This window comes from Arvicola amphibius, chromosome 2, assembly GCF_903992535.2.
Source record: "Arvicola amphibius chromosome 2, mArvAmp1.2, whole genome shotgun sequence".
NCBI lineage: Eukaryota > Metazoa > Chordata > Mammalia > Rodentia > Cricetidae > Arvicola > Arvicola amphibius.
Window position 1 is genome coordinate 118536802 of NC_052048.2, and position 71174 is coordinate 118607975.

At 46.5% G+C, this 71174-nt stretch overlaps 2 protein-coding genes and 1 long non-coding RNA gene across 5 annotated transcripts in view; 1 reads left to right on the forward strand and 2 right to left on the reverse strand.

The window, feature by feature from the left end:
- Window positions 1-17428: 17428 nt before the first annotated feature.
- On the reverse strand, window positions 17429-25879 carry LOC119806223. The gene is made up of 3 exons (XR_005284182.1): window positions 25776-25879; window positions 24919-24957; window positions 17429-17769 (listed from the first exon to the last, which is right to left on the reverse strand). It is a non-coding gene; the product is annotated as an uncharacterized LOC119806223 (long non-coding RNA).
- A 569-nt stretch (window positions 25880-26448) lies between these two features.
- Window positions 26449-37590, forward strand: LOC119808129 (cytochrome c oxidase subunit 7A-related protein, mitochondrial). The gene is made up of 3 exons (XM_038320477.1): window positions 26449-26605; window positions 35173-35304; window positions 36585-37590. Exons 1-3 carry the CDS (start codon window positions 26534-26536, stop codon window positions 36723-36725), a joined length of 345 nt encoding a protein of 114 aa, XP_038176405.1. The 5' UTR covers window positions 26449-26533; the 3' UTR covers window positions 36726-37590.
- Window positions 37591-54170: 16580 nt separating this feature from the next.
- Window positions 54171-71174, reverse strand: part of Eml4 (EMAP like 4) — a 125002-nt gene continuing 107998 nt past the window's right edge. For all 3 annotated transcript variants that reach the window (XM_038320361.1, XM_038320360.1, XM_038320359.1), the window contains 6 exons: window positions 70994-71082; window positions 68824-68921; window positions 60732-60819; window positions 60119-60217; window positions 57163-57293; window positions 54171-56744 (listed from right to left, as the gene is read on the reverse strand). In XM_038320361.1, the coding sequence (XP_038176289.1) occupies window positions 56286-56744; window positions 57163-57293; window positions 60119-60217; window positions 60732-60819; window positions 68824-68921; window positions 70994-71082 (964 nt within the window). In that variant the 3' untranslated portion in view covers window positions 54171-56285. The remainder of the gene's footprint in view (window positions 56745-57162; window positions 57294-60118; window positions 60218-60731; window positions 60820-68823; window positions 68922-70993; window positions 71083-71174) is intronic.

Genomic DNA, 71174 nt, shown 5'->3' on the forward strand with positions numbered 1-71174 from the left:
TCTGAGATCGACTTGACTCCTGGACACAGAAAAGTCACATAGCACAGCCAGCTGGACAGCTAAGTGCTGTGATCCAGTCTACCAAATTCTCCAGCCCTAACTCTTCCCTGGGGCCATCTCCAGGGAGACTATGAGGAGGGCAGTGGACCCTAGGATGACCTGTGCTTGAACTACTGTGGGCCTACCTAGATGTCAGGCTTGCAAGCCTCTAGGATAGCTTTCCTGTTGGCATGGAAGCACTGATTCATTACAGGTTGTCTAATTAGGGTTTAGGGTTTTATGGCTGCGAAAAGACACCATGAGGACAGCAACTCTTACGAAGGAAGATTTCTAACTGGGGCTGGCTCACAGTTTCAGAGGTTTAGTCCATTGCCATCATGGTGCGACACGGTGGCATGCAGGCAGACATGGTGCTGGAGAAGGAGCTGAGAGTTCTACATCTTGGTCCGCAGGCAGCAGAAGGAGACTGTGAGCCACACTAGGCATTGCTTGAACATGTAAGACCTCAAAACCCAAATCCCCACAGTTACACACTTCCTCAAACGAGGCCATACCTACTCCCAGCAAAGCCACTCCTCCTAATAATGCTATATGGACGCATGGGGCCATTTTATTCAACCACCACACAGGTCTTTATTGATTTCTTCATGTCAGTCAGGATTCTAGGATAATAAAACCAAAGCTAAGTGTAATTTAAAAAAAAAAGCAGCATGCCATGAGACTGAGCTCAGGTGGAGGGTTTTTTTTTTTATTGGAGAAAAGTGAATAGGAAAGGGGGGAGAGGGGAGGGGAGACCAGCCTTTAGGGACAGGCAAGGTAGAAGAGAAGAGAGAGAGAGAGAGAGAGAGAGAGAGAGAGAGAGAGAGAGAGAGAGAGAGAGAGAGAGAGAGAAGGGAGCAGGGCCCTTTTAAAAGGGAACATAGTGACTGCACAAGAGGGGCTCTTAGTGGCAGCAGCTGAGGATGTATCCCATCAGGACCCCAAGGGCAGGCCAGTAAGGATGCCTGAACACTAACTCTAAGCACCCACTCACCTGCCCTCGGAGAAGGATGACGGATAGTGACTCCTAATGTCCTCTCCCCAGCCTCAAGCCTCCTCCCAGTCTCCAGTCAACTCTCGGTGATGGAAGCCATTTCTAATGACCTAAGACTTCTATTCCACCAGGCACAATGCAGTGACAGGCACAGCGAACTGGCTTTTAAATGTCCCCTCCTGGCAACCTGACCTCTCCCAGCAAACATCACACAAAGTATAGTATAGCTGTGTATGGCAAGGCTGTTGGGAAAAGAGATTTACTCCATTTTTTAAGTTTTTTTTTTTTAAACACGGCAGTGTGTCCCAGCACCCAGGATGTGTCATGGAAGAAACTCGGAGTCTGACATCTTTGGGGGTTCTGTTTCAGGCCATTAACTTAATGGCTCTAATTCTTGGAAGCTCCGCTAAGGAGGAGGCTTGCCCTGTTACATAAACATATTCATCAGTCTGAAGGAAGAAGAAGTGCATACTCTTTTCTGAGCAGTGGTCGTTTGAAGTGATTCTGTGTGTTTCTGTCTGGCGACTGAAGGCTGTGGAATATTCTTTATGAACTCTGGAGGGGAGGAAGGTAGCAGTTCCAAGCAGCTCTGAGCTACAGAATTACTTTCCTCCAGTCAGACTGGATCTCGGGCTGTATACACTGCTTGCAAAAATAGTGTCAGCGGCAGAGAAAGTTGCCAGAGCAGAGTGGTCCCCCACGACCCTGAAGGTGACCAGGGGAGTTAAGTTCTGAGTGGAAAGGGACGGAAGAGCTCGCTAATCCTTTGTCTCGAAGGAGAATATACGTAGCCCGACAGCCTGGTTTACCAAGTGCCTGCCTCCTCCTCCCTGCCGATCCTTACCTGGATATCAGGCAAGGGTGGGGCACTACCAGCCTTGCCAAGCATGGCGAAGACGAGGAGACAGCTAATTGAATTTAATTCACCGGGGTAGCAACCAATTTTATGCTAGAGCTGGTAAATATTTTGTGCTTGGTGCTCATCTGAAAATGCAATGTCAATTATTCTTGCAAGACCGATTGTGCATTTGAAGGGCAGAATGGTGGGGAGTCGGGGTAGCTGGCAAGGACCCCCAGGCCCGAGCTCTGGCCCTCCTTAGTGGGTCGGTGTGTGTTCCCCTACGCCAGGGCCTACTGTGTGACAGGGCCCAGTGTCTGCAAGGCAGGCTTTTTCGATGAGACTGTGGACCCACATTTAGACCTGCTCAAGTAAACAAAAATACAGCCTTTCTTCCTCACAGTGGGACAGTCTAGCGGAGCCTTCTGGGTTAAGTGTGTGATGCTCATTTATGGAAACACACTCTTCCTTCAGGTTCTAGATAGAACACAATCCTGGCAGTCACAGTGATCTGCCAGCCAGCAGTGGGCTGCGGTCCCTAGGCTTCTCATGGATGGAGATCACTCATTCCCCGTTTTTTTTCCATCTGTTTGCTCCCACCCCTCCCTTACTTGTTCCATGCCAGAGCTGACCCGATAGCACCCCAGGCGCCGTGCATTTTATTCTTCTGAGGAAAATAATTCATGCTTGTTCTTTCCTGAGGGCACTTAGCACAGAACTTGGCCCTTAATAACCACCAACAAGATGAATGAATGGGTGAATTTTTTCCTCCTCACTCCTTCAAGTCTCCGGTTACATGGAGCCTCTGGGCTGTAGACTTTCTTGTGTTCTGCATCCATCCAAGCTTGTTTGGTACTAGTCATACTGGAAGCTGGCACTAACGGGTCATCCTGTCTTCTTGGATTCATCCCTAATGGGTAGCGTTCTATCACCATGGAACCCAGTAGGTCACTTAATTCCTTCATGCTTAAAAGATTCTTATCACTCATAATGGCTAGTTTGATGGGCTTTTCTTCAGGCTGCAACTCAAGAACAAAGGAATGAATGCAAATACTGTCTGGAAACAGATAAAACCAAATTAATTATAGTGAGAAATAAAGCCTAAAAAAGAGTTTGCCCTCAGACAGAGAACCCCGTGAATTTATAATGTCTCAGATTTGTTTTCTGCTGAGGAGAGACCGTTAATTACCAGAGGCTGACTCTGGCGGACTGTGACTGAAAGCGGACTATGTGAAGTCTGTGATGAGTGGTTGGGGTGGGGGTTTAGCTAAATAAGTCAGAATTGCTGGTGAAGGGATATATATGTGTGTGTGTCCCCTATACATACATATATATGCATTGGTGGGGGTATGTTTCACTTGTTTCGTGTGTGTGTGTGTGTGTGTGTGTGTGTGTGTGTGTAAGTCTGACATCAACCTCAGGAGCTGTGCACCATGTTTTTTTGAGGCAGAGTCTCTCACGGGGACCTGATTAGATAGCCACCAAGCTAGTGAGCCCCAGGACACTTGCCCCTGCATCTGTAGACCCTAAATTACATAGGTGTGCATTACCACACCTGGCTTTTTGTCTAGAGAGCCAAAGGGAAGCCCCTAGATGTGTGAGATGGCTGTCTGCTTCTTAACGACTTCTGGTCTCGGTAGGGGTCACATGAGACTCACTGCTTAACCAAGCACAGCATATGTAGATGTGATGTGGCTGTGTAGAAGACAAGCTTGCCCAGAGAGTGAACAGAGGGTGAGCTGAGCCTGAAGAGAGCAGAAATGAATGGTGACATTGAAGAGGGGGTCAACAACACATCTGTGTTGAAGATAGCTTGATTAAAAAGTGCCTGAGGTACACATCTGTAATTCCAGCACTCAGAGGCAGAAGCAGGAGGATCTTTGAGTTCGAGGCCAGCCTGGTCTACAGAGCAAGTTCCAGGACAGCAAAGATTCAGAGAAATCCTATCTCAAAAACAAGGGATTTTGAGAAAGGGGGGGCTGTGGCAAAACAAATTGTGACTGGGCACTGTAAAAACTGGCCCCGCCTAGAGGGCGAGCCTGTAGAAATCTAGAGAACCTCCAATCATTGTCCAACAGGAACTGTGGTGACAATGGATTTTAGTCCTGGCTGCTAAAGTAATACATATTCATTGGTTGAAAAGTGCAATCGAGATACAAAGCCACCATCTCAAGACTGTCCTTGCTACAGTGTGGGAAAGCATTCTACTGGGTGTGCCTCCCTGCTGTCCGATGTGGGAAAGGCCGCTGGGTAAGCCATGGACCCTTTCTCAGAGTTGTTTGGTGACCTCGCCAGGCAGAGGTCCCAGCTTCTCGCCTCCCTTTCGTGAAACACACCTGTGTGGTTATTCTCTAGCTACTTGATGTGAGCAGAAGGGATGTGAGTATGTGTGGCTCACACAGCTGCAGGATGGGCTGTGCTCTCCATGTCTCCTTCCCCCAGCACCGCAGATGAAGACAGGAAGTGGAGGAGACACTGTAGACCACATGTGGTGGATGAAGATGGAGTGACCAGAAAGATGGCAGCTGGGTCCTTTGTCCTATAGATTCTTCATTACCCTCTACAACCTATTAATTTCTACTTTTATAACTCACTAGTAATTTTTTGAAAAAACCACCAGGCAGTGGTAGCACAGGCCTTTAATCCCAGCACTTGCAAGGCAGAGGCAGGCAGATCTCTGTGAGTTCAAGGTCAGCCTGGTCTACAGAGTGAGTTCCAGGACAGACTCAGAAGCTATACAGAGGAACCCTGTCTCGAAAAACCAGAAAAAAAAAGTTTAAGCAATGTTAATAACATTTTCCAACAACCAGAATTCGACAGCCTAGCTATAGAATGGACTCAAAGTATTTCATTCTACATATGTATCATAATTAATTTATCCTGTTGTTTATTTTTTATTTTAGTGTGCATGTGTACATGTGCATACATGTGTGTGGCGTGTTATGTAGTGTATGGTCACATGTGTGTGGTATATGCTCACATGTGTGTTTGAAGTGTTTATGTGTGATGTATGCTCACGTGTGTGTGTATGAGAGTTTGTGCTTGTATATGTGCACAGGCCAGAGAACAACATTGGATCTCCTGTGCTGTCATTCTCTGCTTATGCTTCTGAGACAGGGTCTCTTATTGAACCCAGAGATAAACTGACAGGCAGCAGGCCCCAGAGGTTCTCCTGTCTGCCCCCTATAGTACTTGAGTTACAGGCTCACGGGTCTTCATGCTTGCAAAATGGGAACCCTTATCCACTGAATCACGTCCCCAGGCCCAGATGCTGCTGCCTTTTGCTTTGTTTTTAGCTTTTTTGTTTCTACTTTTCCACTAAAATATGCGTATTTAAAGCTTCGTCTTTGGACAGAATTGTAATTATTTCTTAGCACAAATTCATAGAAATTCAATTTCTGGATCATAAGTTTTCACGTTTTTTTAGGACTTTAATTTCCAGAGAGGTTAAAGTACCAGGACCATGTGCCTGAGACTGGATTGCTCTGGTTCCTGAACATGAGAAGTCAAAGTCATGGGGACCACCATGGTCTGAATGAGAGTGGCCCCTATAGGCTTGTAGATTTGCATTCTTAGTCACAGGGAGTGGCACTATTTGATTAAGTATTAGGATTATTAGGTAATCTTTTTTTTGAGGTTGAATATTTATTCAGGGGAGTTATGAAGGGGGAAGGGGGGAAGAGAGAGAGACAGAGAGACAGAGAGAGAGACAGAGAGAGAGACAGAGAGAGAGAGAGAGAAGGGGAAGCAGAGAAGTGGGGAGAGAGGCAGAAGCGAAGCTGCCTCTCCGAGAGGAAGATAGAAAAGCTATTAGGTAATCTTGATGGATTAATGTCACTGGCGGTTTTCAAAAGCACAATCCAAGCCTCATGGCTCTCTCTTCCTTCTGTCTGCTGATATGGATATAGAACTCTCAACTCCTTCTCCAGCACCATGTCTGCCTGCATGCCACCATGCTTCCCACCTAATGTACTAACCTTCTGAAACTGTGAGCAAGCCCCAATTAAATCTTTTCTTTTAAAAGAGTTGCCATGGTCATGAGGTCTCTTCTATTGCAATAGAACACTGACTAAGACAGTTCCTTGGATTTTTGAGAACTTAGGCAACTGGGTAGGAAATCTTAACTTTGATTGACATTGGAACCAAATTCTTGCTTTGTAGATGTGTCTTGCAGTGTCACCTATACTGACCTCAAACTCTGGATCATCCTGCTTCAGCCCCCAAAGTGCTTATCCGGGCATGGGCCACCATACCTGGCTCGAAAGATTCAATAAAACAGGACTTCAAAGGAATGTTCTGGGCTGAACCCGAGAGAAAAAGTTTAAAGTCAGAGGTACAAACTGTAATGGATTAGTTAAAAATGTTGCAGCAGGATCCCTGGTGGCTGCAGCAGCAGAAACACTGCAGGTCCCCAGCAGTGGCAGCAGGCCATGTGGAAGCAGGCAGTGGGTCCTGAGAGCAGCCAGTCCTAGGCAGGGCCTGGCACAGTTTCCCTAGTGGCTGCAGCAGGCCACAAGAAAAGACAGACAGATGGGCATGCCACAAAACCATGCCACAGTTCTCCAAAAGCGGCTGGTCCCAGGCAGGGAGACATGCAGTGGCGGGCAAGAGACAGAGACACGAATAGGCACGCCATGCACAGTGAGGTTGGATATTTATTTAGTTGGTTATGGAGGGGGAAGGGAGAAGGGGAGAAGAGGAGAGAGGCAGAGAGAAAAGGAGAGAAGAGAAAGGAGAGAGAGAAGGGAGAGACAGAAGCTACCTCTTTGGAGAGGGAGATGGAAAAGGAGAGACTCAGGCTACAAGCAGGAAGGAAGATCTGCCTGCCTCAGCTGATGGGGGAGGAAGTGGGCATGGCTTGTCTCTTAAAGAGACAGGACAAACCATTACACATACAGTACCTTGTGGTACCCTGTGGAATAGCTGGGACCTAGGCAGTCCAGATGTGAGGGAGAAAGGCTATCAGAATGGATACTTCCATAAAAACTGAGTGAGGGGCTGGAAAACTGGTCCAGTGGTTAAGAGCACAAAGGCTTTTGCAGAGGACCTGATTTCAGTTCCCAGCACTCACATCAGGCAGATCACAGACAGCTGGTTCCTAGGGTGGTGTGTGCCTTTGACTCAGAGGGTACCTGTATTCATGTACTCACTCCTCACCCACTCCCAAGACACACAAACATACACATAATCAAAAAATAATAATTTGTTTTAATCTAGGGGGGAATAAAAGAGAGATTTGATGGCATGGCTTGTGGGGAAAGGCGCTTGTCACCAGGCCTTCAGGACCCACACTGTGGAGGGAGAAAAGTGACTCCTACAAGTCGTCCTCTGCCCTCTATGTGCGCATACCACTCCCTCCCGCCCCCCCAAAAAGAGATCAATCCAAGTTGAAACACCCTGAGTGAGACCCAGACTGTGGCTAGAGCCCAAGAAAAGGTGGCATCTAGCCCTGTGGCTGAGAAGGCATGTGGAGAGGGGAGGCGGCCTCCAGGTAAGCAATCATTGAGGCAGTCCATCTGTGTGTTCAGTGAGTATTTACCGAGAGGCTATCCTGCGCCCAGAAGATAGACAGAGCCCTCCTTTTCCCAAGCTCACAGTCTGGAGAGAGAGAGAGAGAGAGAGAGAGAGAGAGAGAGAGAGAGAGAGAGAGAGAGAGAGAGAGAGAGAGAGAGAGAGAGAGAGAGAGAGCGCGAGAGAGGACAGCTGGAAAGCAAACAAATGAATAAATGAGTTTATCTAGGTGGAACAATGGAAGCAATAAGGACATAGCATGCTCAAGTTCAGCAGGAGGAGTCAGGAGTTACTTGGTGGCCTACTTTGGTGGCCATTACCTGCCCTGGTTTGATTCTCTGAACCTGGGGCCTCTGGGTGGGTGGGAGGGGCAGGATGAGGAGCGCCACTGCTCCACAGAGGTTGGTGAGGAACCCAGGGGAGCGCCTGCTCCAGCTGCTTGGGCTCGTTCCAGAGGTGCGGGTCGGGGGCATACCTCATTTTCGCCGCACTGTGAGCCTGAAGGTCTCTAGACTGTGCCGTGGTTTGTGAACACTTAACAGCTTACTCAAGGCAGCTCCGTCCTGCCAGCCATGTGCTCTTTCTCAGACTCCCCCCAGGTCTGGATAAGCATCACCTTTGAGAATGCCCAAGTGTGCCTGCTGCCGTCTCTCAGTAAGGAGCTTGCTTTCCTGTTCTCAGTAGAGCCTGAATGGGACCCGGGAAATGACTGCTGTCAACAGCTTTGGGGAGCATGACGGATCCTCAGCGTCGCTGTCATTGTGGAAACATGAGCCAGAACCACAATGAGATGCCACTTCATAGCCATCAGGACGGTTATTACAGAGCAAACGGAGACTGACAAGTGCTGGCGAGGAGCCTGCCAGTGGGAATATGAAGCGGTTCAGTGGCTCCGGAGAATGAAGCTGTGATTCCTCAAAAAAGGAAACACAGAACTAATTAGGATCCAGTAGTCCCACTTCTGAGTATATTCCCAAAAGAAGCAAAAAGCGGGAACAGAAAGAGGTTTCCTGCACTCACACGTTCACTGCAGTGCGCTCGCAATGGCTGTACGGCAGAAGCCCACGTGGGTTACTCTTCCTATTGTTGTGGTAAAATGCCCAACAGAAACAACTTACAGAGGGAGGGTTTGTGTTGGCTTATGGTTTTCAGGGACTACAGTCCATCATGGCAGGACGGCACAGCCGGTGGTAGTAGAAACAGACCTTTTCACACGGTGGTCTACCAGAGTAAAAGGGAAGTCGTGCGGGCTCTATCCCATAAGGACCATCCCCAGAGGCCTACATCTGGCAGGTAGGCCCCACCTCCCAAAGCTTCTATACCCTGGCTAAATAGTACCATGGGTTGAGCACCTGAGCCTATGGGTGACATTTCATATGCAAACTGTCTCACAACCCAATGATGGACAGACCAGTGGGAAAATAAAATGTGGCTGGACATAAAGTAGAACATTTGACACGTTCTAACACAGACGAGCCTGGAAGACATTATGTGAAGTGGAGCAAGCCAATCAAAAGACAAATATTGTACTATTCCTTACCTATGAAGCTCCATGGGTAGAAAAAAGTATATATACACAGAAAGTAGGGCCATGGTGGCCATGGTGTCTAGAGTCTGGAAGAGAGGCAGACGGGGAGCCAGTGTGTAACGAGTACAGAATTTCAGTTAGGGAGGTTAGAAACGAATTCTGGAGAAACAGACAAAAGACAAATTGCAGTCAAAGCCATTGGCCAAACAGAATTGAAGGCACACAACCTTGAAGAATTATTTCAGCTGACAGCGCAGAGCAGAAGGAAGTTTTTACGAGCAATGGCAAAACTTCACTTTTAAGCAGTTAGGTTTTTTTAAACTTTTATTTTTTTTAACAATGGACTAAAAGTAAACAGTATTAAAAGATTAAGTTTATATTAAAAAAGAATTCTGGGGTCAATGGGGGTAGTGGCTGTATAGCAGTGTAATTGTACTTAATGAAACGGAACCATACACCTAAAAATGACTACATAGCATCATGTGTGTGTGTGTGTGTGTGTGTGTGTGTGTGTGGTATGTGTACATGTTTGTGTGTGTGTGTGTGTGTGTGTGTGTGTGTGTGTGTGTGTGTGTGTGTGTGTGCCCATGTGGGTGTACATACGTGAGTGTCTTCCCTCATTCACTTTGACCTTATTTTTTGAGGCAGGGTCTCTCACTGAGCCTGGTGCTCACTGATTGGGTAGATTGATTGTCAGAATGCTCCAGGGGTCTGCCCACCTCTGCCTCCTTCCAGAGCTGGAGTCAGAGGTGCACACGGCTCCCTCCACCCAGCTCTTGTCAGGTCTTCCCTGGTGTTTCTGCAGCAAGCACTTTATCACATGCATGCATACATACCCAACGAAGAGTCAAGGGCAGTGTTGTGTCCTGTTCGGAAGTACAGGTCCTCCAGCCATGAAAACCTAAACTTCCTGAGCCTTCAACACACGGTGGGCACTTGGGTAGGAAATGTGTGTGTGCTCATCGTTTTACACTCTCAAGACACCCGGAATAGGTACTGCTTTTATTTTCATTGTTAAAATCAGGAAACAGAAGTCTAGTGGTGGTGGCGCATGTCTTTGATCTCAGCAGAGTCAGGCAGTCTCTGAGTTCGAGGCCATCCTGGTCCACAGAGCAAGTTCCAGGACAGTCAGGGATACACAGAGAAACCCTGTCTCGAAAACAAACAAACAAAAAAGCAGGAGACAGATGCCTCAAAGAGGTGAGGTGACATCTCCAGTTAGTGGCGTGCCAGCAGGACTGATCTAGGCGGTGACATCAGCGGAAGCTCTCTAGCCCTCATGTTGGGTCCTCCCTGGAAAATGACAAATTCATTGACTTGACTAACAGGTAATGACTCTCACTGAGAGGCTGCTACGGTTTGAGTCTGAGAAGACCCCAAAAGTCCTGGTAAAGGCTTGGACACAGCCTATGGTGATGTGGGGACAGGTAGGAGCTGGAGAGGGGTCTTAGGTCATAGGGGATCTGCCCTTGGAGGGGTTATGGAGATGATAGAAGCTGCTCTGTAGCTCAGGCTGGCCCGGTAGTAAGAGATAACCTCACATTTCTCATACTCTTCAAGGGGTAGGATGACAGGCCTGTGTCACCGCTTCTAACTTTATATGGTTACTGGGGAATCGAGCAGATGGCCCCGGGCATGCTAGGCAGACACTCTACCCTCCTTTTCCTATTAAATTCTGGCTGTCATAAAGGCAACAGCCTTCTCTGCCACAATCTCTGGCCAAAGTAACAAGTAACAAAGTAACAAAGCCCAGTAACCGTTGACTTGAGTCTTCAGAGGCTGATTCAAAACCAGCCTTTGCCCCTAGGGGCTATATTCCAGGCGTTTGTGGAAGGAAAGTTGATTGGTGCAAGATTAAAGGCAGGTTCTGATGAGCAAAGCCCCCCAGGCTTGCCCCCTGGACCTGCAAGTCGTCCTGTTCTGCCCTGCTCTGAAGTCCCGCCCCCTCTACAGGGTCCCAGCACTTGTCGCCAAGTGTTCTAACATTGTCACCGTTCCCCTGTGATCCTGCTCTTTTCTCTTAGAACCCACTGCCTTTTGACATGAAAAATGAACTATAACGAGTCTACTGGCTAATTAATTAAAATGGAAAGAAAAATCCCAATCTCCAAATCTGAAGTGATTAATTACATAAGCACTAACGCCTCTGCACACCCAAGACTGCACATCTTCAATTTCAGCTATTCTAGCAAGTTATTTGCTGGTGTGTTTGTGTGTGTGTGTGTGTGTGTGTGTGTGTGTGTGTGTGTGTGTGTGTGTTCTGCCCATTTGAGGCCTATTTCTCATACACCTCAGTCCATTTCACAGCAAATGGCTCAAATGGTGTTTACCCTGCTCATTAGGAGCCTGTATCAATTAAGCAGGCCTGGCTGAACAACCCATCCGGCTCTTGCAGCCTTGATGGGGATCATTTTAAAATCCTCAGCTGCCTGGTACCCCCTCCCCAGCCCTCCCTACTCTTTAAGGTCTAATGCTGGGTAAATCCTTGGTGGGTTTGGATTGTTTGTTTTGGCTCTTTACAAGGTCAAGGCAGAGTTCTGATCTCAGAGACATGCTCTCCCAGACTTGCCTTCTTCATGGTTTGGTAAAAGCATCTCACTGGGCTAAGACACATGGCTCCTACCTGCCAGCATATTGCACCTTCCAGGTCTGGGGGGCGGGGGGGCGCTACGTGTTTTGCATATATACTCATGCAAGGTGTCACTCCTCGGTACTTTCTGTCTTCATATTTTCAATATTGGCCTGGAGCTTACCAGTGAGTCAGAGCGGCTGGTCAGCAAGCCGGAGGGATCCCACCAACCTCTGGGGTTAGGTGTGTGCCACCACACTTGCCTTTTATTCCGGGGTTCTGAGGATGAATCTCAAGTTCTCGTGCTTGTAAAGCAAACACTTCACTGACTGAACTCTCTCCCCAGGCCATGATTTTACTATTAGCTCTAGCTTGCCTGGAACTTGTTATATAGACCAGGCTGACCCTGAACTCTCAGAGACCCTCCAGCCCCTACCTCCTAAGTGCTGGAATTAAACATGTGAGTTACTGCCCTAGGTCCTACTTGTTTTAATCTCAAAGTATAGGCCTCCCTCTTGCTCACTTGCTTCTCAACAGCAAGCCAGGTTGGCCTGCTCCCGCCAACCCAAGCTATTTGTGCTGATTGTTTGCTAAACTAACCTGAGCTCTTTGCTTGGATCTTTGCTTCTTGCAAAGGACAGGACTAGAGCTTCAGAGCAGGGGATGCTGGGGGCTAGGGCCCGGGGCGGGCAGCAAGAGATGACAATAGTTCCCTTTCCCTGGGTGCCCATTCTCTGTGGGCAGAAAGTACTTGTCCTCAGAGGAGCCCTGCAGCCCAGGGCTGATGTTCAGGTCTGTCATGGGACTGGTTGCCCAATAACTATCTTTAGTGCCTGCGGAGGAGGAAGTGGCCCTTTCCCTTGAAACCCAGTGAACTTCCAGATGGAGCGGCTGTCAAGAGCAGGGTGGGACACCTGGCCCCCGTGAGCAATGGAAGAATGTGTTTATGCCTCTGGCTGTAAAAATCATAAAGCGATGGTAGAAGCCTTCAGAGGCAAAGCCCCCAGTGAGAAGATGCAGATATTAATGGTGGGCACATGCTGAGAAAGACACTTTCATCTTCCAGAAGCAGAAAATGACATTTTCTCACTGAAATTGTGAAAAAGAAAACTTCTTTTTTTTCCCCCAAGACAGGGTTTCTCTGTAGCTTTGGAGCCTGTCCTGGAGCTAGCTCTTGTAGACCAAGCTTGGCCTTGACCTCACAGAGATCCTCCTGCCTCTGCCTCCCAAGTGCTGGGATTAAAGGTGTGAGGCACCACCACCACCACCCCCCCCCCCCCCGGCAAAAGAGAAGTTCTTCTGACATTTAGACAGGAATTAAAGCGTGTTCAATACAAACTGAAATTATTTTTACTTCCATGGCCCGAATTCCTTAACAAATGAGTTGGATTTTCTTCCATGAGGGCTTGGACAAGCAGGGGAAGTCTGTGTTTTCCTTCCCATCCTACTTTGTATAGACCTGTGCAGCTGACACCAAAGCTACCAAACTACATGTGAATATCTGATGACATGGACAATCACGTTCCTTACCACACTACCTGCTCTACAAGGATTGGATAGCCACATGCAGACAGTGTCTGCCATCCTGACCAATACATATGCAGATGTTGTTAGGGTAAGAAATTGCTCTTGCCTGAACTGCTTGATGCTATGCTGTATGAACTGGACATGCAGGACTCACAGAGAAATGCCTGCTGAATTTGCCTAAAGGTGAGCTCCTTCAGGGTTCCTGCTTCATGAAGGAGTCTGCCAGACATTCTGTAGGACACAGAAGAAAGTGACTGACAAACTGCCAATATGGGCAGAACTGCCTTTAAAAAGTCTGTTAGAGATTATGGGCCTGTAGGCTGAAGATGGGTGCCCGCAATGTTTCCGAACAACTTTGGGTGACTGTCCATGTAGTGAGATGTCTCTATTAATTCTAGAGTTTTGGAAATTGCTTACAATGCACTTCCTGTTTACTTAGGTAATATTATATCCATTTGGAGTCTTTGATGGAGTTGAAGAATAGATAGTTATAGTTTTCCTTAGTTATGATAAAAAGATAAAGTAGATATAAATATTGTAACTGTAATTCTTACTTGATACCTGTTTTGTTATATGTAATTTTTCTGTGTTAAAGTTAAAACCTTCCTTTTTTATTTAAACAGAAAAGGGGAGGTGATATGGGATTCCCCTCTGTATGCTGTGAATACTATTGGTTAATAAAGAAGCTGTTTTGGGCCTGTGATAGGGTAGAACAGAGCTAGGCGGGGAAAACTAAACTGAGTGCTGGGAGAAAGAAGGTAGAGTCAGGGAGACGTCATGTAGCTGCCAGAGGAGAAAGATGCAAGCTGCCGGCTGGAACCTTGCAGGTAAGCCATGAGCCGTGTGGTAAAATATAAAATAATAGAAATGGCTTAACCAAAGATAAAAGAGCTATCCAGCAATATGTTTAAGTGGTTAAATAATATAGTTTCTGTGTGATTATTTTGGAAGTCTGGGTGGTCGGGGAAACAAGAAGCTTCCTACAACACGCAGATTATTATCATTGTCTGATCCAAAGGAAATTGCATTTGCCCAAATTCTGATGGTTAGACAAAAGCCAGAATTCTTCAGGAACTTGTAAAGCCATTCCTCTACACCAAAGGAGCCATTCCCCTTTTCACTGGCAGAGGGACAGATGACTACTTGTGCCTCTCGGCACATGCTGGCCTCCAGACTCCAGACTCCCCACTCAGTATCACAAGCACCTGTTACACATTTCAGAGTTCACGCTGGCATCCTGGCTTTTCTCACACCCCCAACCCTAAACTTCCTCTAGCTCAGGAGATGGCCTCCCCCCAGCTTCTCATTCTCCTTATAACCTTGCTATTTTGGCTATGCTCTCTTGGTCTTCTCTTTTGTCCAAGTCGCTTTGCCTCCCTCCCCTCTCCTCCTCTGCTCCTGCTTCTCTCCTGGCCAAGCTCAGACCATGTTCAACTCCCCTACTCTCTCTCCGCTGTGGACTCTTCTAGATGCCTCTGGCTGTTCTCTTCCTCATATCTATAATAAAAACCTCCCCCGTAGCCATACCATGGAGTGGTCATGTCATCAGTCCATACAGCCACCACTGCCAAACATTCCATTGGATGACCTGCCAACGTACCTTAATTATAGGGGCAAATCGCATTTTAGGGTTGCATTTATTGAACCAGCAATGCTTCGACTATATGTTTTCATGAATTTGTTTCTTTTTTTGTGTCTCAGAAATGACAAAGTCCCTGTAATTTTCTAAACCAGAGGTCTGTAAATCTAAGACAGGATAGCAGCAAATGCCCTGCCCAACCTCTGTGAATTCCCACTCTGTTCCAAGGCCCCTGCAGCTGTTCCCCAAACTCTAACCATATCCTTCTCAGTTTGACTCCACCCCTTTTCCCTAAAGAGCATTTCCTTATTGTCAGGACCATATTCAAATGGCTAAAATGGCCTGGGAGAAGGGCTAGGGAGAGGGCTCGCTGTGCAAGGCACTTACTACCCAAGAGTGAGGACCGAGTTTGCAGCCCCAGAACGCACATACAGCTGGAGACTCATGCTAAATACAAGCCAGAACATCAAAGAGACCTTGTCTAAAACAAGGTGGAAGACAAAAACCAGCACCTGAGGTTGCCCTCTGACAACAACAACAACACACACCACACAAACACACACAACGTGTAATTGGGATTAAAAAGCAACTTTGGCCCAGAGAAGGCTGCAGAGGCCCAGCCGCCTACAGGCATGGCAGTGAAACTATACTCGTGCCCCAGGGGTGTTGCTGGAAGAGCCACAAGCCTCCAGAGTTTGTCAACTCAGATTACATGTGGTTTTATGAAGGAAATTTAATGAAAAGAGACTCCTTTGCTATCGTATTTGCAATCAATATAAAAATAGGTTTGCTCTCTCTGCTTTGTTTTTAATTCTGAGGCACAAAATCCTCACCAAGAGTTGTTCTTCTCACATCATTTAACTTCGAATCCTACCGAGTTGCTCACCCCGCAGCTTGCAGAATAAATGGTACTTTTACAGCCCACCGGAAATTAATGCTACTTGACTGACAGCCTCCCTGCTCTCTGAGAAAAGTGTGACCACAGCTCCGAGCCTTCCTAATTTGACCATAGATGCCGGGAGTGCCTGCAGCTGGGGACAATGTGGGGTAGTCCCAATTCTGAAGAAAGGTGTGTGGGTCTTGTCTACATTTCTAAGGCTCCAACAGGGAGTGTTGGCTGGACAGGCTTTCAGATGACAAAGCAAATTAATTCCATGAAGCCTCCTAGGGAAGGCAGGATGCCCAACGCCTTCCTAGGTCTTCTCCCATCCCAGTCCCAATCTTGCTTAGGAGATTTCCCTGGTACCTATGTATGTCAGAGGGGGCAAGGTAGTGCCACCTGTGGGTAAAGCCTTATGTAAATGCAGCCTCTGCAGTCAACAGAAAAACACTAACGCTGCACTCCATTGTTTGGAAAGAAGCCCTGGCAATTAGAGCAGGCAGGCAGAAGAGAAACTGTTACGGAACTGAGTTATTAGGTCTGCACCATGGAACATTTTAAAAAAACAAAAACTAAGCTCATTTTTTCTGAGAGAAAATTTTAATATTCTCTCCCCACTCCGTCGTTCCTCCCTCCCTTCTTCCCTCCTTCCCTTCCCCCCCCCCCTGTCTTTCTCTCGCACCTGATACCACTCTGCGCCAGCTGTAAGAAATGCCAAAAACAGGGACATTGCTGGGATGTGTCGCGGAGTAAACGGCTGGGGCCCAAACTAGACAGGACAGTGCTGAGAAGCCAACCACAAACAAACAGACAGAACCAGTGGAGAGAACACAATGAAGTGAGACCTGCCGAGACAGTAAGTGGCAGCTTCACACACCACAGGCCTTCTGGAGTGGAGGGAGGAAGGAGCAGCTGTGCTTGTCAAGAGATGGGGAGCTGCTGGACCACCAGCTGCTGTCAGTTCACCACCATGAAGCTAAGAGCCACCATTTGTGGGTGCCTCAGAATGGCAAAGTTGAGGTAGATCAGAGAAGAGAAGTAACAGGATTTGGGGGGGGAGGAGCCTCCTGCAGCCATCTGGCCACTCATTGCAACTGTTAACGTGATTCCAACAGCTCCAGCTTACTGAGTGCTTACTATGGCCAGGGTCCATACACAGGCACACATGACTCGCATAAGGGGCTTCCGTTCTATGTTATAAAGGGCCCAAGGCTCAAACGACGTGAAGAGTCCTATGGCAGGGACACCAAGCACCAGCTCAACCCTGCCGATAGTTAGCGTCACAAGGGTTAACGAGGTCTCTGCGCACAATGATGAAAGAGTAAAGCTAGTTTATGACTTGGCATCAGTTGTTACAGCTCTCCACATGATACACGATGTTCACATTCAATTGTTAACCTGTATTCTTCATATTACTGAATCATTTATTTTGACTGAATAGATGGAATTGGTTTAGAGAGACAATGTAACCCATTCTTTAAGTACGGGGAGATTTCTGTGATACAACTTTTTTTAAAAGTGGTTATGGAAGAACTGGGGGGAAGGAAGGTGGGGTGTTACCGAGAAAACATAGAAAGGATTTTTCAATAAAAAGGAAGAAAAAGAGAAAGAAGACATATCTAGAAATGATTGCTCCATAAACAAAACATGAGAACACACAGCGATTTCATGTACTTGTTCCACCCACTCGGTTGTTCTTTTTTTTTTTTTTTTTTTTTTTTTTTTTTTTTTTTTTTGGTTTTTTTTTTTCGAGACAGGGTTTCCCTGTAGTTCCTAGAGCCTGTCCTGGAACTAGCTCTTGTAGACCAGGCTGGCCTCGAACTCAGAGATCCGCCTGCCTCTGCCTCCCGAGTGCTGGGATTAAAGGCGTGCGCCACCACCGCCCGGCTCACTCGGTTGTTCTTAATGATTCAAGAACAGAACTGCCTGGGCAGATTTACAGGCTCCCGTTCCTGACATCTGTGCTGAAACAACGCTGTGCGTGTTCACAGAACGCCGGATCGTTCGCTTCTGCTGGGGGGGAGAGGGGACCGCAAACACCTTGGGTTGATTTTTACCTTTCCTGAGACTCAACTGAAAACAGACGCAGTTCTCCTGCGTCTGCCTGGGAACTCATAGGATAGAGATGTAATGGGCAAGAAAACAGGGCGGGGCTGACGTTCGGGGCGGAAAGATGATCACACAGTGCAGTGACTAGAATCACGCCTTTGTTCAACTCCCCGGTAATTAGAAAGCCAAGATCTGGCCCCGGTCTTTGGCTGGATGGCATGGGCTTGTTTGGAATCAATTCAGCAGACTGTTCTCCTGCGGAAAAAGTATTGATAAGGAGTCAGGGTCTGGGTGTGACTGGGGGGCGGGAGTGGGATGGGGGAGCGTGTCACTCCAGTTCAAGGGCCAGCATCCCTTATCTGAGCCTTCCAAGTTTCTCAGCGGTGCTTTTGGGACTGTCCTGTGTCTCTCCATTGCCTAAAGGGAAGACTTGCTTCCCAGTTGTCACTTCCTGCAGATCTGTAACTTCCTCCCAGGCTGTTCTCCGTAGACTTTCTTTACCAGACTCGGGGCTCATTCATTTCACTGAAGTTCCACCTCGCTCCCTCCTATGTCCGCCATTTTGAAAGCACTTAGTATACTGAGCCAGAATGCACTGAAAGGACTGAGGTGTTCTATACCTACGAATACTCAGCTAATCCTGTGATTCACCTGAGGAAGAGCTGGGAAGTGAGCTGCTCAAGGTACCACTGAGCTGCCACTCAAATCCAAGTGGACAGACACAGCCTATGGCCTGGCCACCTTCTTTAAGTGATTATGTTAGGACTGTCACTTTGGGTTTCTATGTAGTAGAAAATCAAAAGGAAGTTACTATGGCTGGAGAGCCAGCTCACTGGAGAACACAGGTTCAATCTCTAATACCCCAAAGCCCACACAATAACAACACATGCCAACTTTCCTCTCTGAGCTTGAAGGGAGGCAAGCAAAAGGGTGTGTTTGGCATCTGAGATGACCAGGTGAGATGGTTCAGTGGGTAAAGGCTCTGGCCACCAAACCTGACGACCCGAATTGGAACCCTGGGACCAACACAGGAGAAGGAGAGAGCTGACTCCCACACTTTGCCCTCTGACACATGCCCTTTGGTACCTCCTCAAACAAATACATGTTAAAACACTTTTAAAAGTAAAAAGTCTCACCTAGGCATGGTGGTACATACCTTTAACCCCAGCATTTGGGAGGCAGAGGCAGGAGGATCTGTAGATGGAGTGGCGGGGTTGCATCCCGCCACCCAGCTAGCTTTACACCCGAAATAATTACACGGAAACTGTATTCTTTTAAACACTGCTTGGCCCATTGGTTTCAGCCTCTTATTGGCTAACTCTCACATCTCGACTAACCCATATTTAGTAACCTGTGTAGCACCACGAGGTGGTCTCTTACCAGGAGAGATCTTAACCTGCATCCGACTCAGAGAGGAAAAGCATGGCGACTGCCTGAGACGTCTGCCTGACTCTGCTTTCTCCCACAATTCTGTTCTGTCTACTCCACCTACCTATGTTCTGACCTATCAGGCCAAGCAGTTTTCTTTATTAATTAACCAATGAAACAACAGATATACAGATGACCCTCCTCCATCAAGGATCTTTGAGTTCAAGGCCAGCCAGGTATATAGAGGGAGTTCCAGGACAGCCAGGAAATAAATAAGATAAAAATTATCTGAGTTAGGCTTGGTAGCCTAAGCACTGAGGCTGGAGTAGGAAGATTTCCAGTTTAAGGTGGCGACACATTTTAAATTGATGCTAATGGCAGAAGCTGGCTGTTTTTTCATGAGACGCCAGACTCTTGTACTCCAAGCAGCCCAGACTGTTCATCTGTGGTGGCTCCTTTCATCCGGAATCCACTTGGCAGCTCTGCGTTGGCTAGCTCACGGCCTTAACTTCCCCTTCCTCGGGAAGGATGAGAAGTGGGGAGAAAGAGCAAAAGAGGCAGCGGAAACAGATTTTCAGGTTAGAATTTTTCATCATAACCTCTTCCTCTCACATACTTTTGAGCAGTCTGTGTATCTAAAGCTGGCCTTAGGCTTGCTATACAGCAAGGTCGTACTTGATAGAACCTTGAACTTCTTTCTGCTCCCGCTCCCCTCCTGAGTTCTGTGAGGGCAGTTATGTGTCATCCTGCCCCCAGAACTTCATGCATGCTAGGTGTGTGAACTTGAACTTTACCAACAGAGCCGCCTTCCAAGTCCTATGGCTCCACTAACTTTATACCAACACCAGTTCCAGCGCCAGCAAGATGGCTCAGTGGCTAAAGGAACTGATGCCAAGCCTGGCAGCCCGAGGGCAATCCCCAGAACCTACACGGTAGAAGACAAAACTGACTCCTGCAAGTGCCCACCAACAACATATAAATTCATAAATATGTAAATAAAAAACCAACCCAGAACCTCACAATAGATGCAAAATTCTAATGGTTTAAGAATGATTCATTTGTTTTTGTTTATAGAAGAGACTACAGATAAAATTTTCTTGGATTTTTGGTAACATTACTTCCCATATAGGCTTAGGCCTGACCCCTGCTCTGTTGTGTGTGTGTGTGTGTGATGTAGTGTGTGTGAATTTGAACTTGCTCATCTGTACATGCACATAAGTGTACCCAGAGGATAACACTAGGATGTCATTCCTTAAGCATCAGGCACTTTATCTTTTGAGACACGGTCTCTCAGTGAACCTCCCACTCAGCACGTCGGCTGTGGGCACACTCATGGAAGTAACCGCTCAGGGTGTTCATTAACTATGATGTGTGGAGGTAGTGTTGGTTCATTTCTTCATTCTTATTATTGGTTCATTTCTTCATTCTTGTTCGTTAGTGCACTCACTCACTCACACATTAACTCATTCACTCACTCATTCACTCACTCACTCACTCACTCATTCACTCATTCACTCACTCACTCATTCACTCACTCACTCACTCACTCACGCAGGCACGCAGGCACGCACGCAGGCACGCACGCACGCACGCACGCACGCACGCAGGCACGCACGCACGCACGCACGCACGCAGGCACGCACGCACGCACGCACGCACGCAGGGCAGCAGGCACGCACGCAGGCACGCACGCACGCACGCACGCAGGCACGCACGCACGCACGCACGCAGGCACGCACGCACGCACGCACGCAGGCACGCAGGCACGCACGCAGGCACGCACGCACGCAGGCACGCACGCACGCACGCACGCAGGCATCGCAGGCACGCAGGCACGCGCGCACGCACGCACGCACGCAGGCACGCAGGCACGCACGCAGGCACGCACGCACGCACGCAGGCACGCACGCACGCACGCAGGCACGCACGCACGCAGGCACGCACGCACGCACGCACGCAGGCACGCAGGCACGCACTGCACGCACGCAGGCACGCACGCACGCACGCACGCATGGCACGCAGGCACGCACGCACGCACGCACGCAGGTCACGCACGCACGCACGCAGGCACGCACGCACGCAGGCACGCACGCACGCACGCAGGCACGCACTGCACGCACTGCACGGCACGCAGGCACGCACGCACGCACGTCACGCACGCACGCAGGCCTAAGCACGCACGCACGCAGGCACGCAGGCACGCAGCACGCACGCACGCACGCAGGCACGCACGCACGCACGCACGCAGGCACGCAGGCACGCACGCACGCACGCACGCAGGCACGCACGCACGCACGCACGCAGGCACGCACGCACGCACGCACGCAGGCACGCACGCACGCACTCATGGCACGCACGCATGCACGCACGCACGCACGCACGCAGGCACTCAGGCACGCACGCACGCAGGCACGCACGCACGCACGTCACGCAGGCACGCACTCACGCAGGCACGCACGCACGCACGCAGGCACGCACTCACTCACTCACTCACTCACTCACTCACTCATTCACTCACTCACTCACTCATTCACTCACTCACTCACTCATTCACTCACTCATTCACTCACTCACTCACTCATTCACTCACTCACTCACTCACTCATTCACTCACTCACTCACTCATTCACTCACTCACTCATTCACTCACTCACTCATTAATTCCAACAGTCTATAAAAGCATTATATTGTGTTAGCTCTGCAGGGCAGAATGACCCCTGAGCCACTTTCCGTGTGGCTTGAACACTTGGAAACTCTCACTCAACAGTTCCTCACATCCATTCAGGGTGATCAAAGAATATCTTAAATAAACTATTAGTTTGGGGTATAAATCCAACAGAAACATCTTCTAAATTCTGATTTATATGCCTTTTTGGAACTTTTTTGTTCTTTTTCTTTCTGTTTTGTTTTTTTGAATCTCACTGTGTAGCTCTGGCTGACCTGGAGTTCATCTGTAGATCGGGCTAGCCTGAAAGTCACAGTGACGCAACTGCCTTTATTTCTGGATGCTGCCACTGAAAGTGTATGTCACCACAGTAGGACACTTCCTAGGGGTTCTGCTATTGTATGTGATATGTGGATTTATGAAGGTAATATATGCACATTGTGAAATGTTCAGTCCTGAAGACATGTGTGATACAGAGAGCAAGGATGCCCAGGGATTCGGAGCACCCGTCTGTCACTTCCACACTAGGTCTGGCCACTATTTCCCTTCCTTTTTATGGACAGAACATTATACATGCTGTATTTTTACAGATGATTTAATGTAAAGTAGCATGAATCTCGTTCAAGAACTCAACTTTTTCTTCTGTGCATAATTAAGTGTGTTTAAAATGATTTAAAATAAATTATGAGTCATACCTCAGCCTTTCTTTACCAGTGAAATGAAATGTGATGTGTCAAACTTGAGTTAAATCCATAATCTCCCTGAATGTGCTTTTGACTTGCTTGTAAGGAAGGCAGGCAGGCAGGCAAACTGGAGGCATCTTCGTGCGCCATACTGACATTCAACAATGAGAAGGTCAGAGTAAGGAGTTGTTGCCAATATGTTCATCCCAAACTGCAATAAAGCTGTGCTAGCAACTGCAGTCCCAGCTGCCGTTTCCCTGCCCTCTGGGCTAGAAATGTGCCATTCAGGCCCGCTACTCCCTGCTACAAATATGCCAGGCTTCCACAAAGGGCTGTTTTTAAATATCTGTATAATCCTAGATTTTAGGTTTTGAAGACAAACATCCCCATAAGTTAAGGGGTTTATTTGACAAAAAAAAAATGGAATAAGAGATGACATATGAGCTTTCTTTCCACATGAAAATTACCAAATAACTTCACAGTATGTCCCCCTGAGTATCATAAGGTGAGTTTAGCTCTCAGTTTGGTTTTCCAATGCTTTGCCAGAGATGGTTTTCTTGAGGATGATCAACAGCCATTTTAAATATCAGATGTTGGAAAACTATCGATTCCCCTTCCCATTCCTGCTTGCTTCCTTACTGCCATGGACAGTAGACATGAGTCACACTTAGAAAAGTGTCGTCACTATGACACCACATCTGGCCTACCCCCATTTTCCCATCGGGGGACAAACTCAGAGTGGCTACCACACACCTGCACACGTGTCCTTTCCCAGGACAGGAAGGGCCATTCAGTCCACATGTTTGGCAGCAAAATAAACAATAAAGCAAGGAAAGGTAGGGCTTTGGGATTCTACCCTGAACATCACTTCTTTATGGTAAATATCCCTCAGACAAATGCTTATCAAAAAAAAAAGGAAGAAAAAGAATCAACCTTGTATTTCTACTTCTCACAGGTGACACCAAAGCAGGTAATATAAGAATCCTTTGGAAACAAATGTGGAAGGAATCCAAAAGAGGGGTCACAATCACCTCACCTGTTATGAGACTCACGTGTTTCAGCTCTGCCTTACCAAGTGTCAATCAAAACAACTACAACAAAAAAATCTAATTCTAGGAAAGTTAGAGAATTAAAAATTAAGAATTATTCCACAAGGCTGTTCCTATCTCTGTTGAGCATAACTCAGTTTGAAATGTATATGGGCTACCTATGCACGGTCTAAATGCTTTCGCAGAGCAGCCTGCCAGAGGCCATTAGCATGCAGCCCGCACAAATGGAGAAGCAGCGCCCTTTCTCATTCTCCAGCCTTCCTTCCAACCGGTGTGTGCACCTCACTCCAGTCACTCAACAGTCGGCGAGCGTCTTCACCTCTGACTCCTGGGCACTGCCCCTCAGAATAAGGTCTGGGGACAACCTGAAGGCATATTCTGAGAAATAAAGATGTCCACTTTGGGTGTGCACTCACAAATGAGGACAGTGCTTTAGTGCTGTCGGGGCGTGCTGCATTTTCTTTGGGAAATGAGGGGAAAGAATCTTTCCATGATCAGCCACTCCATGTGACATCCCAGCCCACACTCTGCTACTGACATTTTATCTCCCACTGAACAGCCTGGCTGTTGTAACATTTTCAGGATTCTTAAATTATGTCTTGCAAGATCTAAAATCAGAAGGCAGGGACTTCAAGAAAATAACCAGTGTTGACAGGCACCTTTATATTTCAAGAAGCTGCTACACCTTAATGCTGCTAGAAGTTGGGGAACATTCTCTCCCACTTCTTCCAAAATACATCCAGAAGATAGGAGGGGGGGTAAGGAACTGTCCTGAACCATTCAGTTTTCTTTTTCTAGATTTATAGAAATCTAGGGAAGAAACCTTTTCTTCTACCCAATATTGCTAACGAGCTTATTATTTTTCCTTAGGATAAAGAATTCCAGCATATGTTTAATATAAAAGAAGTTAGAGCAGTGGTTCTCAACCTGTGGGTCGCGACCCCCCCCCCCGGTCCCATATGAGAAATCTTGTATATTCTTATATATTGAATACTCAGTATTTACATTATGATTCATAACAGTAGCAAAATTATAGTTATGAAGTAGAAACAAAATGATTTTATGTTTGAAGGTCACCACACCATGAGGAACTGTGTTAAAGGATCACAGCATTAGAAAGGCTAAGAACCACTGCATTAGACTAATCAAGATGTGACCATGTTAATTAAGTAACCGTGGTAATTGAACTTCTTATCTAGAGGCTAGTACTGTGGAAAAGTGAAAGGAACAACAGGCTAGGTCACAAACAGCATAAGCTTTATAATTTCCTGAATGGTTGAGTATCAGACCATGAACGAGGAGACAGAGTAATGATGGCTACTCCTTCACTAAGGAGACAAATGAGGCTCCAAAAAGGGTCCTGATGAGGCTCAAATCATGCAGCCGTGGAGACACTGGAACTCAAACTGAAAGTGCAATTTGTTTTTCTTTCAAGACAGGGTTTCCCTGTAGTTTCTAGAGCCTGTCCTGGAACTAGCTCTTGTAGACCAGGCTGGGCTCGAACTCAGAGATTCGCCTGTCTCTGCCTCCCGAGTGCTGGGATTAAAGGCGTGCGCCACCACCGCCCGGCTCTGAAAGTGCAATTTTTCGTTTAACATTATACCATGGCTTTGAAAAGGCAGCAACTTGATTGGCTTACCATTAGAAGCTGCAGTCTTTGCTGTCCACGGTATTGGAGCTGGCAAATACAAAAACAGCATTATATCCAGTGTATACCTTGTTAGTATATATCCTGGCTCTGGAGTGCTCAGCCTCCATCCTTGTCTTTGTGGAATGGATTTATATCTATTTATCTGTAATACAGTGCTTTAAAGTACAGAATCTTGAGCCCGATGACTAACTCTGCACTAATTGCTGACCTCAGCAAGTTGTTCCTTTTACCGGGCCTTATTTTCCTGTGCTGTAAAAATAGAGTTGGCCACAATAGCTACTTCGTAGGGTTGTTGTGGAGATTCAACACATTTGTGGAAAATTCTGTGTCGAGCTTAGCCCAATCTATCCATTAGGCAACTTACATTTAAAATGTAGTATGCATAAGCTTATAATGAGTGTGCCAGAACTTTTGCTTAGATGATAAAACTAAAAGCTTGCTCCATCTCCGGAAAGTAAGAAATCAGCACACTCCTTTTATAAAGTTTTTGACACAAAGTAGAAGCTAAAACCACTCCACATTGCACTGAGTACTACGGTAACCGTTAAGCTGGAACTGCACATCTTTCCAGCAGACGGTACAGATTTCACAAGTGTTTCCAGACCACTGCAGTTGTTCATCCCAAAGAACAGAGAGGCAGGAAAGAGATGAGCATCCAGTCCCCATAAACGCAGATGACAGTAAATTCTCACTCAGAAGGCTCAAAATGTACACATAGGTGCCTTAAATTTAGGTTAAGTGTATGCCCTCTGCACAAATCCAGTAAATTCCTCCTCTTCCCCCCACCCCTTTCCTCTCCCCCTTTTCCTGTCACTTTCTTGGCATTCAGACAAGATTTCGCTTACAGGCGTTGTTGCACTCGCGGCCGGCTCCAAGAGGTAGTTCTTATATTAACTGAGGTAAAATTGCTAACAACCCTCAACAGATACTAAATGACTCTCAACTGGAGCTGGACCTGCACCCAGGATCCAGACCCCGCCCCAGCGACAGACCCCGCCCCAGTGTCAGGCTCCTCCCCAGTGCAGACCCCGCCCCAGAGACAGACCCCGCCCCAGTGTCAGGCTCCTCCCCAGTGCAGACCCCCGCCCCAGTGTCAGGCCCCTCCCCAGTGCAGATCCCGCCCCAGTGCCAGGCCCCGCCCCTGTGTCAGGCCCCTCCCCAGTGCAGGCCCCGCCCCAGTGCCAGGCCCCGCCCCAGTGCCAGGCCCCGCCCCAGTGCCAGGTCCCGCCTAGAACCCACCCTGCGTTACTGTGGTGCGCTCGGCTGCCGACTTGGTCCACAGGACGCTTGCGCATTTATCAAGGCGTTTTGGAACTGCCATTCTTTAAATTATCAACAAAGAGACGCCTGAGTTTTTGGAAAGCCTCAAAATGGTCTCTTTCCGTGTTCTTTAAGAGATCATTTTTGTTTCACTGTCTTGAGAACGTAGTTTGTTTCCTTGACATGGTTTAAGAGAACATGTTTTCAGTCAGGCGCTCTCTGGACAGTCCGCATCCTGGCTCAGGGTCCCTGCGCTGAGCTTTGGGCGGGCCAAAAGGAAAGCGGGGTCCTTCTCTAGAGCGGTCGCACAGGCAGCGGCTCTGTGAAACCGGGCTCAGGCAACATGTACTACAAGTTTAGCGGTTTCACGCAGAAGTTGGCTGGAACGTGGGCTTCGGAAGCCTATAATCCGCAGGTACGAGTTGTGCCGCGCCGCCTCTGGCGGGAGAACGGCGGCCCGAGGCAGGCAGTCGCGGAGTCCGAGCCGGAAGAGGCTTCTGCCGGCTGATCGGTTCGGTCTGCTGGTGTCTCCTGGTACTTTGCCACACTGCCTTGTCTCTAACGCATCTCTGTGTTGTAGTCCACCCTAGTCAAGGTTTGCATGGCACAGAAGTTCGGTCTGATACCCTGAGGGAGTCAAGGTGACCCCTGGGGTGGCTGCCTGTTTAAGGTGGATTTTCCGTGGAAGTCTGTGGTGCACAGAATGTGACTTGAATTCGTGTTTCAGCTCTCCCTTGTTGAGGTGGCCTTTGTGGCTCCCCCTTATTACCAAATGGAAGGGCGGGATTGGGACTCTCGCTTATAAGGCGGATTTCTTCAGTACAAGGGAAAGCGTGGGAAGTGACACGCAAGGAGGCTTACACTTTCACTAATTACAAAGTAACAGACTTTGACCATTGGGCTAACTGACATTCAGGTACTGCTTAGAGCCTACCAATGGTGTTTCCGTTTCCAGCCTCGGTGTTGTGAAAATGTGGTATTTTGGAGCTCCATTCACATTGGGTTAGTACTGAATTTAGCAGCCTTAGTTTTGTGACTTGACTGGTAACTTTTTTTGGTGAGCCCTTTTTGATTCCGGGCAGCATTGATTTGAGTTAAATGCGGGATGTGTCAAGAGAGCAGCTTTTTTGGCAGATGGTGCTGGATACATGCTATATATTCTCCAGAAGCTGACGCTGAATCATTGCTCAGAGTAGCGCGAGAAAGCTTGGTGGAACACGAAGCTGGAAAACCTTGATTAGAATAGTAAGTGACCCGTCTAGGCTGTAAAAAAAAAATACTCGGTTATTATTGCCCTGTGGAGCACTGCATTGGTTAGGGGGAGAGAGTTAAAGCAAGGCTTCAATACAAGATTAGATGAACTTTCAGGATAAAGGAGGCCAAGAAGGGCAGAATTTGCTTTTAAGGGAGGGCGAGGACGAAGAGTCTTCAGCTTCTGATGCTATGTCTTGTCTGGTGCTGAGTTTATGAATGTGGCTGTTTCAACCCTTGGTTGGTGGGTAGTAGGCTCTTTGCTGAAGGAGAGATCATTCAGGAAGCACATAAGGAAGAAAGAGACTGTCTTTCCGTTATGAGAACTGACAGGAAATGAGGAACAGTCCAGGGTCAGAAGGGGAGCTAGTGTGGTGTCACTGAAACCCAGTGTAATGAGTTGTAAGGGAAGAGTTGCCAGTATGTTGATCGATTTCTTGTACAAAAGATGTAGCGAAGTGCTATTTTCATTGTATCTTCTATAGTGTGTTTTAGAGCACAGATCATGGGTTATGGTTAGGGAGGCTTTGGCATGTATATGTCATGTAACCTACTCCTTTATTAGTGTGCAGATCATTAATCATATCGCCCTTAGGAAGGTTTCACATATTCTCTCCCTATTAAAAATCCCTGTCTGCCTTCCCATTTTGGCGTTTATCGCTATAAATAGTTTTGAACCCTTTGTAAACCCCACAACATGTACCCTCCTGTGTAAGGCTGATTTTAAATGTACTTTTGAGGTTCCTTCTGTTAGCATTCAGGCATTTATACTGGTCTGCTCTCAGGTCTTAGCAGGGCATGTCAGCAGCAGCAGCACTGTGGCTGATGGAGCCACTAGTGGAGAGCTCTCGCTGTGCACACATCCCCTACAAAAGGCGAGCCCTTCCCGTCCCACTCTCTTTCCTACTGCCCCTCCCCCCAGTAAACCTCCCACAGGAGCTCTGTGACCTTGTGGTGCCCTTTGACTCCAACCTGCCAAAGTTGCCTTCCCACTGATGCTAAACTGTTAAACCTCACGCTACATATATGAGTGTTTCATCTTATAGATATGTCACTCTCTTGTAGTGGTTGTAGATATGCTTGTTAAAGTATTTTAATTTTTATATGTAAGGGTGTTTTTGTCTATATGTAAGTCTGTATTCCTTGTGATTGCCTGGGGCCTGCAGAAACCAAATCCCCTGGAACCAGACTTAGAGACAATTGTGAACCACTGTGTGGGTGCCAGGAATTGAACCTGGGTCCGCTCCAAGAGCAGCAGTGCTCTTAACTGCTGCGCTATCTCTCGCCCTGTAGATATACCCTATTGCTTCAAAGGAAAGAGTAAAAGTTCTCTAAGTGGCATTGAAATAAATTGACATCCAGAGCAGGGATTACCTAAAGGTGTTCTTGATATAGACAGGACTTTCAGAGTTTTTGGTATCCCTTGAATTAGAGTTCACTCTAGTATTAGAATTTCTAAGTTACTTAGAACTTTTATTTTTATAGTTCTGGGTATTGAACCCAAGGCCAGACAAGTGCTTTGCCACTGAGCTACATCTCCAGCTTATTTAAAGTTTTCTTAGGCCATGTTGAAAAGGCCAGTTTGGGGTAAGCAGTATATGAATTGTAAATTCGGAGTGACTGTGGGGCACACGACCACAGATAGCACTAGGGAAACCAGGAGTGTAAAACTGGCAGGCGTTTCTCTTCAGTAAAAGGGTTTATACCCATTTCTGCCCAGAAAGCTGGGAGTGGATGTAGTTAATAACCTGGCAATCTTCACCTGAATCCCCCAGACTATTAGGCTTATCCCAGACTTCTGGGCATTATTTCTCAGTCAGTGGAACCCATTCTTAAGGAAGAGGTCGTAGGTACTTTGTAAAAGACATGCAGTCATGACTTAAGCTTTGTTGTGATAATTGTCACGTGGAAACTGTTTTCCAAAGTTGTTCTGTGCTTAAATATGTCAAAAATAAACTGCTTGGGTCAGACTCAACACCACCTAAGTCGTGTTGAACTGGCTTTCCTTCTTGCCTCACCCGGATAGTTCCTCTGCTTGCTGTAGCATTTGCAGGAACCCCCAACAAGCTCCCGCCCCTAACATGGCGCTCTGATTCTGATAATTAGTAGCATTTTATCTTCCTTTTGTGTACACAGTGCACTGTAAGATGAAAATGTTTGTACCATTCAGTGTTACATAAAGTGAATAAGTAGCAAGCATTTAAATGACCAAATATGGAAATGCTGCTTGTGTAACAATAGCACAGAGATTTGTAAGTCAACTTGATGGCAACTAATTGTTGGGAGTGTATTTTATAGTGGCTGATAAAAAAGCATTCGTCTTTCATTTTTGTGATGTGTGCCACAAATAAGTTGAGGCACGTGAAAAGGTACTTGACATTACTAGTCACTAAGGAAAAGCAAATCAAGACTGTAGCGAGGTATTACTTCATGTCTGCTGGAATGCCTGTAGTCGAAGACAGACAACAGCCAACACAGGGAAACCAGAAGCCTACTGCATTGCTGGAGAGAATTTAAAATGGCGCGGCCACTTTGGAATGCAGTTTGGTAGTGTCTTAGTTAGGGTGTTGGTTGCTGTGAAAAGGCCATGGCCAACAGCAGCCTGGGGAGGAAAGGTTTGCTTTTGTCCTCAAACTCTCCAGTCACACTCTGCCACTGAAGTCAGAGCAGGACTGAAGCAGAGCCTAGAACCGTGGTGCTCAGCCTTCCTAACACTGCCACCCTTTAATACGGTTCCTCATGCTGTGGTGGCCCCAACCGTAAAATTATTGCATTTCTACTTTAGCTGTAATTTTGCTACTGTTAGGAATCATAATGTAAATATTTGTGTTTTCAGATGGCCTTTGGCGACCCCTATGAAAGGGACGTTTGCCCTCCAAAGAGGTTGTGACCTGCAGGTTGAGAACCGCTGCCACAGAGGAACACTGCTTTCTAGCTTATTCCTACTCATGGTTTGTTCAGTCTGCTTTTTTAAAGCACCAAGGACTACCACCACAGGGGTGGCACCACCACAGGCCAATGTTGGGGGCATTTTCTCGAGAGTCCCACTTCCCTGATGACTCCAGCTTGTGTGCGGTTGACGTAAGATTAGCTAGCATAGGTAGTTTTCTCAAGGGGCAAAATAGGATTTTACTGTGTGACCCAGCAATGGTAGTTAAGAGGCTAGAATGATAGTCCAGGTGTAGGGAAAGGAGCAGGGGGGGGGTAGCGGGAGGAAGAGGGGCAGATGGGGACTATTGAGTAAGTTTGGCTGTGGAGGTGAATCATGAAAGACCTATGATAAAATAACTACATTTTATAAGAAACTAAAAAGAGATGGGACGCAGAAAGTTGGGGTAGAATATGTCCTCTTATTGATGAGTGGCATCCTGGGGGTGAGGAAGGCGTATTCGAGGCGACATGCGAATGGGCGTGCTTTCCCTGGAGACCAGGAGCTCCTGAGTGGGTTGATAGTGATTTTGAGGCATTCCAAGTGAGGTGGCAAAGGGACATGGTGAGTATGTCCAGCTTTAGTTAGAATTTGAGCCACTGAAGATTTCATAAATCAGAGGTGAACAGATTGATAGGTTTCTAACATTTAAAACTGGGTTTTTAAAATTTATTTTATGTGTATTATGAGTGTTTTGCCTGTGTGGATGTATGTATATCACATACATGTCTAGTGCCCACAGAAGTCAGAAGGCAACCCTGGATCCCAAGTGTAGTGATGGAGCTGCGGGCAGGCCTGCTTTTCATCCCGCCCGGATCTCGGCCACCTGGCTCCCGGCCACCGGCTAGCTTATGCCCCGAAATAATTACACGGAAACTGTATTCTTTTAAACACTGCCTGGCCCATAAGTTTCAGCCTCTTACTCACATCTTGACTAACCCATATCGAATAATCTGTATAACACCATGAGTGGTGTCTTACCGGGAAAGATTCAGCATGTTTGACCTGGTGGCTGGCTTCATTGCATCTCTCTCCCTGAGGAGAGGCACCGCAGTCTGCCCCAGAGAGGAGGGGCGAGGCAATTGCCTGAAGCATCTACCTCACTTCCTTCTTTCTGTTCTGTCTACTCCACCCACCTAAGGGCTGGCCAGTGCAGTTTCTTTATTAAAACAGAAGACCCTCCCACATCAGTGAGCCGCCGTACTGGTCCTCAGCCAGAACAAGTTCCCTTAACAACTGAGCCTTCTCTTGAGCTCCCCAATAAAAACATTTTTTTTTTTAAAAAATGGAGATAATTTTCTGTCTCCACCTGCCTCAGTCCTAAAAAGAAAAAGAAAATGCTGAACCTGTCAGCTTCAGAAGGAAAATCAGGTTTACTTTGTCTTTAAACCTTTCAACTGGGGCTGGAGAGGTGACTAATCCATTAGGTAGCACACCACTCTTTCAGGGGACCTAAGTGTGGCTGTCAGCACCCAAGTCCATTGGCTTACTACCTGAGACGCCAGCTTCAAGGGATGTGATGCTGTCAGCACCCAAGTCCATTGGCTTACTACCTGAGACGCCAGCTTCAAGGGATGTGATGCTGTCTTCTGGTCCTCTCACACCTGCATTCACACCTACACAGATGTGCCACCTCTGCCTCCATTCACACATACAATATGCGTAATTTAAAAATAAATATTTTTTTTTAATGCCAAACCTGCTACAGCTCACACTATACTTAAGAAACCTGTTTCCTTTCTTGAACAATTGAACCCCGTGACCTGGCACAGTGGAGTAATCCCAGCATGGGAGGTAGAAGCAGAGGGGCAGGAGTTCAAGCCCATCCTTAGCTACAGAGAAGGTTCTAGGCCAGCTTGAGCTTCACAAGACCCTATGTTAAACAAAACACAATTTGGAGCAGTTAGAGGCTGGAGGAGGCAAGATGAAGCCCTTGTTTAGCGTTCTGTGGCCCTGTCTTCAGTCTCCAGGACACCTTCCTTCCTTGGATTTTAGCAATTAAAACAGGAAGAAATTAAGTGTGTAAACTGTTTAGAGGTAGGGTTATGTACAGTCAGTATTAAACAGTAAAGCCTGGTTTTGCTTAGGTTAGAGAATCTTCCAGGTGTTTCCCTCTTGCTGCAAGAGTGGAGGCTCTGCCATCGATTGCCACTTCGTAGGCTTCAGTTAGGAGTCTACTTTTTGTTGAAACTAGCCCTCGTTAGTGCAGTTATGTGTTCAGCAAATGTGTATGGAAGATGCTGTCTGTTAGTCTTGGGAATATGATCAGTGACCGAAACAGAGTCTTGTGGGACTCTGTTGCACAAGGGGGAAGTCAGCAAATAAAGAGGGATGTAGCATGTTGTGGAGTTAAGTGTGTTCAGTGCTGTGGAGGATGAGGCATGAATGAGGCTTGTGGGCTAGCTTGTTTGCAGGGTTGGGAGGGGTACCCGTTAGAGCCGGGTGCGGTGCTATAATCCTATCACTTGGGAGGCAGAGGTGGTAGAATCAAGAGTTAAGGCGAGCCTGGGCTACAGGTGAGTTAAGGACCAGCTCATGATACATAAACCTGACTTAAACAGCCAAAAAAGTGTTTTGGAAAAGTTTCCCAGGGGTGATGAAAGTACAAGCCAAGCCATGTAGAAATTGGAAAACCATTCCAGGCAAAGAAATGCTTAGAGTCCGAGAGGCTTATAGGGCATGGGGATTGGGTGGGCTTAGGGAGCAGGAAGGGACTGAAATAGGGGACTGAAGAGAAGTGTGCACCGTGCAGAACCCTAAAGCTTTTAGAACTTGGGGTTTGGTTCTGGGGGAGCTTGAGTCTCCGGAGTGACTAAGAGACAATAATTCCAAGATCTGGAGCAGCTGAGAGCACTGGCTGTCCTTCAGGGCATTCCTTGCCCCCTTCTGGTGGCAAGTCATGTGGTGCACAGGCATACGCGCACGCACGTAAGCCACTTCCTGGTCTAGCTGGCTTTCCGGAAGCCCAGTGCCGCTTAACTGTCTGCCTGGAAACACTGGGGCTGTTGGTTGCTTTAACACTGCTTGGTGATTTATCGCGATGACAGCCAGATGAGGCACCATCATATCCATTCTTTTACCCAAGGGCCAGCAAACTGCATCAGCAATGGACAGTGTAGTAAAAACAGCTGAGCTCCATTGGGGAGAATGCACAGCTTGTAAGAATTGTTAGTGACCTTAACAGCCTGTGCTCTGAATTTTTACAGAGAATATATGAAAGCGTGGTGACTTATCATGCGTGTCTGGTGTAGAACGGGTGAGGGTCATGCCTGTTGAACCATGAATGTGCTGCCCTAGTCAGGCCGTTCCCGCAGCAGAGCATCTGCACTTCAGTGCCTTTGTTTGGTAGGTTTTGGTTTAGAATTAATGCCTGGTTGGTGGGGGCAACATTAATGTTTCATTAAATATATTTTCATAATTCATTCTTCCCTCCTCCCTACGTATTGACTTTAGATATCTGATCTTTAGATCTTGTCAGTTACAGATAAATTTCTCTGAGAAGTAAGAACTCCAATGACTGAAGGTCAGACTTGAGACTTCTCCCAAACATAGAATTCTATTTTTCCTAGATAGAATTTAAGGGGATGATTTTACTGGCTTGTAATTCTTAATCTTAAACCTTAGTATCCATATTGTTTGGAGAACCATCTGTGTGTGCTGCTTTGCAGCATTCATTGTGCCTTCAGATAAACATTACAGCGTTCTCTGGGTTTGGGGATTGTTTGTTTGGGGTGCTGGGGCTGCACGTGTTAAGCAGGCGCTTTGATATAAGCTACATCCTCAGCCTTCTCTTAGAGGTGCTGGCACACGCCTTTAATCCCAGGGAGGCAGGGGCCAGGCTGGTCTTCTATGGAGAGTTTCAGGACAGCCAAGGCTACAAAGAGAAAACCCTGTGAAAAACCAAACAAAACCAAACCAGCAAGGCAGCCTTTTATCCTAGCACTCAGGAATGATGGTGCGGGTGCCTTCGTCCACCCCTTGGTGAAGAGGCAGGTGAATCTCTGTAAATTTGAGGTCAGCTTGGATTATACAGCAGATTCCAGGCCACCCTGTCTAGAAAAAGAAAAAGAGATTTTGTTTTTGGTATTGATTTTAGCTGTGCATGTCTCTGTGTGGGTATATGCGCCTGTGTTTGGGTGCCTGTAGAATCGAGAGAAGTCGGGTCCCCTCGTGGTTGTGAGCCACTCTGCATTGGGTGCTAGGAACTGAACTCGTGTCCTCTGCAAGAGCAACACATGCTTTTAATGGCTGAGCCTTCTTTCCAGCCCCTGTAGTTAATTTTAGAGGAATTGTATAACTTTAAAAAGAGCTGTCCTCTTCAGCTAGCACTCTCTCACACGCTGCTGTAAGCAGCCAGGCACTATTGCTAGAGTTCTATTCTGCACTGCTGTTAATGAAATCATATAAGGTGTAGCCTTTTGTACCAGAATTGTGTGTGAAGCCAAGGTCAGCCTAGTTCTCAGGAGCACACCCTACCTTATACATAGCACTGGGGCCTGAGCTCAGCCCTTCATACAAGAACAAGCGCGTTATGTATGGACACAGTGCTTCTTGACGCTCACCTTGGGCCTTGCTTGTCCTTCCTGGTAGAGTTCTTGATAGTTTGCTGTGGGAAAGCAGATAAGGGTGTTTTGTCAGAGGTTTGAGAACTGCCCAAAGGCCTCATAATGCAAGTGATAGAGACCCTCTTCCTTCCCTTATATAGTTAGTGCTGTGTCTGCTATCCAGACAGCCTGCCTTCGGAAATAGCTCAGCTGCCCAGACATACTCAAGGCTTGCTGTTGTCCTTTGCTTTTCTGCAGGGGTTAAGGCCAGTGGTTTCCACAGAAGCACCGCCTCTCATATTCGCCACACCGACTAAGCTGTCCTCCACTGTGACGGCGTACGACTATGCAGGGAAGAACAAAGTTCCCGAGCTGCAGAAGTTCTTCCAGGTGAGCAAACTGAAGGGCATAGCTGTGTGCATGGGGGGCTTCTGAAACCCGAGTTCATGTTAGTGTTGTCTGTCTACCAGCCTCCTTTTTCCTTAAATAGAACTCTTGCTTTTAGTTTGATCCATTAACTCATAGAACCTGTTTACAGGTAGATGCCAATAATGGAGGGAGGATGGTTAATGACCTCATCGCCGTGTAGCATGCACAAATTTTCAGATCACTCATGTAGAATGGCTCCTCATAATCACTGTGAGAGAACACAGGAGTGCTTGTAATGACACTGAGTCAGCCAGTGCCTACTTATGTGTCAGACACAAGTGTGTGTGTGTGTCTGCGTCTCACATGTGTGCAGAGGACAGAAGAGACTGTTGAATCCCAAGACCTGGAGTTACAGCTGGTGTGGGAACTGACCTGAGAGCAGCAAGGCTCCTGACTGCTGAGCCAACTTGCCAGCTCCACGCAGCGACTTTTGGTAGCCAGTTTTCTTCTCTGTTTGGCTTGTTTGGTACTACAGCTCACTGTGTTGTTGGTAGAAGTTGGGAGCCCTCTTAGGTAGATCATCAACAGAGAGGAGCCAGAATTGACACGTCAGTATGATTAATCTACTTAGAGATAACCAAGCACTTAGTGACCTGAGTGTGGAGGTGCAGAGCCCTCTACAGCTGTCACCGCAGGGTTGCCACCCCTCAAAAGTATGTTCAGGTTCAGTCCACCCTGGCCATCGAGCATTTTCATGTTGCTCAGTGTAAGTCTTCAATCTGATGAGTAACATCTGAGAGGCTCTTGGAGTCTGTACAAAACGTGGATTAAATATCCTACAGGATTGGATTATAAGCGAGTTTTAGCCAACTGATGGAAGGAAGGCCTGCAGGTTAGAGATGGACTGGAGCGTCACTAACTGACCGTGTTCTGACTGTGTGCCCCATGATCAGAAGCCAAACTAAACGCAGACATTCTCAGAACATTCCTTGTACCTGTGCTGGTTCAGCTGCTGCTTGTCTTGCTTTTTAAAAGCTGCCGAGGGCTCTTCTCTTGGTAGAGTAATATAAAGGCCGTAGAAGCATGGACTTTTCTGTATAGTGTTGCCTCAGACTCCGCTGTAGAGAATGGCTTCATACTAAAATCTTGAGCCCCATTTTAAAGGAAGGCAGTGACGGTATCTCACCACACTCTGATGCATCACAGTGTCCCACTGTGTTGCCTTTAGGGAGTAGTTTCTGTTCAGTCTGTTGTAAAATCTTGTCTGTTCGGCCATCTCATTGTTAATCCTTGCTCTCCAGAAGGCTGACGGTGTACCCATCCACCTGAAACGAGGACTTCCTGACCAAATGCTTTACCGAACCACCATGGCGCTGACTATCGGAGGGACCATCTACTGCCTGATCGCCCTCTACATGGCTTCACAGCCCAAAAACAAATGAATTAGCCTGCCGGGACTGGTTTACTTTGTGGCATAAACCCTTTGAATTTTCAGTTTTCTGATTTCTTTTTTCCTACTTGGATGGTCTACTAACATTTTTGCAAACAAAGGAAAAGATAAGAGCACAAGTGTTTATCAGTTGTTTATGAAATGCAGGTGGCCTCTCAGATGTCAGACTCATTGGACAGTTAAAACTGTTGTTTGAGCCGGGTGGTGGTGGCGCACGCCTTTAATCCCAGCACTCGGGAGGCAGAGGCAGGCGGATCTCTGTGAGTTCGAGACCAGCCTGGTCTACAAGAGCTAGTTCCAGGATAGGCTTCAAAGCTACAGAGAAACCCTGTCTCGAAAAACCAAAAAAAAAAAAAAAAAAACAAAAAAAAACTGTTGTTTGAGGGAGTGACACTGAGCCGTATTTGTGCTCCTGATTTCCCTGGAGGTTCTGGATGGAAGTTGCTCACTGCCTCATTAATGGCAGAGAGCCTGTGCTCAGGGCGTCTGGGACCCGAGGCTGTGTCTAAGCAGGAACTCCAGAAGCCTTTCTGGGTTTAGGTGTGACTGAGGGAGGAAGACAGCAGCTGGAGAGGTCCAACATGTGAAATGAGGGCTTCGAGTTAGCCTTCTGGGGCTTTTTCCACCTTGCTGCGAAATGTTAGTAGAAATTATTTACAATCTGCCTGTTTGTTGGGCAGTTTGTTTCAAAGGGTTATTGCTGCACCCAGCTCCTTAGTGAAATTTTGTATCTCTATCATGGAAAAGAGAACACTTGTCAGTGTTGCGCTTTAGATGGCTGGACCAGAAATTCTTCAATAATGCTATGGCTATAAGTCATGATTTATTTGACTGTGGAATAAATACATGAATAATAATTTGTGTCTCACTCTGTTTTATTGGCTGACCTGGAACGCACTGTGTAGACCAGGCTGGCCTCAGATTCATTCTACCTCCAGAGTGCTGGGATTAAAGGGTGCGCCAGCTTGAGTTAAGATCCTGTTTAAGAAAGAGAAATGAAATAAAAACTAAACACCTCTCCCTTAACAACCTTAAGTGCTTATAAATCCTTGAGGGGATGGGCGTGGGGGTGGTGGGATGCAGCGCCTCACAAGCCCCTCCTCACTTCCTTGATGAAAACCCAGTGTACCCATCTTGTGTTGCCATGGGGACAGGGGCTTCTCACTTGCTAGGAGTTCAAGAGGACAGCACCAGAGACAGCACGCTGATCTCTCTCCGCTGATCTCACGTTTTTTCTACACACTCTTGGATTTTGAGGGTTTGTTATAGATGTAAACACCACCCACTGACCAAAGCTGACAGAGCACCAATCCGGTGCATTAACATATTTCTAAGGCATTTCATAAACATGCCCTCTTAGCAAAACAAACCACAGCAGCTTCCTCATTAGTGTCAATGATCTCCCCAGCGATGGGCTTTTGATCGAAGTTAGAGTGACAGGTGAATTTCTTGTAGAGCAGCCCTCGATTCCAATTGGACAGCAGTTGGTTACTCCTATGGGAGTCGTGCCAGTATTGCACCAGTAGGCACATCTTGCCTGGTGGATTGGTAGATAGCACTCAGGGCCCCACTTCCCCAGTCAGGTGGGGAAGGACTTGTTGATTCTCCTCCAGCAGCCTGCATAGTGTCCTCTAAAGCTAGCCAGCGGAATGGAGCTTCTAGCTCAGTCACAGCTTGCTTTTGCTGGATCCTGCAAACAAAGGGTTATTATCCTCACCAACAGGATCTTACCATCCAGTCCTACGGGGCATAAACACCAATAGCAATAATGTTTTGGAGGTCTCATTGACTAACAGCTCATTGGGAGGTAACCTGTCCCCGACACTAGGATTTCCACTCAATAATCTATGACTTCTAAGAGCATGACAGGGTACCTTCGTTCAAACTATTGATTTAACATGAAGTCACAGGATGTTGGAGGGGTTTTTCCTGTTATCAACCTTGTGTGTCATCTGTGTCTTACCAATCATGAAGTTCCCAAGAATTTCACAGCTGTGCCTGGTCTTTGTATCGAGTGTAAACTGATGGCCCATGCTCATGCCTTTGGCTATGCTTCTATGGCTCTCAAATGCTCTTCTAAGTCTGCAAACATGGAGAGGTTAGCATCCTACCAACCAAATGAAGCCTTTTGCAAAGGGTGGGCAGGATCACTGAAGGGCCACTACCCACCCACCATTTCAAGTACAGATTGCTCTCATGGATCAACTAAGTAGCTCCTAAAGAAAACTGTTCACAAGGTCCTTTCGTTTTCTCAAAGGATCGGGGTTGAATGTAGCATGTGTGGGAGGCACTGTACCAGGCCCCTGCAGCCCAGTTATTCTTCAGAAGTCCTGCTGTCTCCTCCTGGGCTTTCATGCATCTCCCCACTGAGAGTTTTGGGGAAGCCAGGCTTGGCTCCTGTTGCTCTGACTTACCTAGGTCACCAGGGTGCATAGCTGTGCTCTCAAGTGCTGTACCTGATTGGAGTCGAGCTTCTGGGACCTGACCATCTCTGGGCCCGAACGTGGCAACCTGCTGCCTCTCCACTGGCCACAGTGGTCTTTCTTAAGGGCACCGGGATGGATGAACAATTTCCTATAAACTAGTGCACAGCTTACTCTCTAGGCACAACTGCCCATGCTTGTGACAAGCTTAATATTTTTTTTCTATTTTTGAAAACTTAGTTTTTATTTCTGTACAAACAGCATACCCTCCCCACTTTTTGTCTTCTTTACCCAATCTCCCCCACCCTCCCAGAGAATTGTACACAGTGTTCAGGGATGGCGTGACCAGGAGGCCCATGTCTCTCTTTACCCCTAGGCTGAACCCCAGCTCACACATTCATTGGCAGAATTGGACTTGAGTGGGAGCAGCGCACACTACACAACTTTGATTCCACTGCTGGGCAGGAGCAAGAGTGTATTCCTGTTGTGGGATTTTTTTGGGTTTTTTTTTTTGTTGTTGTTGTTGTTGTTTTCTTTTCGAGACAGGGTTTCCCTGTAGTTTCTAGAGCCTGTCCTGGAACTAGCTCTTGTAGACCAGGCTGGCCTCTAACTCAGAGATCCGCCTGCCTCTGCCTCCCGAGTGCTGGGATTAAAGGCCTGCGCCACCGCCGCCCGGCCTGTTGTGGGATTTATTATTTATTTGTTTAGGTTTTTCAAGACAGGGTTTTCTGTGTAACAACCCTGGCCATCCTGGAACTAGCTCTCGTAGACCAGGCTCACCTCGAACTTACATGGAATAATCCTTTTATACACCGTGAAGATGTGTCTCTGCCAAGGTTCCTTCTGACTGACTTAATAAAGAGCCAAATGGCCAATAGCTAGGCAGGAGAGACTAGGTGGGACTTCCAGGCAGAGTGAGGAAGAGGAGGTGAATCTAGATGCCGGAGGAAACGGGAAGTGCAAAATGAGGTAAAAAACCACAAGGCAAAGCACAGATTAATGTAAGTGGGTTAATTTAAGTTCTAAGAGCCAGTGGAACAAGTCTAAACTATACGTCAAGCTTTCATAATTTAAGTCTCTGTTGTTTTTTGTGAGCTGCTGACCCAAAGAAAAATCCATCTACATGTTCCTCTCCTGGGGGACCAAAGCAGATATTGTCTAGCCAGTAAATATGGCAGGACTAAACTATTTAATATTTCTGGGGGCCAGGGTGTGGTGGTTTGAATAGGTATGGCCCCCATAAGACTTATGTGTTTGAATGCTTGACCCATAGAGAGTGGTGCTATTGGGGGTGTGGTCTGGTTGGAGTAGGTGTGGCCTTGGAGGAAGTGTGTCACTGCAGGGGCAGGCTTCAAGTCTCATGTTCAGGCCACACCCTGTGCACAATTCTTCCTTCTGCTGCCTGTGTATCAAGATGTAGAACACTCAGCTCCTTCTCCAGCACCATGTCTGCCTGCACAGCACAGTGTCTTGCCATAATGATAATAGACTAAACCTCTTAACTGTAAGCCAGCCCTAGTTAAATGTTTTCCTTTATATTCACTGGGCAATGGTGGCGCGTGCCTTTAATCCTAGCACTCGGGAGGCAGAGGCAGGCGGATCTCTGTGAGTCCAGCCTGGTCTACAAAGTGAGTTCAAGGACAGCCAGAGCTGTTGCACAGAGAAACCCTGTCTGGGCGCGCTTGGGGGTGGAGGTGGGGGTAGGGGGGTGGGGGGATTGCCGTAGACACGGTGTCTCTTCATAGCAATAGAACACTGAGTAAGACAAGTGGGCTTGCATAGCTGCTGTGCAGCCACAGAGCCCCAAGTTTGGATCACTCAGCACAGCTCCTAGTGTATGGCCTGGCCTGGGATGTCCATAATCTGCCACTGCGGGATGGAGGCATGTGCTATCAGGCCTATCCACTCCAGCCTTGCCATGGAAGAAACCAGCAAGTGCAGGCCCCAGCCGGCCATTTCCATTTCAGAAAAGATGGGACCTCGGAAGGGCAACCCTAGAGTAGAACAAAACAACTGGGGGGCTGTGCAGGGAAATTTGAATGGAGGTTAAAGATACCTCGAGACAAGCCTTTGGCCTGGTGACCTCAAATCTTGTCAACTGAAGTTAACACAAATCACCCCTTCCAGGGGAGAGATGGTCACATAGCAGATGGAACCAGCTTCAAAGGACTGGTTCCAGTCAAAAGCACCCCCATCAGTTGTTCAGAGACTACCCAAAGACCATTTGGTGCCGTTTTGGGGTGTGTGTGGTCCCCAGAAAGTATCGGGCTGTGCCTGCGTGAGCAACAGAAGTAGCTGGGCGGTGATTCAGCAGGTGTGGGCGCAAATGTAGTTTCTTTTCTTTGCACCGCTGTGTCGTATCTGCTTCTTAACCCTTTGTCCAGCCTTCCAGGGCTCATAGACACCAAATTCAGCTTCCGCTAGTTTTCCTCCTTAGAGACCCACACCCTATTCTGATATTACCACATCGCTTTCATGTGCCTCTGACAAGCCCCACCTTTGTCTGCCTTTTTTTATTTCTTACACCCTCTTCGTTGTTTCTGCACTTCACGGGTATGATCTACAGGCCAGTTTAAACCAGCCAAACTTCCAGAGTCAATTACACCTTGGAATGACCCTGTCCCACCATGGGGCTCAGCAAAAGTTGCCAAAGTCTTCTACCAATGCCCATATACCTGCTGAATCAACTTTTTACAGATGTGGGGGCAGGGCGGGAGCCATATATACTTGTGTGCGCGTGTTTGTGTGTGTGCATGTTTGTGTGTGTGCGTGTTTGTGTGTGTGCGCGTGTTTGTGTGTGTGCGTGTTTGTGTGAGTGCCTGTGGAGGCCAGAGGCTAGCCTCAGAGCCTGCTGAGTAGAATAGGCTAGCCGGGCAGAAAGCCACAGAAACCCCCCTTTCTCCACCTTCCCACATGCCACCGTGCCTGGCTTTCTGGAGTTCAAACTGAGGTCTTTGTGCTTGCAAAGCAAGCTGTTCACTGATTGAGCTGTGTCTGCAGTCCCAAACTCGATTCTTTCTTGAGTCCTGTGAACACAGTGCTATTTGGCCCGAGGATCTGGGCACCAAAACTGCCTCTTTGATGCCTCGTTCCCAGTAATTCTAGTCCTTTTCTGCCTTCCAGGGCATGAAATTAACGGGGCTCTCAGCCAGAGCTAACCAACTGTCCCTAATGACCTGCAGGAATCAACCCATTAGGGACCGAGTTTCCTCAGATTTCCTTACATTAACTGCCAATTTATCCCCAGAGAGGGGACTCACGAGTCCCCTTCTGGCAACTGATGGCTGCCTAGAAATCACAAGGAAGGGGTAGAGTCTCATGAGCACCCTGTCCCTGTGTGATGGGACTCTTAGGAGTCCAAGAGGGCGTGTTGTTCATGACTACCCTCTGAGCCAAACAACCACCATCTTGGGGTGTTCAGCTGCTCCCACTAACAAAAGGATTATTCCAGCTGGGCTTGTGGATTGTTCACCTCCCTTCCTGGAAGGGTGGGGAGGGAGACTATCACCTAAGTACCCAGCCTCTCCCTTCACCTGGTGGAGGCAAATCGGCCTTAATCCCACATGGCTAAGGGGAGGGGCTAGAGCATTTAGGCCCTGGAGAACTGGAGAAGTTCCGTCTGTGTAGGTATGAGAAAGCACTCATCCCTGCTAGGTCAAGGCTTTCCCGATGCAGCTTTGTTGGAAAGAAACACTCAAACCATGTACAGAGCCCCTCACCTACACAGTCATTGGTCCCCCAGAGTGGACTCCGGTGGAATTCTGCATCCTTGGAGGGGAGGAGTGGAAACTGTTTATATTGCCCTCTGGGAAGGAGTTTTAGCAGCTGGGCCACAGCCACACCATGCCTGGAGGACAGCATTACACAACACCTGAGCTTCTGGTTGGTGAGGATCTTTGTTTTACAGCCAGGATCCAGTTAAAGAGTATAATACCATGAAATTTCCACAAATCCTTTTGTTTAGTCCACAACAGCTCCCAGTGTCCTTTCTGACACTGAGTTATTGAGGAGTCCGAGGAAGTTGTCTTGTGGGGACACGGTCTCCCCTCAGATGATGCGGTGTTCTGTTTGATAGGCAGCGCTTGTCTATTTTTGGTGATTCAGAGCTCACATCCCTGTCAAAGCTGTTGGGCAGATTTCTCCCCCAAGAAGCTGTCGTTTCCCCTGGGGATCTGAAGTGGCCTGCGGGGTGTTTGGGATGGTACAGTCCTGTGCTTAGCTGCTCCTGCACTCTGGTGGTAGTATTACCTGGCAGATTTTGACTGACTTGTTTGTTAATTAAGATAATTGTAAAAAGTGACTTTTCTTTTTCTTTTTTCTTTTCTGGGACTGGAGAGATGGCTCAGGGTTAGAAATGTTCACTGCTCTTCCAGAGGACCTAGGTTTAGTTCCCAAGCCCCTTGTGGCGGCTCACAATTATCTGTGATTCCAGTTCCAGGGGATTTGATGCCCTCTTCTGGCCTCCACAGACATCAAGCATGCATGTTGATACACATACGTGACACTCAGGCAAAACGTTCGTACATATTCATAAATCTTTTTTTTTTTCCGAGACAGGGTTTCTCTGTAGTTTTTGATGCCTATCCTGGAACTCACCCTGTAGACCAGGCTGGCCTCAAACTCACAGAGATCCGCCTGCCTCTGCCTCCCGAGTGCTGGGATTAAAGGTGTGTGCCAGCCACCTGATTTAAAGTGATTTCCCAGGCTGTCACTCCTGCTGTGTTGTTGATGATGTACACCCTCCGTGACAGTGAGCTGTACGGGTTTTAGTGGTCTCCTTTTCATTATCTAATACCCATCTGTGTCGCTCAGTGAGGTCCTCTGCTCAGTGTTTGGTAACCACCGTGCCCGTCGGTCTGTGAACATTTCTCTACCTGCCAGCCGAGAATGGATCTCCATGCTGACCCTGTATTTTCCCCAGCAGTTCCTTGATTTGCCATTCGGTATCTTCTGTGCATATGTGTGGGTAGACTTGCCTTGTCTGTTTAGTTTTTCCCTAAGTGCTGCTGTCCCTTCTGCTTCTCACATTGTGCCTAGAGAGTGTTCTCAACTGCGCCCCATTTTATAATTCATCATAGTTTTCTCTAACTAGTCTCCTCACGGTGTACACTGGTTATTTTTCTTTAACTAGTCTCCTCACGGTGTACACTGGTTATTTTTCTTTAACTAGTCTCCTCACGGTGCACTTACTGGTTAGTTTTTTTTTGTCAATGTAATACAAACTAGAGTCATCCGGGAAGAAGGGACCTCAGCTGAAAAAGAAATATTCTCATGAGAGTGGCTTGTAGGCAAACCGTGGGACTTATTTTTGGCAGGTGGTCCAGGTTGTGGATGAGCAGCCTGAGCTAGCCAGAAGGAGCAAACCAGTAAGCAGTGTTCTTCTCCCCTACCCGCTTCCCCACCTCCGCCACAGCTCCTGCCCTGGCTCCCTTTGACTCTATCTAACCTGTGAGATGTAATAATAAATCTGTTGGTCCCCTAAGTTGCTTTTGATCATGACATCTTCTTGCAGCAACAGAAAAGTAACCAATGCACATGGGTGTCAAGTTTTGGTTTCTTTGGGTTTTTTTTCTTTCACAAATAATGCTTTAGCCCTGTGCAACCTTCTCTGCCTTGAATCTGATACACTGCTGAATACACCCGAGCCATAATTTCTGGAGGAGAGGCTTCGGGCTAAGAGATACTGCTTCCCATTTTTGACAGCTGCTCCTTCTGAGAGATGGGACTGGTTCCTCTTTGCCAGCAGAGTATGGTGTCTAGCTTTTTGATATTTGCCAGTCTAACACACAATAAGATGTCTTGATGGTTTCAATTACCTTCTTATTGTAATTAGTGATGTTGAATGCCATTAATGTTTTAAATCCACTCTCTCATTGAGAGGTATGTTGCGTTTCCATTTTTGTGAACTATTTTCGTGCTTCGCCTACTCGACTTTGGAGCGCTTTTTGTTATTGCTGGAAATGGTCACTGGGTTCTTGGGATGACTTCTTCAGGGACAGTCTCTAGTGACACCTATCCGTTACAGCCACTAAGAACAGCCAGTGCAGAAAGGGCTGCCTTGGGGACAAGGTGCTTGTCCTTTGTGTTGTGCCTTGGTTTTGTTGCTAGTTGATGTTCTTTCTGCAGAGCAGGACCCTTCTCCTATCACACATGTGGAAATGGCTGTCCAGCCAGCAGAACCCAGCTCTACATCTACGTGGGGACACTGCATGGCCTACTGGGGTCTGTGACTTTCACTAGGACAGTCAGCGGTCTGTGATATTCAGGACCAAAGCAGTAAGGCTGTCCAGACCGTCCTGTTCTTGTGGCTATAGGCTCAGAGCCATTCTACAAGCTGCTTTAACTCCTTGCCAGGTTGACTGGCTCTGCAGGCTGGTCTCTCATTGGTATCGGTGAGGTGCTCTTTAACAAAGGTCCGGACATTCAGTCTGCTTCTGTCCCCTAGGTCACACGGTTAGGCCAGATGCCACCGCAGCCTCAGTGCAGCCGCTGCTTTCCCAGTGGCATCTTTCCTATTCTAGCTTCCAGGGTGTGGGAAGACTCCATGGGTGTCCAGGCAAGGGTGCCCTTAAAGGTTGCATTTTTTCGTTTGTTTTGTATGATGTGGGATGCCCTTCTGTTGGCTGTGAACATGTTGTATTACCTTTGGTTAATAAAGAAGCTACTTTGGCCTATGGCAGGGCAGAATATAGCTAGGAGGGAAAGCCAAACTGAATACATGGAAAAAGAAGGTGGAGTCTGGGGGATGCCAGCAGCTGCCAGAGCAGTAAGAAGAGCATTACTAGTAAGCCATGGGGCACATGGTGATATACAGATTATTATAAATGGGTTAATTTATATGTAGAGCTAGCCAATAAGAAGCCTGAGCCCCTGGCCAAACATTTATAATTAATATTAAGCCTCCGAGTGATGATTTCCTAAGTGATTGTGGGGGAGGGAGCGGGTAAGGAGGAAAGAAACCTCTAGTTACATTGGTTTTTCAAGACAGGGTTTCTCTGTGTAACAGCCCTGGCTGTCCTGGAACTCACTGTAGACCAGGCTGGCCTCAAACTCAGCAATCCATCTTCCTCTGCTTTGTGAGTGTTGGGATTAAAGGCATGCACCACTACAGCCCAGCTAAGGTTAGCGATTTTTTAAATTAACCGTGTAGATGAACATACGAAGGACTGGGTTACGGCATCTTTATTCATGTGTCATTATACTTCTGCACGTTGCTCTCCTTCCTTTCCTTCCCCTTCAGTCAGTTCTGTCTGCCTCTACTCGCCTCTTCTGTTTTCCTTTTTGTAAATCTATTAATTTATGTATGTGAGTGTTTCTGTCTATGTGTGTATGTGCACTATGGGAGAGCCTGGCACTGGAGGAGGCTGGGAGAGGGCCTCCGATCCCCTAGACCTAGAGTTCCAGATGGTCATGTGCCTCCATGTGGGTGCAGGAAACTGAATCCAGGTCCTCCGCAAGAGCAGAGTGCTCTTGGCTGCTGAGCCGTCCGTCCCTCCAGCCTCCTCTGCTTTCTCAGCACATGGACTTTATTTCCCTATTTCTCACCTTCCTTAAGCTCTCTTCTTTCCTTTGCTTGATTCACACTCTGGTTTTCATAACCTACAAATACATTCATAAATGCCCACATGTATAGAATCTTAAATTTGTCTTCCCAAGACTGACGTATTTCACTTGATGCCATGAAGGAAATCATTTTGGGTCCTCGGCTTCCATTAACCTCCTACAGTTGAGCTGCTCGGAAACTTGGCTTGAGGGACCCGTGGATGCATCCTCTTCAGGAAAAGAAAGGCAAGTCCATTAGCCAACTGGCCTGACCCTGGCTCAGTCCTCTCCTTCGCGTACCCCGTCAGGCTCCTTGGTCCACCCTTGCTTCTCTTGAACTTTCCTGACCTAATAAATGCATGGGCCTCAAAAGCGAACCAGATGGCGGCCTTGCCTTGGATAAACAAACCCAGAGATTAATGGAAGGAAATGCCTTTGAAATCATTTCTGGGGCTGTTTTCAGCTCTGGGTTCTGAGACCACATGGCCCCCTGTATGGGCTTGCTCCTAGTGCTGGTGTGTGAAGAATCAGCTGCCTGTGGCGGGAGGTGGGGGGAGATGGCCAGAGGTGGGGGGAAGTGGCGGGAGGTGGGGGGGTTGGTCGTTTGCACACAGCGTGGCCGTGGGGAGGGCTGGCTGATGGAGATGGGGTTGGGCTTACGTTCGGGAAACTCACGTCCCATTAGGTCCTCCTATGTTAGGGACTGTTAGATGAAATACAGCCTCCTCTGCTATCGGCTGCTTTCACTGCATAGGCCTGTGCCTGCAATCCTGGCCTCAGTGTGGCTCAGAAGGTGGTGGTGGCTGCAGCAGGCCGTGTACTGCTTGTCCTGTTCAGAAGTTCACGAAGTTCACGACAGGCTTTGCCGGGGGACTGGCTGCAAAACACCAATGTGTTCGCTTGCTAGGGCCACGCTGAGTGTCTAGGAGCAGCATTCCTTAAAGAACAGCCCGACCAGGACATCATGCCTCCCCTCGCCCTGACCTTGTCTGTGGTCACTGCTGTTTGTCCCGATCACATGGCTTTACTGCTGCAGCAAAGCACAGGCTTTCCAAACAGCCCAACTCGTACTTGCCAGATTGGAATCTCTGGCCACAGCAAACGTCACCTTGGGATGGAAGACAGCTGAAGCTGCCTCAGGTCATGGGAAATGGTGGCCTTGCTTTCCATCCATGGGGACGGCTGTTAAAAAGCAAAGCTCAGCTAACCAAACTCTGATAGGAAGAGAGAGGGAGGGAGGAGAGGAAGGGGGCGAGAGAGATAGGGAGAAGGAAAGGGGGAGGGGAAGGGGAAGAGGAAGTGGGTAGGAACTGTAATGTGTGTGAGTTGGGTGGGGGGAGCAGTAGATGCTGAGGGGGGGGCATGCAGGGGTTGCTGGTTTGGGGCCACTTAAGGGCCTGATGGCACAGCTCAGCCTCAGCCCCTCTTTGGGGTGCTGCAAGCGTGGGTTATGGGATGTCTTGTCCCTGGAGGCTGAAGCCAGGCACACCTGAGTGGTTGGTTCATCTTCCCCCCCCCCCCCCCCGTGGCGGATTCATTTGAAAATTGAGTTGCAGCTGAGTGAGTTGATGTTGATTTCAAAGTTCACTGGTGTTTAATTAGAACCATCTTGAGACTAAACCGGCTCCAAGGAAATTATTCTGACCGAATAATTAAAGAGAATAAAGGTTAGATTTGTGTTTCTGGTTAAGTCTGTGTTGTAGTCAACACTTCCAAAACATGAATCTCATTAACCTTTCTCGAACTAGCGTTAAATTGCTCCCAATGAGCTGTTATTCTAATTAAGGCAGAGTCATTGAGAGGAGCCTTTGTTTCTGGTTGGTGGCTGTGCCAAGTCTCCTTGAAGTGGTCCTTGGGCAACGGTTTTCTAACTTTCTCCACCTTCAGGTGCCTGCAGCTCCCTTCCTTGGGACTTGCTCACAGAGCAATGGGGAGAACCGGGCCTCAGACAGAGGCCATGGGTGTGGCCGAGAAGGTTGAGTTAAAAGTTGCAAGACAGCGAGGTGGCCTAGGCGAGCTTCATGGCCTTCTAAGGAGCCTTGTGGGTCAGAGGGGGAGGGTGCTGTGCCTTTGAGGCCGTGAATGCTCGCTGAGTGCAGGTGACCTTGTCTAGTTGTGGACTAGGAGTGGCGGAGTGAGGCTACTGTCTAGTGGTCATAGCAGGACGTGGGCCAAGCCCCTATGTACCCGCTGCAGACTCCCGAGTATGAACATATTTTTCTTTTCCAAGTTGATAATAGATATGCTGAGTTATAGCAAACAGCATGCCTATGCCAAGGAAGGATTCCCTAAGGCGAACCTCCAGACCCCAGAACTCATGATGCCTGGACCAACGTTGTCCCCCACCTCTGTCCCGGACCCCCGGCTGGGAGATACTGACAGTCCTATTACCCGTGTGTCTCAGGCAAGAAAGCAGCTATGTGCTAGGGGTATTTCCTGACCTTTAAATAAATTATTGTGGTGTGTGTGTGTGTGTGTGTGTGTGTGTGTGTGTGTATGTGGCATACAGGACGGAGAACAAATGGCAACTTGCTGGAGTTACTTCTACCACGTGACCTTGGGGATGAATGGAATCGAGTCATCAGGCTGGGGGTGGGGCACACAAGACGACAAAGACAATGGCAGACACAACGACAATGGCAGACACAGCAAAACACTTTCACCAGCTGAGTTATCTTGCTGTTTGATTTGCTTTGTTGTTGTTTGTCCAGTCTTTGTGGTGTTTCAGGCCCAGAGGAACCTCAGTGTAGTCTGGATGGGCAGCTGGTGACCAAAACAGGCAGCCCTCCATCATCACGCTCAGTAGTAGCTGGGGCCTAGGTTCTATAGTGCTGCCCGCTGACCCAGACACTGGGTCATGAAACTTGCCAGACTCTCCTTGACTCTAGCTCCCTGGGATGTCTTTAATTCACAGGTGGTTTTTTTTTTTTTTTTTGCTTTGCTTTTTGTTGTTTTGTTTTTCGAGGCAGGGTTTCTCTGTAGTTTTGGAGCCTGTCCTGGAACTAGCTCTTGTAGACCAGGCCTGCCTCTGCCTCCCGAGTGCTGGAATTAAAGGCGTGCACCACCACTGCACCACCACTGCCGAGCTAATTCACGAGTTTTATGTGTTTCTTCATGGGACTCCCCACCTGTCCTTTTCTAAGTTCTTCCATGCATAAATCTGGGATTACCTTGAGATAGGGACCCCAACCCCCTCTCTGATGAGGGACTCATTTTATCTTCACAGTCAGTGCCCCCTAAGGCACACACCATGCTGCTGTCACTGATTCTGCTGTGGGATGGTGGAGATAGAATGGGGACACTTCCTCTGCCCCCCAGAACTCATGGAGTGCTAAGTTTAGCCTGGTGTCCCCAGCTCTCCAGGGGTAGGGCCAGGGAACAAGAAGGCAAGAGGTGGCACTGTTTACATTTTATATAGCCCCAGGGAAAAGTGTATGCTGACTGAGGTGAACACTGGACAAGCAGTGAGGGGGTGGGGAAGATCGGTACTAGAGAGTGGGAGTCAGGCTCAGGTCTGTTCTGGAAACTTCTTGTGGCGTGGTAAGAGCTCAAACTCTGGCAGGCAGCAGATGTGTGTGTTGGGGACAGTCACCAATTCCAGGGTTGAGCCCTCGGGGTGATGGACTGGAGAGGGAACAGGCTTGAGGTGAGGCCCGGGAACTATGGGGGACTGGAGGCTGCTCTACCTGTGTCTGCCCATGTGTCTACTAGTAGTTGTGTGCCCCTTGGATGTGTGAGTCAGTGGCACAGTGGCTGGGACACCAAGAACACAGAGGAGCAAAGAGCAGTCGCTGAGATCCTCAGGGTGAGGGCGCATCCTATGAAGTCGTGTTTGTACCTGGTTTCCTGCGTGGTTTCTTGGACAAATTCCTGAGTTTAAATTTGTTCATGTTTAATGAAAAACTCAATTGATTACTATCACTTATTTAAAAAAAAAAGAAATAAAAGCCTACCTTAACATTTCCCATGGAAACGACGTCAGTTTTGTTGACTGAATGGCAGCATCATTACTGGAGCTGTCTGCCTGCTCTCCTGCAGGTCCTAACACTGTGGCCTTCCAGGACAGACGCTGTTGTGCTCTGAAGGGGCCAGACTTTCCTGTGCCAGGAATCGATAGCTAATGACATCATACCCAGAGGTCTGGCCTTGCCTGAGCAGATGGGAGATAGAACCCCAAACTCTATCTCTCCTTTCTTATGGGGCCAGAAGCTGGGGCAACTCAGGCAGGTAGCAAGCATTTAACTTCACCTCCACCCGCCACAGGCAACACTTTCACGGGAGCTAAGTAATTACTGGCTAAAACTGGGTCTTTTTCACTATGGCCAGCAGGCTTGTGCATCATTTAATGGAGATCGGGGTGATCTCTTCCTTATGTGAACACCACAGTAATGTCTACAGACAGCGGTATCACTAGGCAAGATGACATTATGGGATGGGGTGGTCTGGTGGGACTGTGGTTAGGTTTTTGTTAGATTCTTCATCAGCTCCCAGCAGAAAGCTGGTCTAGTAGGAAAGGGTGGAGGGCTCTGGGATTGTATAAATCCTGCCAAGGGGACTCTAGGTTCTGCTCAGAATTAATTCATCTTCTAAATGGAAATGTCAAGGCCCAGCAAACATTTTTGCTAATGATTCTGGTGATGAGATATGCGGGGGCAGCAAACAGTCACATGGAAAGTGGTCACTTGGGAGAAAGCTGGTCTCGCCGTGATGCAGGAGCCTCATGGGGCTGCTCATCCTAAGTTCCCTTTCATTTGATCAATTCTGAACAAAGGAACACAGCTCAGTGCAGGCATCCAGGAGAGCGCACCTGGGTAGCTTTAGGAAAGGGTTCCAAGAACAAGAGCAAACAGTGCCTCTTGAAGCATGAAACAGGTGTGGGGAAGAGAAAGGAGGTCCTGCCTCAACAATGGGGCACAGCAACGGCTATGTGCCCCCATTTGCTGCAGGAAGAGGGAGCTGCTACAGAGGGGGCAAATATCCCTAACTTGAGAAGTCTAAATCTGAAATGTTCCAAAATCTGAAACTTTTGAGTACTAAGATGATGGCCCCCAGTGGAAGACTCCACACCTGATCTCACGTGACAGGCCACTCTCAGGATGCACAGGCATTTAGTGTGTGAACCTGCCAGCTGTGTATGTGTGTATTTGAGACACATATATGGATTTTATGTTAGACTTGGGTCCCATCCATCGATATCTCATTATGTGATGCAAACAATTAAAAAAAAATCAAAGAGATCCTGTGCATTTTGGGTAAAAACAAGCTAACGTATACCAACTGCTGGCACTGGAATGGACCAGATGAGGCTTGGGTTGCCAAACCTGTGACCTGCTGTCATACCTCAGAAGTTCACCCTCAGGTCCCTTTGTGACCAAAACACAAGAAATTGACTCAGACACCTGTGATAGCAAAGCCACCCAGTTGCACAAAGTCATCTGAGCTGGGGTAGAATACACAGGTGCACAAGGCCAGAAAGGGCTTCGCTGGGAGTGTAGCTCAGGGAGTTGGCAGAATGCTTGCCTAGCATATACAATGCCCTCAGTTCAACTGCCAACACTATATAAAACAAGCACGGTGGTCCAAACTGTGGCCACTGGCCATCTGTTTAAGTTACTGGGCTCCTCGGTGTGTCTACTGAATGCTGACAATAGAACTTGGGACTGCTGGCCATCACCACCGAAGCTTCTGTGGGTGGGGAGGGAGCACCGAGTGCTTCTGCTAGTCCTCTGGACTAGGGTACAAGCTCAGGAAGCTAGTTTCAAGGCGACAAGTGAAATAACTAGTCTGTTCCCCTCTAGGTTCCTGTGGCTGGAACTGAGATGGGTTGGGTGGTGAGGCTGGAATAGCATCCGAGAGGGCCCTGCAGAACCCAGCAGCTTACCTAGGGAGGTGTGGCCCCTGCAGGAAGTGCTGCAGCCTTTTTGTTTTTGGAAAACACCTGGATCCCATGTTTCTTAGGTGTGAGTTTGGGGCAATCCTGGGCACGTTCTTCTCCAGCAGGGCCTAGTGGCAATGACATATATGCAACATGTCTGTAGGCAATGGGCCACATTCCTGGGCAAGGAGACTGTTAGTGGCCCCCTCCTTGATTCCATCTCCTTTGCAAAATCAGAGTTCTACCCTTGTTGCAGCCTCCTTGTTCCTGTGTAGTCTTTCTTGAGCCTTTTAAGCATGTAGTCCTGGCATGACCCTGGCCAAGCCAGTCTGGGCTGGCTATTTGACCTTCCTGCCTTGATTCCTCAGCTAAGGGCTCCACAGAGGCTGCTGGCCGCGGTGGGGGTGTGGCTTGCTTGGCCTGCGGCTGTCTTCCTCGAGCAGCAGCGGCTTTCCCCAGTGCACCAAGCATCTCTTCTCAGCTTTTCATTCACAGCTAGGTTTGTCTCTGAGGTAGGGATGGTGGGGCACGCACGTAATCCTAGCAACCAGGAGGCTGAGACAAGCCATATGTCAAGGCCAGTTGGGTGCCGTGAGACTGTTCGAAAGCAACAATCTGAAACTACCCCCGCTCAACCCCCCCCCCCCCAGTTTTTATATAACTGCTGCTTACACAAGGGCCAGCTCCTATACGTTTCCTCGCCTCAACACCCTCAATGCCCCTAAAAATCCAACTTAGTTTTCCTGATAGTTTCTTTCCTAGATTTTTTTTTTTTTTAAAGAATAATCATTTCATTTAGCCAATACTGATGCTTCAGGTGGTCTGTCCAACTTCAGTGGATTTTTTTCTTTTACTTTTCTGAGACTGTATCTCACTAACCAGTCCTGGCTGGCTATGTAGACTAGGCTGCCCTAGAATTCAAAAGGACCGACTGGGACTGCTTCTGCTTCCCCAGCCCTGGGATTATTAAGGCCGTGTGTCAGCATACCTGATGGAAGCCTCTCATGACTGAGTCTGTGTGAAGGGCTGTGACTGTGCATCAATCACATGAGTACAGATGCCTGTGTAGTCAGCTTACGGCTGTGGTGTGGAAGATGTGCATTGCTAAGATATGGGAGGAAAGCAGGGGATGCCAGTTTGCTGGGTACAAGGCCTTCAAAAGACCAGCAACAGGAAGCAGCCAGGCCACGAGGGTAACAAGAACCACCAGGACCACCCGGTGTTCAACATTAGAGAAAACAGCTCTGAAACAACCGGAAGCTGCACTATTCCCTATTAGCTGGCACACACATCAGAACCAGTTTCCTCTAGTGGCATGAGGTTTCCCACTACCAGGAGTATGTCCACGATAGCAGCAAACAGTTGTCTCCTCCTCCACTGCTTTCTGATACTTTCTGATATCTGGTACACAAAGTACCAGAATAAACCGATTTAAGACACATGTAAAGAAGACCAAGGAACTGAGTACAGTGGAGCCTGCCTGTAATAACTTTCAAGGCAGAGGCAAGTAGCCTGCCACAAGTTCAAGGCCAGCCTGGGACACACAGCAAGACTGTCTTCAACAACCACCACCAAACAAAAAAAGGCAAAGGAAACATTGATTATCTCATTTTTTAATCTTCAAAATTTTCTGCCATGACATCGGAATGCATGATAGAAATGGCTCATCTTCACATGAAACACTCGGGTTCATTTTCATTCACAAGTTTTTCTAAGAAAACATTTACACAATTCATAATCCCACATCCTTCCAGCCATTATCACAGGTCTGACTGACATGAAACAGTAGTTGCCAGCACAAGGGGCTGGCACGCTGTCTGCACAGGAGTAGTGTCTTTGGAAACTACCACCCAAGAGTATCATGATTATAAATCTCATTGTACATGGCAACCCCAAAGGTGACAGACATCCCCAGATAAAGTCCCTGTGTGTGGAGAGTCGTTTCTCCAGGCACTGAAGAAATGTACTTTCCCCTCCTAGGATCCTTCTCCAAGGACTCGATTCCACCACCACCGCCAACTGGGGGCAGACGCCTGAAGCCGTGCTCTCTGGTAACTGGGTACAGACTGAACTGAGTCAGGTGGCTTAGAGTCTCTTCTTTGGAAGAGAGCTACTTTGAGGTGTTTTTTTCCTTAATTAAAAAAAATGTTGTAAACAAAAGGAGAGAAACATGGACATATACCTAGACCTAGACTTATACTGCAAACATCTTGAAGTGTGCATCCTATCTAGAGATACACAGGTCTCCACTTGTCCCTCTCTGCACACACCCTTCCATACAGTGTGTGAGTACAAGTCTCCTAGTGTCCGTGGGAGTTCCCTGGAGCGTTCATATTTCCAAATGATGAATACCTGATATGTGTTACTCCTGAGAAGACACAAGAAGGGAATGACAGTTCTGATGCACTTTGGAATGGCACAATCACGTAAACGTCTGCATACTTAAGACTTCTGAACTTACGAAAAGTTTCTAAACATAATCCAACAACAAAAAAGTATGAAAACAATGTAGCAAGTTAAAAAAAATAAACAGTTTTTGTAATCAAAGTATAAACAAACATAGGAAATGCACACTTGTCAGTCATTTAAGTAGGAAACATATTTCAGAAAAATAGTTATCTGACAAAACTTGAAAAAAGCCCCTTCCCCTTGTATACCAACACATGCACTGCCCAAACCCAAGCTAGCCATACAGGGCTGCAAGGCTTGCAGAGGAAGGAAACGCCCACAGACAGCACATCTGCAAAGGGTGCACCCTACTAGGCAGAACTGTGACTACCACACTTCTGTAAAAAAAAAGACATCCCTCGGTGTAAGAAGTCTGTATAAAAATTACAACTGAACCAATGAATTCAAGCACCAATTCAACCGTTTAAACTACTTCTACTGAGGGAACAGACAGTGCTGAAAGCCAGCGAAGGTTAGCAGTCATCATCACAGTTCGTCTTTTAAAGGCATGCGGTTTTGTTTTCGTTCCCTTGAATGCCAAACACCAGAGAATGTTCAGGCCAGTAAAGGACTCCTTGGAGGACCCACCATCTCTCAGAATCATGGTTGAATATACATTAAAAGCTCTTCAACAAACCAATGCTTGCTTCTAGTTAAAGTATCTGTCCACAGAAACTGAGGGCTGTTCCTTGTTCTAACTAGAGAAGGCATCTTCTAGAGTAGCCTCCTGAGCACATCCGGACATCTACTGGTAGTGTAGGAAAATGCAGTATTACAGAAGAAGGCAACACTACCACACTGGGCAACACAGAAGCTTTCCTTACTTAAAAAGTTCCCATTAGATACTCGAGTGGGATAGTATCACAGTAAGATCACTTTCCTGTTTCCTTTTTCTGTATCAGGAAAAAAAGGCAGTCTGAGCCAGTAGGAGCACTGGTGTTTGTGATGCCTCTGTCGCGTTCAGATAACGGGTTTATGTCGATGGGTACAACTGCAGTTCTGCTTCCAGTACTCACACCACACATGGTGATTTCTCAGACACTCACCTGTCAGTCTCCACTGCTATTTAAGTTTGGTTTAGTTTTCAACATATACCAAACAACCTTTGGTTTGCTGTATCTCACAGATGGCAGCTCAGACTACTGAAGAACACCCAATCACATGGGAAACAAACCTCCATCTACAGTGATTCCCCATCACTGCCCAACATGTTATCTGACTCCATCACATCACAGGCAGCCAAGGGAGCACTGGAGCCTGGGTTTTAGCACAGGGGTGGTGCACCTTGCTGGTCCTCAGGCAGGTCAGTGGCTCCCTGCTTCTTGCCTAACTCACTGGCAGGCTCTTCATCAATCACCGCACCAAGGTCTTCACTGCCTCCCTCGCTCTGCTCCTCGTTGGGTTCCACAGTCTGCTCCAGGCTGTTCTCCACAAGCGTGGGCGAGCTGCTTATTCTTTCTTCCTCAACTGTCTCAGTTAACAGTTGGGAAGGAGGCAGTGGAGGAGGGTTACACTGCCTGGCATTTTCAGTGGAAGAGGCAGGGGCTCTGGATAGACTGCTGTCTGTTATGACCTCATTTTGAGGTAAAGGTAACTTTTCCACAAGCTTCCACTGAATGATGCTCATATCTTTCCCACCAGTTGAAATTAGGTGACTGTCATTATGGGTAAAACTGACGTTGGTCACGTGGCTGCTGTGTGCACTGTACTTGTGACTGGGAGCCTAGAAAATAAATCAGATGGGAAAATTAAACTCATTCTTTATGTGCCTGCTTAGAGCAATGGAGATGACTAGGGAGACCCAGTCAGCTTATGAAAACAGGCTAGTTTAAATTACACCAGATCTGAGGAATAAAACCAGCAGGATTTTCCTGTTTATTTATATAAAGGCAGAAAGAGCCTGGGATGGCAGTGCACACCTGTAGTGGCAGGACCTGGGGGCCAACGGCAGAAGGGATGCTGTGAATCCAAGGCCAACAAGACCCTGTCTCAGAATAGGACACTATCAATGGTCCACCCCCTAGTGTGAGAAGAGGATAACTGAGCAAGCCGTGCAGCGTATCACCAGGACAGCCGGGAATCCCACAGGTATCTCCAAGCAGAAGGTAAGGCAGCACTGGGTTCTGCTGAGCTGAGCTAACCTTTGCCTTGGAGCACGGATACTGAAACAGGTGAACTTTACAGAAATCGTCGGCCACAGCTATCACTCTTCTGTGGTGGGACCGCACCAGTGCATTGATGTCTGTTCCATCGGATCCTTCTGGCCAGACACCTGGGGAAACAGAGGTGTGTGAAATGAGCCTGAAAACACAACCGACGTTCCTTACACACACCCAGACCTCAGGGCAGGACAGCGGGTGGTGCTAAGAACTAGCCTGCCCTTTAAAGCTCCATGAGAGGACAAGTTAGGACTTAAAGACAAGAGCACCAACAGTCATAGTCAGCACAGGGACATACGCTCCCTCAGGGAGGGGGACTACATATCCCCTCAAGGGAGGAGCGTTCAAAACAGTATTCTTATGGAAGTGTCAGGCCATATACTGGTACTGGTCTAGTGTGTTATCCCACAGAACTTTCCTGTTTTCAAAACGACATACCAAATGTGCTTAGCAGGCTACTCTGAGGGTGGTGATTACAGTCAGAGTAAGGGACGAGCTCCAGTTAGAGCAGACTGAACTGTGGAACATGGCTGACCCCTATATTGGAGAACTTCTGTTTTAAATGCGCATGAGGGTTTGCTTGCACATGCACACTGCATGTGTGCCTGGTGACCACAGAAGTCAGAAGAGGGCATAAGATCCCCTGGAACAGAACCACCACTGTGAGCCACAGTGGGAGTGTGGGAATCAAACCTGACCCACCTTTCTAGTCCTGAGAACAAATGCATTTTGGGGGGGAGATGTTGGGTTTGTTAAAAATACTGTGTGTGTGTGTGTGTGTGTGTGTTACATACATGTGGGTGTATAGGGAGGGACATGTGAATCCAGGAGAATGCTGGAGTCTTACTCTATTGCTCTCTGCCTCCAGAGCCAGTCTTTGTGCAGTGGAGATGGCATAGCAGCTAAGCACTTACTGTCTTTGCATGCTAGGTTTGGTCCCTCCCTATACCTGGATGGTGGATCAAACCATTCTCAACTCCAGTTCCACCGGATTCAATCAATGTCCTCTGGCCTCAACAGCATGTACATGGCACACTTATATACATGCAAACAAAACACCTTTTTTTTTTTTTTTTTTTTTTTTTTTGGTTTTTCGAGACAGGGTTTCCCTGTAGTTTCTAGAGCCTGTCCTGGAGCTAGCTCTTGTAGACCAGGCTGGCCTCGAACTCAGAGATCCGCCTGCCTCTGCCTCCCGAGTGCTGGGATTAAAGGCGTGCGCCACCACCGCCCGGCAACAAAACACCTTTTACATATAAAATAAATCTTAAAAAAGAAAGTCTTTCATGGAACTGAAAACTTGTTTTTGCTAGAATCACTTGCCAGCAAACTTCCAGGATCTGCCTGTGCAGGCCCCACAATGTTGGGGTTACAGGCATGTTTATAACCATGCCCAGGTTTTTAGTGGGTGCTGGAAAATTCAAACTCAGGTCTCCATGTTTAACCTGTACCCACAGAACCATCTCAGCTCTATCTGTACCCACGGAACCATCCCGTCAGCTCCATCTGAACCATGGAACCATCCCCTCAGGTCCTCAAATCTATGTGATTTAAGACAGGGTCTCTACCTAACCCTGAAGCTCAGATTCAGACAGGCTGGCCACTGAGAGCCTTCAGGGACCCCCTCCCCCATCTCTACCTCTTTAGTGAGGGGATTGTAGGTTCATGCTTGCTGCAAATCTGAACTTGAGTCTTCTTGCTTCCCTTGTAAGCACTTTGCCAAATAAGCCATCTCCTCAGCTCTTTAATCCCCAAATTTTATCTTTAAAACACCTTAATATTTTAACAGATGGTACTAGGACTACTGAATACCCACTAGCAGAAAAGCACACAAGTCACAGGACCCAGCAATGCCACTTTGGAGTGTATGTGCACCCAAGAGAAAGGAAACCTTGCCCATAAAAACTCTGTCCATGTACACAGCACCATTTTAATAGCAAAGGAGTAGAAACAGCCTACCCGAGGAAGAGATGAACAAAATGTAGCCTATGCCGTTCATACAAAAGGGCATCAGAACTGTAAGGAGGGACTGGTATATGCTGTACCCAGATGACTCTTACTCACTGGACCACAGTTGTATGTGTCCATTTATATGAACTATCCAGAATAGGGAAACTGACAAAAAGCAGATGAGTGTAGTGTTGCTAGGTTTGGGTAAAGTAGTGCTTTTCAATCTTTCTAACACTGTATCCCTTTAATACAGATCACTCTGTTATGGTGACCCCAACCATAGAATTTCATAACTAATTTTGCTACTGCTATGAATCGTAATGTAAATATCTGATATGCGACCCCACGAAAGGGTCTTCTGACCCACAGTTGAGAACCACTAGGGTAGAGGGAGAGACGGGTGGTGACTAATGGTAGTGTCTCCTTAGCGGTGAGGAAAATGTTGCAAGAACAGAGCATGATAAATTTTACGACTGTGGGCATAAGAAAACCATTCATTTGTACACCTTGGGTAAACCGTACAATATGTGAATACAATCTCAATAAAGCTGCTATTTCAAAGAGGTGTTACTAATTTGAAAGCTTCAGTGTTTCCACCTGGGAAACACTGGAAGCTAATTTACTCTATTGCGTCAACTCCTTTCCTTGAGACCAAAACTGTGGGGTTCTGCAGAGAACAAATTTCACATTGGTTCAATCAGTACATTTAAGTTTTCTGAATCTGAAATTAAGGTTCTTACTATGTAGTCTTGGCTGGCCTCAAACTTTCAGAGATACATCTACCTTTCTGCCTTCCAAATGCTGAGGTTAAAGGTGCATGCCACCATGCTTGGCTAACACCTTCCATTTATTGATTTACCTGGTAAACATGAGTAAAAAGCTCTCTCTCTCTCTCTCCTCTCTCTCTCTCTCTCTCTCTCTCTCTCTCTCTCTCTCTCTCTCACACACACACACACACACACACTTTCCACATTAGCCGTGATATTCTTACCGAAGACTTGGAAGCCCAGCACACAGGTGTACGTCGTCCAGTCGATGTCCTTACAATCTGATCGGTTCCTGATCAGTTTGCAGCCATTTTCAATGTCCCCTTTAGAAATCAGAAACAGGGAGTGTAATCACAGTGCTGTGTACAAAGGTATTTGAAAGTGAATCCTGATTCAAACTAGTCACGTTTACTTGTATTTATAATCCATACACTGAAAAACATTAAGATACATTTAAAAGGGAAAAGAAAGTATGTAATAGGACCTTACAGAATTACAAAGTGTTTCCCATGGATGCTTTATTCTTTTCTCTGGAAGCATAAAGGTTCACCTTACATTCTCCCTGCCGCTAGAGAAAGCTGTTAAATGAAAGCATTCAGAGCTGCAGCAGTTTCACAGAAATATATCTCATGGCAACATCTGCTGTCAGTTCTGCACCATTAAACTAACGCATTGCTTTCTTGGACAGAGAACCGCATGTGAGCCTCATTACTTAGCCTGGAGTAACGTGTGCTGTTAACTTAGAGGCCAGCACACACTCTTCACTGTTCACATTCCATGCAGCCTTCATAATACAGGCAAACATGTCTGAGCCCATAAACGACTGCTCATACTTACAGTATAGTATCTCGTAGTCGCCTGAGTTAGACATTATATGCTTATTGTCTGGGGACCAGTCAAGGTGTGTGATGTAGCTAGAATGTCCCTAAGAAAAGATTAAAGGAAACATTTAGAGTTCTGAATGACAGTTTAATAATTTGCTAACAGTGCTTTCTTAGCACCTCTGTGCTAGGACTCCTAAGGGATGGGGACAGCACCAGGGCCTGCGGAACCAAGAGGCCCAGAGCAGGTCCTCTGGGTCTTTCCACCCGGTCCTGTTAGAAGGCGAGGATGCAGGAAGACACCAGTGAGACACAGAGTTTGGGCAGGGCTGTGGAGTGCACAGGGCTTCATACAACACAACACAACACTATAAAGTGCTTTGGACCTGGTGACACCTGCTGGCTCTCTCTACACACCAGAACCAAGTAGGTACTGACTCTTCTAGAAAATTCCATCTCAGAGCACCGCGCCCTCTCAGGCCTGCCTTCAACCCACTAACCATATAGCCCTACTGGAGTGACACCAGCCTTGCGAAGGAGTTTCTGTTACAGACTATGCACATAGACGTTTTCCTGGGCTGTGTATGGGCCCTATAAATAGTCAGAGTGGAACTCTCCTAGGCAAATTCTGAACTCCAAAGAATGTTCTGGGTAGGGGAAAGTGACCCAACACTGCATTCCTGTAGAACAGCTGGACCCAAGTTAATCATCTGATTCTTCAAAATTTTCCTTAAATAGGAAAACAGTGATCTTTTGCTGCTTAGATTGTATTAACACTGGAAATCAAAACAACAAAACTACTAAATGCTTAACCATTTACATGTAAGCATTTGATGATTCCCAATAAGCCATTTCAGGTATGTCCTGCCAATCTTATGATTTATCAAAGCTGACAGACACACACTCACTTCTTTCATTTGCCTAATTTTGTACTTTTGGAATTAAAAGCCTCCTGCTTACATTGTTTGAAGTTAATAAACTCAATGTGTCTCAGATATAGTTCTTTTTTTTTTAAAAAATATTCCTAACGCTTTCCCAGGACAAAGCTGCTTTTTTTTTTTTTAAAAAAAAAATTATTTATTTATCATGTATACAATGTCCTATGTATGCCTGCAGGCCAGAAGAGGGCACCGAACCTCATTACAGATGGTTGTGAGCCACCATGTGGTTGCTGGGAATTGAACTCAGGACCTTTGGAAGAGCAGTCAATGCTCTTAACCGCTGAGCCATCTCTCCAGCTCCCTCAGATATAGTTCTTAATGACTCACAAACATCTCAATTATTCCAGTCTCCTAAAGCCCAATTTAAATGTGTCCCAGTGTACACTGGCAATTCCATATCGCTTGCCTGGGTGCCCTACTCAAATATTGTCTTTCCCAAACTACTGTGTAGCTCTGGGTGGCAGAAAGACTTAGTGGAGGGGTGTCTTTGTTTCTTGTTCATATCCTTTCTGCATTAGAAGTGTGATGTGGTGGTTTGAATTCAACCACCTAAAATGATGTTGGGCATGGAAGCAGCACACAATCGGGATGCAGCAGAAGGAGAAAATGACTTCTTCTGTGTCTGAATGAGGTGTTGGATCAAACCTAGGGCCCGGGACACACTAGGCAAATACTCTGCCATTGATTTCTTCTAATGACCTCTTTTAGAAAGTCTATATCACTGATTTTTAAAGCTAGTAGAGTACTATGTATAATCTGGTATAGTAATATCAAAACATATCACTCTGCTGAAACCTGAGTCAGTTTCATGGTTTACATTCTTTGAGATGTTTATGAAGTTTAGACCAATCAGGACACAAATCAACGGACAGTCAATGGTCCACAATACAAAGAGCTAAATAATACTTTTAAGACTTTGTTCTCAAAGAGAAAAGGTATTCTGCTGAATGACTTCTAGTGCAAGAACCACTCCTATTTTGTTTCTGGAATGACGAGCATTGTGTGGTAAGGACTAAAATAAAAGAGGAAACAACAGACGTAACCCATTTATCCTGGCTTCTAAGGTCTGATCCCTGATACATCTGAACCCAGTTCTCAGCTGGAAACCAGATTATTCACACACTTGCAGGGTGATGAGCCACTGCTGTGGATTCTTTATTTTGTTAAAATTCAGGGAATAAAGTTGCACAGCTAATGCCGTCTTCAATAATTTTATATGCTAAAATTTTCAAATTTAAATGCCAATATTCTAGACCTTTTGAGATCTGACTTAACCTATCAAAGAGCACCTAGAAGAGGGACTAAACAGTAAATATAAAAATTTAGAAATCAAAATGTGTAGAAGTTTTAGAAATAATGAAATTTTAAGTAGATAGGGATAAACTTCAGTAAGATTATGAAAGATATTTGAGGTAAAACTAAACAAAATAATTTAGGTGTGATGGTTCAGCCCGTAATTCCAGTACCTGGGAGACCGAAGACAATCTGGGCTTTAGAACAAGACCTTGTCTCACAACCACTCCACAGAGGGAAATGAGCTTCAGTGAGCAGAAGAGCAAGCTCATGGAGACCTCTGGGAATAAAACCCCAGGAAGTAAGAGCCATCATGGCTCCCAGACCAGCAAGTCTAGTGCCTAAGCTGACTGTAAGTAAGAAAGTGCTATTTATTTCTAGATTCAGGTCAAGATGGTGGGCAGGAGGGTAGAAACAGAAGCAATTGTAGATAGGGCTCACCCATGTCTGGGGTCGAGGGACCTGAACCAAGAGCTATAGCAGTACCTTGGATATAGATATGAACTGCTCGCCTTCTGATTACACGCTGGCTTCGCAAGCACTTTCCTTACTAAAGAGGAGGCGTGCACTGGCTGTAGGATACTCATGTTCCACCCTCTTGGCATTTATGTTGTTTGATGAGGCTTGCTCACAGAGAATAAGCCTGGTTGGCCAGTGGAAACTGGAATTAGTGCCCTTAGCAGTTACTGTGCTCGTGGTAAACTCTATTTGACGGACCAGCTCTGGAAGAGGGTGGTGACTTAAGTGCATATCTAACAACGGACTGCACCAGTCATTAGGGACACGTGAGCCAGCCTGCTGCCTTCTACTAGGGAGCCCTGCTGCTCTGCATTCTCGTGTAGCCCCGTCTTCTAAAATAACGTTTTCATACACAGGGACACCATAAGAAGGGCAGACTGCAAACTCTCAGCACGGTTGTAATCTATTGCTGGGGTGTTTCCTAAGGCTCTAGTCTCAGTCTCTTCCTTCAGCTACACTAGTCACTTAGATGTTAGGCCTCAGGCAGTCCAACAAGCAGTCCACAGACCCAGAAATGAGTTCAAGATGGACTATAGAAGGATTTCCAACAGAAGAAAAGAAGTCAGCATCCTTTAGGAGCTTGAGAATCTGGTTCCTGTCTGCCAGGAGTCATTTCCCTTACCTACTAAAGCCCATGCCTGCCCCAGGCTCCCTCAGTCCCTACTCACGAGTACTTGTCATAGAAGCGAGTTACCTGGCCCTTCTCACCTCAGACCCCTACTCTTTATCCCCCTAGCGGCTATTCTCTTACCATTCCCTTTCTTGTAGTCGCTCCTGTTCTCCCCGGCTATGCTGTCTTCTTGCTTTCCCACTTCCAGTCTGCTTTCTCTCTTAAGCACAATAAAAACCTTTCCCTTAACCATACCATGGTAAATTTCTTTACTGCACCCCTTGCACATAAGCAGGAAAATGACGGACAGTAGGGAGCAGCATTCACATTTGAATTCTGAGCTTTGGTTGTTCCACAGAAGTTCTGTGAAGTATGAACTTTTAAGATCTCCAATTTTCATGAACATACAATTCAGGGAAGTTAAATTAACTTGCCTCAAGTCACAAATTAGGTGGGAGAGCCAGCAATGCCCAATTTGTCCTTTCTAATAGCAGAAAACAGATAAAAGCAACAGAGATTCTAAGACCAGAGGGTGGAAGTAGAAAGAGAAGAGACAGCAAGAAGCAAAGCTCAAGAACAGAAGACAGTTAAGCCACAAACTGTGGCCACAAACTGTTCCTGAGTATCTCATCATTATACTTTTAAGTACTCATTAAAGATAAAAGCTGCCTAATTACAGTAGGACAAATCTCATGCAATTAACCAATTTGTCATTTCCCAACATTTCCAAGGGCATTCTGATCATCAAATCTTATATACTGCTGTTTCTCTTCTGGGTGAATTGCATGGTAGTGCATAGTATAATAACACACAGTGACAAGTCTGAGGAATAGGACCATCACAGTCTGCCCTCTACAAAAACTTTACTTTCTAGATGTGCCACGATGTCAAGACAACCAATGTTAATTCATTTATTGTCTATTTTCTTCATCTGCAAAAGGAGTACTGAGATAATAAGCAAGTACCCAATATTGCAACCAGCTATAGAGCTGGATTCCATCTGTGTGTGGTGGAGTGTACACCTATAATCCCAGTACTCAACTGAGGCCAGTCTGGGCTACATTATAAGGCCCTGCTTCAAAACCAACAAAACAAAATATAGATTCTATAACATTAAGTCCTATTTTATACACCCTATTTATTAAGACTTGGGACCTTTTTATTTTTGTTTAAGAGGTTATAACTAAAAGACAATTTAAAGGGGCTGAAGAGATGAGTCAGTAGTTAAGAGCTACTCTTCCAGAGGACCCAGGTTCAATTCCCAGCACCCATATGGCAAGAGCTCACAACTGTAGTTTCATGGGATGATACCTTCACACAAAATGCACATAATTAAATAAATTACTTTTAAAAAAGATAAAGTTGGGCCAGAGAGATAGCTTGGTGGGTATAAAGGTGCTTGCCATGCATGCCAGGCAGCCTGTGTTCCCCACTGGATGCCCACGCGAAGCTACCCTCTGGCCTCCTCATGCACACTATGGTATATGCACTCACACAAGTCCTGGGCATAGTAATACATAAAATAATTTGAGGCCCACTACGGTAAATCTTAGTTATCTAAAAATAATTCTCATGGTGAAATACTTTTTTCTTTATTTGTATGTGTGCGTGCAGATGTTCATGTGTGTACACATATACATGAAGGACAGAAGACAACCTCACACGTTGTCCTCACTCGTCTGGAACTCACCCAATAGGCCAGGCTGGCCAGTCAGCGAATTCCAGTGATCTGCCAGTTTCTGCTCCCTCTGTGCTGGGATTACAGCCTAGTACCACCATGCCCAGTTTTTTATTTTTTATTTTTTTATTTTTTTATTTTTTGGTTTTTCGAGACAGGGTTTCTCTGTAGCTTTGGAACCTGTCCTGGAACTAGCTCTTGTAGACCAGGCTGGTCTCGAACTCACAGAGATCCGCCTGCCTCTGCCTCCCGAGTGCTGGGATTAAAGGCGTGCGCCACCACCGCCCGGCCAGTTTTTTATTTTTTAAACAAAGGTTCTGGGCTCCAACTGAGGTCCTCAAGTGTGTAAGGCAAGTACTTTCCCAGCTGAGCTGACTCCTACCCTCTCAGTGGACTATTTCCTTTTATTTTTTTTCTTTACTACTCCATACTACAGACATTAAGTTGGTAAATTAATTAAAAAATGTAAATAGTGATTTGTAATTATTTCCAAAGCAAACAAAAACCATTGTTAAGTTCTACAAGTAACTCAGATGGCCTGTAGACTGGTGTATAAACGGACTGGTCTGAGCGTACAGTATAAAACATACAGAGCAGCAACAAACAGAGCTCTTCTCTCAAACATTACTTCTGCTCATAGAAGTTCAACCTTGTTTTCTTTTCTGAGACAGTGTTATCACATAGACCTGGATGGTCTTGAACTTGTGGCCAATGTTTCTGCCTCCAGAGTGCTAAGATTACAGGTCTGTGCCACCAAACTTAGCCAAACTGAAAACTCCTAATGTGAATATTCAAAATGCTTCAAAATTAGATTTATAATCTCATTGACAGGTGGGTCAAAACACAAGTGTAGTGAACATACTGTAAAATTACCACTGGGCCATGTGTATAAGAAACAAATTAACTCAGGGTTTATACTTCAATCTTGACCCCCAAATCTCTTATTCTCAAAGTTAAAAAAGCTGAAATCTGAAACACTTCTAGTCCCAAGCATTTTGAATAAAGGCTATTCAATCCATATATAATAAGTATAATAAATTTCAGCCCCATACCATGTATGTTTTTAAGAACTCTTTTATTTGTGCCACCTAAGTGAATTGTTTTATCAAGACAATGAAAGGATTTGTGCCACCATACCAATTCATCACGTCATTTGCTAATTATGAATAATTTCCTAACATACACACTAAGTTACTTCATTTTGTATGAAGATAATATGTACAAATTATAGAGTATTTCTATGCCAGGTACGAGCCTCAGGTCTTTATGTACATTCAACTCTTTTCTTTCTTTTGTATGTGGTGCATGTATATATGTGCCTAGAGGTCAGAGGAGGACATTAAGTGTACACCCTTGTCCTTGAGAGAGGATCTCTTGTGTATCTGGAACCAGGCTGGCAGTCAGTAAATCACAGTGATCCTCCAGTCTCCACCCCACAGCACTGGATTACAGGCATGCATATCCATGCCCAGCTTTTAATGTGGGTGCTCGTAATTCAAACTCAGTCCTCATGCTTGCACGGTAAACACTCTTATTTCCTGAGCCATGTCCTCAGCCCTGCATTAGCTTCTTTTAATCCTGTGAAGTGGAAACTACTACCACCCTCGCTTTGTAGGCGAGAAGACGGAAGCAGAAGGCTAGCGCAACCTGCTCAAAGTCCTATTAGTTCAGGCCAGGAGTTGGGATCCGGTTTGTGTGTCTGGAACCACCAAGGCTATAATCTTCATTCCTTCTCCTGTGTGGGACTGAACCTAGGGCCTCAGACATGCTGGCAAGTACTCTACTACTGAGTTACAGCCCCCCATTCAGTTATAAGTAATTGTTGGTGTTTTTGTCTTTTTCTTTTTGGCTTTTGCTATTTCTGAGTACCCTGGCTGCCTAGAACTTGCAATGATTCTTGCATCTCTGTCTCTTGAGTGTTGGGACTGGGATTACAAATGTGTGTTAACATGCCTGGCAACCGTACTTTTTGAGGAAAAGAAACACATTTTCTAGATATTCCCGGTGTCTAAGCAATTTCTCTAGTTAGAGTTGAGTACCCTACCAAACAAAGTATGTAGCTTGTTTATAGAATTTAATTTTCGTATTATAAAGATAACCTATTACCTTCAAAAAATGGGTAAACAAATCTCAGGAAGTATGTTTCTGCTAACTTCCTTAAATGCAGATATCTCTGAAATTATTCCATTTTAGAGGCAGACAGGTGATATAGGATATTGTAGGGATACTGGGGATGGGTGGAGACAGGGACACTGAGCTAAAGTTTCCCACAGCTAGGTATGGTGACACACACCTTAAACCTAGCACTCTGGAGGCAGAGGCAGGGCACATCTCTGTGTGTTTGAGGCTTGCCTTGTTTACATAGCAAGTTCAAGGGCAGTCAGGGTTATGCAGAAATATTTTTATCAAACAAACACAACCTCCCATAAAAATAGCTTGAACAAACTGACTTCATACTAATTAGAGAGGCAAATACTTAGCTTACATGTAAGGGGTAGATACCTTTCCAGAACACACAGCTGTGATCTACAGACCAGTAATTACAATTTTCTTTTTAAAAATTTATTTAATTATGTATATGGGTATGTACAGTGTCCACAGAGGTCAGAAATACTGGATCCCCTGGACGGGAGTTACAGGTGGATGAGAACAGCTCACTGTGGGTGCTGACAACCACACTAGGTCCTCTGCAAGAGCATGCTCCTTTCTACTGAGACACCTCTCCAGGTCCCCCCCCCCTTTTTTTTTAAATTTGAGATAGAGTCTCATGTATCCTAGGTTGGTGTCAAACTTATTAGGTAGCTGAGGATGACCCTGAATACTGATCCTCTTGCCTCCATGTGCCAAGAGTGTGCCACAATAGCGAGTTTATAAGGTACTGAGGATCAAGGCAAGGGACCCTTGCTTTCTGATACAGGGAATCTCAGTTTTCTCAGAAATAGATTAGAGTTTACAGCAAATAACAGGAGAAAACAAGTTACATCAAAGTGAACACTTAATTCTCTTTTTAACAGAGTACAATTTCTCAATTACTTTGTAACTTAGGTCATTCTACTTTGCTACTTACAGTGCACTTTCCATATCTGCTGTATTTTCTTGCATTTTCTGAGACTGAGTAGAGGTAAATAAAGTTGTCATGAGATCCTACAGCCAGGAGAGTACCATCTAGAATTAAACAAAAAAAAAAGTGTTTATTGGAAAAACGTCTGCATGTATTGCTGCCTTATTGATTCTATAAAAAATGTTAGATCTCATCAATTTAACTGTTATTTGGCATTTTATGAACAAATCCAATCACTTAACATTTCCTAAAATCAAATAACTTACCTAGTCCAACACAGAATCCCTCCTTGAAAACACTCTCTAGTCTTGTCCCCTTCTAGTCACCAGAGGTTGGGTTCAGAGCAATTTCCCTGCATCTACTGGTGGGGGCACAGTGTCCATGCAGTGAGCTAACATGCACAGATGCGCATCTAGGCAGGTACATCTGCTCTCGCCAATTACGAGGAAGTCTTGGGAAGGGATACACTACACTCTCTAGCTCTGTATCTTTTGGTTGGAACTACCACTATGCTAATCAAATAACAATTGGTCAAACTCCACTGATCTTGTGATTTTAAATGCTACATTTCATAGAGGTTGTTATTCCAGCATTAAAAACAAACTAATAAAAACAAAACAGGAAACTCTGCTGCTTCGAAATGACTTTTTTGGGGCAGGCAGGATGGGCTGGAAGGGAAAGGTATACACTGCCATGCTTGACGACTTGTCTTCCATCCTAGGAACCATGTGGTAGAAGGATAGAACTAACTTACAGAAGTTGTCCTCTGACACATGTGCACGTATAATACATGTAAAAAACCAACGACAGAAATCAAAATGATTTTTTTCTAGGATTTTGCATCTTGGTAAACATGCATTTTCTCCCCATATTCTGTGCTTCCTTTGAAACAATAAAGAATCAATCAAACATTTTTTCCTTTACTCCTGACTCAACAGCTATGAGAATGTACTTTCTGGGCCAAAGAAGCAGCTCCTCGATGAAGTGTTTGCCTCTCATGTACACAGAGGCCTGGCTTCAACCGCTAGCACTACAAAACAAAACAAAACAAAACAAACAAACAAACAAAAAAAGCCCACCAACCCAAAAATGTTCAAATGTAAGAAATTCCAGGTCTGCATTCCTATAATCCCAGTTCTTCCAAGAGGCAGGAGAATTGTGAATTTCAGGCCAGCTTGGGAAAGACTAGGCCTCAAAAAGAGTGAGACTAATTCTAGAAAAGAATAATATAAATCAAACTACATAAACAGTAACAACTACAAAGTAACTGGAATATTGTGAAACATTTTTAATAAAATACAAAGAGCTACTCAAAGCTGAATGAATTATAGAAAATTTTTTTTACAGTGAATTACTAAGTATTTTATCGCTTAACAAACAATTATGATGATAGAACTCAAAGCAACGCTAACTAGAGAAACGGTATGAGTGTGCATTCTGGCTATTTCTTCTACAACTTTTTTGGCAGCGCCAAGGATTGAACCCAAGGAGTTCTACTACTGAACTCCATTCTCCACTGTTTATCTTTCTATACACAAAGGAAAGGTTGCTAATTAGATGTAACACTCAGCTGTGAGGGATATTTGTACATGGTGTGAAGACGTATTGCTGTGGTAGTTTAATAAGAAGCTGAACGGCCAATAGCCAGAATGAGAAAATGGCAGGACTTCTGGGGAGAGAGAGGAACTGGAGATGATGAAGTAGGGTATGTGAGAGATGCCAGCGAAGAGAGACCTGGAAGGAGTCGGACATACAGAACGCAAGAAAAGTAAAAAGCCATGTTATTAAGTTATAAGAGTTAGTAGGGAACAAGCCTAAGCTAAAGGCCAAGATTTCATAATTAATAAGTTTCTGTGTCATTATTTAGGGTTGGGCAGTCCTAACAAGAACGTACTACTACATTCGGCTTAATATATAAAGATTCTGGTGTATATAGTATGCTTGGTTGTACTGTTTCTAACAATTACTGCAACTGTGATAGATAGTTCATTCTAAATACATGCTTGTTTGATCTTCATTGTGCTGTCTAATTGTTCAGGTTTCTTATAGTTTCCAGTAGTGGAATTAACCTGATGTTCAGGGGAATGTCACAACTCTTGAGAGAGGGAGTGAACCTCATCAACAAGTAAAAGTGATGTCAGGAGTGTATATCAAAGGGGAGGGAAGGACTGCCCACCTACTGAGTAGCGCATCACGGAGAGCTGCTCGTTCCCATCGGTGTGGATGGACACGAGATCTCTTGTTTCTGCATCCAGAACAAACCACCTGTTTAGGAAGGAAAGAAGGGAAAAATAAAAACTGCCTTCAGACATAAACATTTACAGGAAAAGGTAGCTGACTTTTTCTACATTTTTTTG

What these genes read in the sequence shown, in the direction of transcription:
- LOC119808129 (XM_038320477.1), top strand. Translation starts at nt 26,534, where the DNA reads ATGTACTACAAGTTTAGCGGTTTCACGCAGAAGTTGGCTGGAACGTGG. An exon ending in CGGAAGCCTATAATCCGCAG is followed by an intron (nt 26,606 to 35,172) that starts GTACGAGTTGTG and finishes GCTTTTCTGCAG; the next exon opens with GGGTTAAGGCCAGTGGTTTC. An exon ending in AGCTGCAGAAGTTCTTCCAG is followed by an intron (nt 35,305 to 36,584) that starts GTGAGCAAACTG and finishes CTTGCTCTCCAG; the next exon opens with AAGGCTGACGGTGTACCCAT.